This window comes from Gekko japonicus, unplaced genomic scaffold (assembly GCF_001447785.1).
Source record: "Gekko japonicus isolate JY-2015 unplaced genomic scaffold, Gekko_japonicus_V1.1 scaffold79, whole genome shotgun sequence".
Taxonomy (NCBI): domain Eukaryota; kingdom Metazoa; phylum Chordata; class Lepidosauria; order Squamata; family Gekkonidae; genus Gekko; species Gekko japonicus.
Window position 1 is genome coordinate 940,546 of NW_015167530.1, and position 71,197 is coordinate 1,011,742.

Sequence of the window (71,197 nt, forward strand, 5' to 3'; positions counted from 1 at the left end):
GAGTAGGTGTCATCGGAGAACGAGATGGCCCTGGGAGGAAGGACAGATCGCTGTACCACCTGGAGTCTACCGTGTCGCTCTGGGACCACTTTGTCATGTGTGACCCCATCAGTTATTTGTAACATCTAGAGCACTTGTATTTTTTATTTGAATGATTGTTTTATTGCTTGTTTTATCCTGTTTTTACCTGTTTAATCTTGGCATATGTGTTTGAAATCAGTGGAGTTAATTGACTAAAAAGTGTTAATCAGTCAAATCTTCCAAAGGATTGTTTTGTAGTGAAGTCGCGTATGTCATTGTGTTGTATAAAGTTAATGGATCTCATGGTATTTGCAAGCATAATTTTCCAGTTTGTTCTGGGTAGAAATCAGACTTTTATCATGCAGTTCTCTAGGCATTCATTTTCCATAGCAGATTCTAAAGATTGCCTAGTTTCATTGAATAAGTTGACCTATCAGCAAGACTTGGGCTAATGTTCAATGGTTACCTTTTGGACTGATTCTTTTTGTCCATGTTCCCAAAGTAATAGGGAACTCAAGGCAGCAGCCAGCCTTCATTCTTCCCTCCTCCATTTTATCCTCACAACAGCAACCCTGTGAAGTATGTTAAGCTGAAGGAGAGTATCTGCCCCAAGATCACTCAGCAGGCTTCGTGGCAGAGCAGGGATTTGAACCTCGGTCTCCCAGATGCTAGTCTGATCGCCCAACCACAGTGCCATACTAGCTGTAACCAAAAATTAGAAGACCATTGGCTTAGAAAACAGCCAGGGAACAGAATCTCCCTTATAAATAAAAGCTGAATGGTGGTGGCACTTCTCTAGAACATTCCACACGCTCCGGAATTGGTTGGCGCCCTGGTGTGTCACTCAGAATCTGTCCTTATCCACTGGCTGCATTGCTTGAGTCTCGCCTCCAACATTCTAAATAGTTTGGTGTTCATCTCCCCCCCATAGCCAGTCAGAACACAGAGGTTATTTGCATATGCAGCCTCATTGGCCTTTGCCTCGGAACACAGAGGTGGTTTGCATATGTGACTTGATTGGCTTTTGCCTCTAACATTCTAAACAGTTTGCTCTTCTGAGGTAAAATGTGTCCAGTCTCCAGGTGAGGGCTGGAGATCACTCAGAATTACAACTGCTTTCCTGATGGCAGAGATCAGTTCCCCTGGAGAAAATGGTGGGCTCTCTATCCTTATATGCTGCTGAGGTGGCCCCCATAGGACAGCCAATGTGACGTAGCAGTCAGGGCTTCAGAGCACGGGAGAGGCTGCAGGTGTGTGGGGGCTGGAAAGCTGAAGAGTGAGGGGGAAATAAAGGTAGGTTGATGATTGGCTGGGAAGGAGACAGGGTTGCCAACTCCAGGTGGGAAATTCCTGGAGAGGTGAGGGATGGAGCCTGGAGAGGGTGAAGTTTCAGGAGGCGTGGGACCTCGGACAGGTACAAAGTCATAGACTCCACCCTTCAAACCAACTATTCCCTTCTGGGGAACCATTGTTGCCAATCTCCAGGTGAGGGCTGGAGATAACTCAAAATGACAACTGTTCTTTAGGTAGCAGAGATCAGTTCCTCTGGAGAAAATGGTGGACTCAGTGTCATTATACCCTGCTGAGGTCACCACAGCAAATTGACACTAAGTGTCCAAGGCCGGGGCACCCGCCCAGAGCCTCTTTCTAGACGTTGTTGTATTTATTTCCACAACGGGCCTTTTTCCTAGTATTATAATAATAGTAATTGTGTGCTGGAAATTTACAACTGACTTATGGTGATCCGAAGCCATGGGGTTTTTCCAGCAAGAGATGAGCTGAAGTGGTTCACCATTGTTTTCCTCTGCATAGCAACCTTGGACTTCCTTGGTGTTCTCCCATCCGAGAACTAACCATGGCCAACCCTGCTTAGCTTCCAAACTCTGATGAGATCAGCCTATTCAGGGCTATTCAGGCTGCTACAGAATATTATAGCAGTTCCCAAAGACTGGTTTTTTTGCTGTGTAGGTCTTTTCTCTTTCTCTGGCTCAATACCAAATTGCCTCTCTCCCCATCTACCCACCAGTACACTGCTCTCAGCCCGCACCCTTCCAGGTAGCTGTCATCCTCCACTCCTAGGTGACCTGCCCTGCCTATTAATAGCATGCATTACTAAGCACTCGTAATGTCATAACTATATCAATCCTTGCCAGGTATGGCTATGTGGGAGCTGAGAACGTGATGGTCTTAAGGAAATTGCTGCAATCTGACAGTTTCATTACAGAAGAGAAAGGTGAGTGACAAGAGCATAAACTTTTTACTGCACAAAGTGACCTTGCTACACTGCACTCCTCTCCCTAAAAGTGCATAATATTGTTACACCCTCCCACTTCCCTGGCCAGTGAGAAAGTCCAAAGGCAGTGCTTACCTGGGTGGATTCCTTTTGGAGTTGAGGAGTCCTTTAGCCTTTTTGTACCATTTGTTTTAATTGCAGATATATTAGTGGAACACAGGTAGAATCACTCCTTCTGTGTGGTATGGTCACATCTTTCAAGCCCTGATGGGTGCTTGGACAGAGCTGTTTCCTAACCATTAAGGTTTACTGAAGTACTATCACTAAGAAACATTGCCATTCCTTTTGTCATAGGCTCTGGTTTTCCCCAGCATGCTACTTTCAGTCAAGCCCATAGGACAGAGTAACCCACAATAACCAGAATCCAGGTTCACTGCAATACCCATAACAGAAAATTGGTCTGAGTGCCATATTTCTAGGGTTGCCAGCTCTGGGATGGCAAATACTTGGAGGTTTTGGGGGTGGAGCCTGCAGAGGGTAGGATTTGGTAGGGGAGGGACCTCAGTGAGGTATAATGCCATAGAATCCACCATCTAGGCTTCCCAAGTCCCCCTGGGGGGCGGGAAAACCCCTGCCGCAGAGGCCTGTTCCCTGCCGGCAGCGGATCGGGCCCCAGGGGGAACCCCACCCCGATGTGCGCGTCACCCGGAAGTGACGTGACGACACCATGCACGCTGGGGGCGGGGCCATGGCCATCCGAGGGAAAACTATGGTTTTCCCTCGGATGGCTGTGGCCCCGCCACCAGCGTGCCCGGCGTCATCACATCACTTCCGGGTGACGTGCGTGCGGCGTGCGCTCCAGCTGCGGGGCGGGAGTCCCCCGCTACGAAGAAATTTCAACTTGGCAACCCTACCACCATCCGAACCATTTTCTCCAAGGGAACGGATCTTGGTTGTCTGGAAATCAATTGTAATTGCAAGAGATCTGCAGGTCTCACCTGGAGGTTGGCAACCCTACAATATTTCAGCATATTGCTTTAATAAATGCCTTGTGATTTCATTGTTCAAAGCTCTTCTCATATATTAGCTGCAGTATCCTTGTCCTGTAAGGTAGGCCAGTGTTGTCAGTGGAGTTGAATGTGAATGGCTTGCATATGGCCACCTAACCTAGTGAGCTTGTGGCAAAGATGAGATCTGAACCAGGACCTCCAGTCACAGGTCATTCTTAGCCACTATGCTGCACTGGCTTCAGGCTTTGCTACTCTAACAACTGATCTGATTTACAGATCCAGAGGAATTCCTGAATGTCCTTCTAGGAGAGGTCCTGGCTATAAAGCCCTTGCTCAAAATCAAGTAAGAATTTGATGGGTTGATTGTTTTATTTTATCCATTTGAGTGCCACTCTTGGCCACGCGTGCTGCGTCTGACTTCATGGCTTAGGCTGAAAACTCTTGCAATTAAAAAAATAATAATTCCAGTGCCTAGGCAGAGCTTAAGGGTGGAGCCCAGCAGTTTTTGGACAAGTCAGGAGGGAGGAGGCATGAGCCCAGCGCACAAAGCTGCCCATTTACCTTAAAGTTCATCTTCTTTTTAAAAAGCTGAGGGGGAGGGAAACAGCCTCACCCATTGCAGTTGTGGCAACTGACTTGAAAGCAAACAAAAATGTTGTATCCAGTTTCTTTCAAAAGCGGCCCTGATGCTGGCAATGAATAAAAAGAACTCCCAGCCCACACCTGTCAATAGTCTACGTGAGGGACACATGGACTGTGTAAAATGTGAATTGGCCTGAGATCAGTTCACTGACTGAGTGGGGAACAGATTGGCCTAGAAATTCTCCACCCCCTGGCCCAACAGGTACATACTAGGTGGAGCGAGAAGCTCACAGGTCTACTGAGTGGTATTTTGAAAAGAAGGTATCTGACGAAAGGGAGCTTTGATAGAGTCAAAGCTCATTCCCCCCAAAAAACAATCTTTCGTTTCCCAGCCTCGGCTCTAACTGCCTTGGTCCTCTTTCCCGCCCGCGGGAGTCAGGCCGATTGACCCATAGGTGGTGGGGGGGGGGGCATTTGAATACCCTATATCTCTCTCAGAGTTCTATGATGTAGTTATTCCTAACAGTGACTGTGTCTATGCTACCATAGTTAGGGTTGCCAAGTGAATTTTACTCACCGGCGGGGGAGCCTCGCTGCGCTCCGGGAGCTGTCCCTCATCGGAAGTGACGCGTGACGTCGATCACATTGAGGGCATGGCCCCGATCGTTGGAGGGAAAACCATAGAGTTTTCCCTCCGATGATCAGGGCCACGCCCCCAACGTGATCGACGTGGTTGCGTCACCTCTGGTGATGCAGCCATGCTGTGCTTCGGGGGGCGGAGTTCCCCCCGGGGCCTGATTCCGCAGCGGCAGAATTTGGGCCTCCAAAGCGGGGGTTTACCCACCACCCGCCCTCACTTGGCAGCCCTAACCATAGTGCTAGCAATAACATATAACCTTCGAAGAAGCGTGTGCTCTGTTGTTTGACTGTGGGTCCTGACAAGGTGCTACTGGGCTCAAATCTAGCTCTTCATAGAAAAGACTCTCTTCAAATGCAATAAATACATTCCCCTGGCACAGCTAGGTTAGTTTTGGCATAAGAAGTTGAAGTGGGCTTAGAGGTGCTTCCTTTATATCTCGGTTTCAAGCAGGCTTTGATGCTAGCTGACACACTTGTCTGGGGGGGAGGGCATGCAGGCTTCTAAACAACTTTGCCTTCCTTTGCTTGAAATCCTAGGGCAGGCAACGAAGTTCTCGAGTATAATTGTTACCAAATCCTTGTGGAGAGAGATGGCGTGGTCCACATGCCCACTGTGCAGCAGTTACTGGAAGAATCTCTGCTCTCCTACGACCTGAAGTTTACTGAGGTGGGTCACTGAGACAGGGAATGCTGGGCCACTCCCTTTTGCAGACGATACTCCTTCCTAGTGGAAGCGGTGCCCGTGGGCACAGGGAGCCCCGTTTCTCTCCCGTTTCTCCCCTCTGCTCTCCCTGAGCTTGAGGGACCGTGCAGGGAAGGACAGCTATATTGGGATGTGGGAGATACAAACAGGCCTCAGGTTCTTCGTAATGCTAATGTACAGTGTTGGGCGGGAACGAGAATAAGCCATTGTGCTAGGGAGGATTCCTGTCTTCAGCGACAGTGTCTTGTCATTATTTTTGTTATGCATGATTTCTATAGCACTTTTAATATATAACGTGCTTCATACCATTTATGTTGTTTAGTCTGACAATGCCACTGTAAATTGCCAATATCCCGTCTATACAGATGGGGAACTACACAGATGGGGAAGGTATTCTTTACATTTGCGGCCTGCCCATGCAGGGATCTCATGGCTGAGCTCAAATCTGAATCCAAATCCACGTGCCATGACATACTGCATTTCCAAACCAGTGAAAATTCCATAGAGTCTTTTAGGCTAGAGAGCTGCCTCTCTAAGATATATAGAAATATCAGCAAAAACCCATGCAGCAACCCCTGCCTGTTGTCCAGTCTTTCTTGAGCCAACTTCTGCAACAGCAGTCTTCAAAAAGGCTCTTCTCTTTCAGACTCCTTCGTGCCTCATCTTACAGTTGCCAAGGTTTGGAAAGGGGTTTAAGACATTCTCATCAGTGTATCCTTCTCCAGAACTTGACCTCACAAGCTTGGTGGACCCAGGTAAGCAAGCTTGTAAGCACAGCAAAAATTTTATGCTGGTTGTGTTAGAAATGTCTCTGCCAAACTGAAGACCTACTGACCCAGAAAGATTGCACACGACTCAACAATCTGCTAACTAGGGCCCGTCTGAGGGCTTTTGGTGCCTTAGGCCAGCCACTAACAGTGCCCACCTGCCAGAAGCACACAGCCCCACCATGGCCTGGGCGCACTCCAAGTACCCCAAGCCTCTGTGAAGCCAGGAGGAGGAAGCAGACCAGAACTGGCATTCACCTGCTCTTTACAGGGCAGGGTGGAAGGTTCAGGCAGGACAAGCCACTGTACCCCTAGCTTCTGTGAAGGAGGAAAGGAGAATGGTGGAGCTGCAGGCTGCCGGATCCTCCTTCCTGTCTCCCTCCCTCGTATTGTGGGAGTAGGACAGGGGAAGGCAAACTAGGCAGGCCACCATGCCCCAAGCCTCCACAAAGCCAGAGAGAGGGAGCATGGTAGAATGGGGGGGGGGGGGGGGGGGGGGCAATGGTGCTAAGGCCAAGGGTACTGCTTGAGGCTGCCACTTGCTCTGGCTAGGTTCACATAAGCAGATAAGAGGATCAGACCACCGGTCCATCTAGTCCAGCATCCTGTCTCACACAGTGGCCAACCAGTTCCTCTGGGTGGCCAACAACAGGGCATAGAAGCCAAGGCCTTCCCCTGATGTTGTCTTCTGGCTCTGGGATTCCAAGGATTAGTACTTCTGCATATGGAGGTTGCCCTCAGTCACTATGGCTAGTAGCCATTGATAGACTTACCCTCCACAAGTCTATCTAATCCCCTTTTAGAGCTGTTTATTCCTGTGGCCATCTCTACATCCTCTGGCAGCAAATTCCCCATTTTAAGGACTCTGTGTAAAGTAGTATTTCCTTTTGTCCATCCTGAACCTACTGCCTATCAGCTTCATTGAATGCCCGAGTTCTAGTCTTTCGGGAGAGGGAGAAAAATTTCTCTTTGTCAACTCTCTCCACCCAATGCACAATTTGATAAACCTCTATCATGTCCCCCCTAAATTGTCTCTTTTCTAAACTGAAAAGTCCCAGGCTCTTCAGCCTTTCCTCATAGGGAAGGTGCTCCAACCCCCTAATCATCTTGGTTGCCCTCCTCTGTACTTTTTCCAGCTCTGCAATGTCCTTTTTGAGATATGGTGACCAGAACTGTATGTAGTATTTCAAATGAGGCCTCACCATAGACCTATACAGGGGTGTTACAATGTTGGCCATTTTATTCTCAATCCCTTTCCTAATAATCCCTAACACAGTTTTCAACATACAGCCTTTTTTCACCACTGCAGCACACTGGGTTGACATTTTCATTGAGCTATCCACTATGACCCCAAGATCTTTTCCCCTCACAGTCTTGGCAAGGCAAAAACTCCAGGGCCAAATGGATTCCCGGCGGAATTTTATTATGTCTTTGAAGATCAAGTGATGGCACTGTTAAAAGCTGTATTTCAAAATATAAGAATTGAAGGGGCTCCAGACACATGGAATGAAGCCTTAATAACACTTGTATATAAGCAAAATACCGATCCCAAAGAAATTAAAAATTATAAACCAATTTCTTTGTTAAATGGGGAATATAAAATTTATACCTCTATTTTAGCTGCAAGAATGAAAAGAACTCTCTCCCAAATGATTCACAAAGATCAAGCAGGTTTTTTATTTAAAAGACAACTTAGAAACAATGTGAGAATGATTTTGAAGTATTATGAAGCACATCCTGAAAAACAACTGGCCTTAATATTCCTAGACGCAGAGAAAGCCTTTGACAATAGCTGGAATTTCATGTTAGAGCTACTTTTAACTTCTCAAGCTGGAGCGGAATTTCACAAAATGGTTAAAGCAATTTATACCAAACAAGAAGCTAAGATTTCTATTAACGGAGATTTAACATGAAAAAATGAGATACAAAAAGGAACTAGACAAGGATTTCACTTATCAGCCCTTATTGTTTATTTTTGTTCTTGAAGTTTTAAATGATACGATCAGAACAGACCAACAAATTAGAGGACTCAAGATAAGAGGGGAAGAATATAAATTGCTAGCCTTTGCAGATGATTTAGTATTTATTTTAGGAGAACCCTCGAATTTGGTAAAACAACTGATTGCTTCCCTACAGGAGTATGGAGAAATAGCAGGATTGAAAATTAACTGTTAAAAACAACAATGCTTGTGAAAAAATGACCAAATTACAAGCAAGTCAGTTACAAGAATTAGCAGGCTTAGAAATCCAAAATAAAGTCAAATACCTGGGAATAAACTTAACAAATAGATGTAGCTCATTGATGGAAGATAACTACATGGAACTGTTGAAAGATATTAAGAAAGATCTGTAAAAATGGAACAAACTTCAAATATACTTTATGGGAAGAATAGCTACTTTCAAAAGTAAAATATTACCATGATTGATCTTCCTATTCGAAACAATACCGATTTTTCAAAATCAAAGATACTTTAAAGAATTAGACAAAACTGTCACCCAATTTATTTGGCCAAGACCAAGAATAAGACTCAAAGCATTACAAGATGCTAAAGAGAGAGCCGGGTTTGCTTTACCAGATTGGCTGCTATATTACAAAGCAGAATCTTTGACTTGGATTGAAGATTGGATTACTTTGGAGAATACAAGACTTTTGAAATTAGAAGGTCATGATTTACATCTAGCATGGGATGCTTTTATTTGTTACGGGAAAGCAGAAACCAATAAATATTTCAAACAACACATTCAATGTGTTTCTGACCCCCAGACAGGCCATCATGACCACTTCCACATAGGTTATTTACCCTGGGTTCCATGCTGATAGGAGCAGAGGGGTTTCCTGCTTCCCCACAGCATCATGCACTTTCCAGAGTTTTCCTGCTTTTTCTCCAACATTGCTTTATTGCAAAGTTTTGACAGGGCTTTGTGTTGTCCAGGTAGAATAGCTTGTTACACCTTCTCAGCAGGTATTGCGTCATATCTACAATGCACAATAAGTTGTGTTGGTGTTAATGTTAAACTGTCACTGCAACAGTCACAACCACCCTCTACAATAGGGTTGCTAGGTTCCACCTGGCCACTGGTGGGGGATGGGGGGTACGGTTGCCAGCTCCAAGGGGAACGCCTGGAGATTTGTGGGTGGAGCTTGGGGCAAACAGAGACCTCAGTGGGGTATAATGCCAGAGAGTCCACCCTCCAAAGCATCCATTTTCTCCAGGGGAACTAATCTCTATAGTCTGGACATGACCTGTAATTCCAAGGGAGCCCCAGGTCCCACCTGTTGGAGGTTGGCATCCCTATTCTATAATCCTATTGTTGCAGGATGGAGAAAATTAGTAACAGAAAGGTCAGCTTTTCAGAGGAGACATTCATGGAATCAGTAAAATATTAGTACTACAGTGAAGCACTCGTCCATGAAGACTGTTTACAAACCTGGGTCCTTCTTGTATTATTGTAGCTCCTCAGATGTGTTATGCATGTGGTGGGCAAGTAACATATCGATGCTCATCGTGCCACTTGGATTCCCTCCTGATCCCAGGCCACATGAAACTGTTGAGGGGTGTTGCTAAGAAGGTAGGAGCACTGCACTGTTGCCCAAAGGTGGAAATACCCAGGGGAAAAGGATGGGCTCTGGAAAGGCAGGAGAAAAGGCCACTTCCAGATATGGAGCCAGCCAAATGGTTAATGTCAGCTTGGCCTCTCTAAGGCTCCTGACGCAGCTAGCTGTTCAGTTGCTACTGTTTGTTTTCTGGCAGCTAAAGAGCAGCTGCCCTGACCTGGATGGTCCAGACTAGCCCGATCTCATCAGATGTTGGGAGCTAAGCAGGGTCAGCCTTGGTCAGAATTTGGATGGGAGACCACCAAAGAAGTCCAGGGTCACTATGCAGAGACAGGCAATGGTAGACCACCTCTGAATGTCTCTTGCCTTAAAAGCCCTCTTGACAGCACTTTCCACCACCAAAGAATGGATAAGTTGCTAACATTTTTATACAACAGTTTCATACAGCTCTTACAGGTATAGGAACCCTGCCAGGAAAAGATACTCTACTACAACAGGTATAGCCACTGTGACAGAGTAGATAGAGTTTGAACCCCCATTCTGTCGTGGAATTTTGATGGGTGACCTTCAGTTGGTTACTCTTGCTCAGCCTAACCTGCCTCATAAGGTAGTTGTTATAAAGATAAAATGGCAGAGAAGAGAACGATCTTGTAAGCTACTTTGGGTCCCCAATAGGGAGAAATAAATCTTTTACAGTTCTGAAATCTCACTTCTTCCCAGCCCCGAACCCTGACCCGTTGTCTGCTTGTTTCTTCCAGGCACTTCCTCGTGAGCACAGACAGAAGCATCCCAGCACAGAACAGAAACGCAACAGCTGCTCTACTAAGTCACAAACATTGGAGCTGTTTGCAGTTTTGTGCATAGAGAGCAACCATTATGTGGCTTTTGTCAGATGTGGAGCTCCCAGACAGTCCTGGCTTTTCTTTGACAGCATGGCTGGCCAATTACGTAAGACAGCATATTGGGGCTTAACTTAATGCCCATAAAAATATAAATGTCCTTCATGGAAAAGTGGTGGGGTTTTTTTTTGTTTCTATCATGGTGGGACCAAGGTTCTTTGACAGGCGACTGGTGGGATGTAAGATACGAAAGGCTGAGAACCACTGTTCTACAGGACATACAAGTTACTTTGCAGCAGCTAGTGAACTACTGGTAGTTTACAATCTGACCGCTGGAGACCCCTGCTCTAAAGAGCCCCTAACATTTTTGAGCCTGTGGGCACCTTTGGAATTCTGACACAAAGTAGCAAATGGCTGCCACAGGAGGCAGAGCCAGCCCAAGCTCAGGAGAGAAGGGTAACTTAAAAACTGGGAAAGGAGAGAATAAAACAAGCATTGCAAAGGCGGTTGCTGCTGCTGCAACAAAGCTATTTTCATCTGCACCACCACCTGGATCTCTAGTAGCAAATCAGAAGCCCGCCCTATTGGGCAGGAGCACTTAGTGGGTTCCAGGAAATGTGTCTGAGTGCCACGGCACTCATGGATTCCACATTGGAGACCCCTGATCTAGATTGTTAAAAAAATCTAAAGAAAATACCGCTAGCCCTGATTTCCACAGATCAATGTATGTGGGGTGGATTTTTGCTTTACATTTCTGCATTAATTTAACTGGGTGTTTTCTAGTTTTAATATCGTTTAAATTAACCCTATTACTTTCATCCAAAGCACTGACAACCCTTGCTCAGCCCCTATTGGTAATCTTTTCGTTATTCACCTTTTCTTTTTTTTAACATTGTGTTTTCTTTAGAGAATGAGAAAGGATCACACATCCCTGTGGTAAAGGCCTGTCCTCAGCTTGAACACTACCTGGCAATGGCACCAGAGGAGATTTCTGCTCTAGATATCAAGCAAATGGATCCATTTTCCAGAAGATTCTTCTGTGATTCTTACACATTCATGTACCAACAACCAAAATTCAGCTCTTACAGATGCGAGTTCAGAAACTAAGACCTCTCTTTACAGTTTCCAGCGGTTGAAGAGAGAGAATTTGGAAGCCCGAGGACAATGATTCCACAGCCATTCCATAGAGGGCAGAAACCTTGATTCTGGCATGGGCAGATGAATAGTTCAAAACATCTGCCTGTCCAGTTTCCTGTTTGCATTAGTACACTTATGTTGAAAGAAGACCATTATGGACAGGCATAAGATCATGGAGTATATTCTTAAGAAGACCCAGTAGAATTCAGTTCACTATCAATCAGTACTTGTTAACAGCACTGGATACAGTAAGGGTACCTCTATAGTGAGAGAGAAGAGGGAAATTGTTGAAAATGAACCCCCCACTTTAAATAAACTCCCACCAGCAGAAAATGCCAGCTCTAACTCCATGTACTTAGTGCATAAGAACATAAGAGAAGCCAATGTTGGATCAGGCCAATGGCCCGTCCAGTCCAACACTCTGTCACGCAGTGGCCAAAAATACCAGGTGCCATCAGGAGGTCCAGCAGTTCCCAACATAAAATCATACTGGATTTCCAGTTCATATTGCTAATACGTGGGAGCTTCCTGAGATAGCACCAGGCCTCAAAAGAATAAGAACATAATGAGAGCTTGCTGGATCAGACTACTGGTCCCATCTAACCCAGTAGCCTGTTTCACACAGAATGTTGATGTTCTATGGATTTGTACATGTTACTAGGGCAGTGTAGGAGCTAGTCACAAGGAAGCATGCCTGAAGTGCCACACTGTAAATAAAGGGCAACAGATGCGGCATCATAGTGAATTAGTCCAAGTAATGCATTGCATACATGGTCACACCATCATAAAAGACTGTATTTCAGAAAATGAGGTTCATACTGGTAAAGCTGTAATATCCAGGAAAGCAACATAAAGCAAGGCACACAGGCATTTTCAGCTAAGCTCCTGTCTTGTGCTAAAAGTTCAGCATGCCTCAGCTACTAATACATTACAATGAGAAAAACAGCCATTTTGAGAGGTTTTTTTCATGGTGGGATTCATGCCAATGAATGTTGCTGGGCAAATGATGAGTGGATGTTCTCATGGGACTAGATTTTTTTTTTTGTCCTTCCAGCACCAAATGAAGACCTATTTGTTCTCCTAGACTATTAGGTGACATTTGTTTGGTTTTTCCTCCTGTTCTGTACTGTGATTTTGAAACCATACTGCATTTTTATTTGCTGTTTGTATGATATTTTTGGCACTTTACATTTTAAGACTATTTTATATATGGATAGTCATTTTGAGAACCAGCTTTCTGGTTGTGGGATGTGATACAAATGTTTAAAATAAAATCCATCCTTAGGTTGTCATTTGCTCATTAGTTCACCAACCACATTCTCCATCCATGCAGCCCTAGCTGCATGGGGTCAGGTTATAAAACACCGCTGAGGGAGAGATATCCTTCACACACTCCAGACCCCTATTTCATTCATTCCAGAGCCAACTCTTTAGCATTCAAAATAAATCACTGGTTTGAGTCTAGGCTCAATCCGGTGCTTGCCACAGAAAGCAATACTTCCAAAGATTTTCTGCCAGCATATTTATTTAAACTATCTTAGCCTTCCTTCCTTCCTCTACAGGAGCCAGTTACAAGGCACAGTAGGATTACATTTCCTGGTCGTGGACAAGTGATGCCATAATTCTAAAGCAAGCAGATCTGTGGCTGGACTTAGTTAAAACCGAGAGCTTCCAACCTTTCGGACATCAATAGAACCATTTAATGACAAGGTCAGCCCTGAAGCTTTAATATTCAGATATAAAAGAACGCTAATACAAATGAAAAGCCATACCAACTTCATAACCACATGACATTTATTAGAGCATGTTCATGTATAAAATGATCTAATGTACTGGTGGGTGATTGCAGCTTTAAGTAAACAAAATCAGATGCTGATTGAGAAATGTAATTTGAATACTAGCAGAAATCAAGTCTTAGTGGAGAATGACAGACTAATCCACACAACAGGAGACTGAATGTAAAACTGTTCAGTAAGCTGGCAACGAAGACCTGCAAGAAAAAGCTCCTGTGATGGCTCTCAGAACCAACAGCACTTTTGCCCTTCCCTAGGACAGGATTCGCCTCCAGTGCTAGAACTGAACAATGCAAGGGGGACAAGGTGGCATTTACGGTATCTAGAAAGTTGCCTTGAAAAGTGAAGTATGCAACAACAAAAAAAGAGGGCTTAACAGAGGAGCAAGAAGAATATCAGAATCCATCCACAGTATATTCAAACTCAGGTCAGGTTCTCACTATAAGGCAGTCTTAGTGCAAACCTCCTTCCTTCCTCTGCCCATTGATCTTAAGATTCAAACAGTCAGGTCTACTTCTGGAAGATACCCATGTAGATAGTCTTGTATATATTTTAAAAATATTCCTGGACAAGATCCATGAATATGAATCATAAGTAGCCTAAACTAGTGTATAGTCCATAATGCATTATTACTACCTACCTATAATCACAAAAAATCAAAACTGTAGCCCAATCTATTCCCACCGTGGAATAGTTCCATGTACAAGACATTAGCTGCCCTCATTATATTAATTTTTTTCAATTATTTATTAAAAATGAAAAATGAGCTGTGTTTGTACTACAAACACCTATAGAAACCCCTAAGTAACTGAGTTCTGAATTATGTCTTGAGTTATTTTGTGCATTTAGACCACTGAACTCTGAGGTAGGCTCTGAGAAGTTAATTAGTTAGCTAATCAAAACATTAAGGTGCTCTTAAAATTGTGTCATTTTAAAAGTTAAACAAACAAACCAGGTATACCCAACAATCATCAACAGGAGTTATAATCTGAAAGTTTTAAGAAATAATCTGAAGATTCTGGTCATAACTGAACTAAGGAACCAAAGTTTAAAACACCCCAATGACCTGGTTAAAAACATTAATACTTAATACAATCAGTTTACTGAAGTCAAACCTTTAATTTTCTTAAAACAAGCCAAAGACAACCATCACATTCTGTGCTCTATAATAAATTCCACAGAGTTTTCCTCCTGCCAAGAGCCTCATGATGGCTACTATCTTAAAACTGTATATTGTCAAATGGAAGACAAGTCACAAATTGAACAGATCTCATTTGGAGAGGGCAACAAAGTGGGCACAAATTAATTACTAGGTTCACCCTTTAGCAAAGAGAGGTTAGTTGTCACTGTAGTGGAGAAGGTCACAGAAAGGATTCAAGGGTTGAACAGTCTTGAACTGCTTAATATTGTGATGGCTTTTTTAAGTTCCAGGAAAGAAACACTTTTTTAAAAAAATAAATCAACACAGACTCAATTTCTCTTCTCAGAAGCCGTGAAGCTTGTCCCATCTCCTCAGACCTTGGGTATAAAAGCAGGCTCAGTTTACCTCCCCACAGTCCATCAGAGGATGTTTCTTAAAGTGTTCTTCAATCACTTATGACAACTGATTTGGCTTATTTTATCAATCATAATGGATGGCAGTGTAGAAGATTATCCAGACAACCTAGAAGGGAGCACAGAAAAAGAAAGACAGCATCAGCAAGAGTCCTTACTCTGTACCACCACATGCCCACAAAAGTCCTATTTTGCTTTCTTCTTTTTGGAATAACAAAGTTTCACCACAGTCCTGTGGTCAAGAAGAAACTTTACAAGAGGAGTCAGCATTCCAACTGTTAGAAATTACATTGATTCCAGTAGTGAGAAAGAACTGCTTCCTCTCCTCAGGTATCTGTTTCTCTGACATACACTGAGACAAAGATATATTTATTTATTTGTTTGTTTGTTTGTTATTCAAATTTATACCCCGCCCTCCCCTGTAGGGCTCAGGGCGGCTTACAAGGCAAGATAATACTTGCAACATAAAACAACAGTACAAAAATACCAATATATATACATATATATATATATGCCTGTGTGCGTTAAGAATAGTGCCCATGTTTAAATCCAGAACATACCCAGAACTTCAGCATTCTAAATAACTGATAGAGCAATCTTACCCTGTTACTTTGGTCTAAGCCCACTAGATTCACTCTTCACAGGACTGCACTGTAAAACTCCAGAAAACCTGTTTGCCCTCTTTTGTCACTAGTATGTATGTATGTATTTATTTATTTATTTAATTTGACTTGTATCCCGCCCTCCCTGCCAGGGCAGGCTCAGGGCAGCTTACATTAAAAAGTTAAAATTCATTAAAACATGGATGTATAAACACAATACAACATCATAAAAACTCATGAACAGGTCACAAATACAGATAAAATGCTGGTAAAGTGCTGGTAAAGTGGTGACATCCCACTAGGCCATGATAGATGATAACAAAGTATGGCCACAGTCAGTGTCCAATATATCACAGGCTGTTGATGTTAATATAAAGGGCCTTAGCTGTTATTGGTAGCAGCTCCTAATCAAAGGCCTGGTGGAAGAGCCCCGTTTCACAGGCCGTGCAGATTTTAAGCTACTTTGTACAGTGAGCAGAGTCAAATGGCAAAGTTTTTCTTGGCCAACTGTTCAAAGTGGTACAGGACAAGGATATCACTTTTTAATGTTTCCTATCAACTCCATGTACACAGAAAGATGTGTTAGGGAGATGACCAGGATGTGCTTTACATGTGCAAACAGCTTTTTTTGACAGGGAAGCACATACATACACATGAGTACAAAAACATTTTCAGCCTCAAGTGATACTCGTAAGGAAAAGCTTTGCCTACTTGATTCATAAGAACATAAGAGACACCAATGTTGGATCAGGCCAAAGGCCCATCTAGTCCAACACTCTGTCACACAGTGTCCAAAAATACCAGGTGCCATCAGGAGGTCCACCAGTGGGGCCAGGACATTAGAAGCCCTACCACTGTTGGCCCCCCCAAGCACCAAGAAGACAGAGCATCACTTGCCCCAGAGCCCCTATCTTCTAATGTACCTACCAAACTCTATGACAAACAATACATACAACCAGGGGTCATTTCGTAGAAAAAGAGCTAGGGGAACTCATTAGCATAACTCATTAGCATATGCCACACCCCCTGACATCTGGGGCCCGGCGGTGGACCTGCAAGGCAGGCGGAAGTGCAGGCAGAAGGCAGGCAGGCAGGGGTGGGGAGAGGCGGGGAGGGAGCAACTTACCCTCCCTCCTCCTGGCTGAATGAGGGCTGGAAGCGGGGCGGCCAGAAGCAGGGGGTGGGGCTTCATTGTGTGCCCCGCCCCCCTGCACCTCACCCGGGGGAACTGTGTTCCCCCGCGTTCCCCCCCGAAATGACCTCTGCATACAACTCCCCAAAGCTGCATTCATATTGTGCAACTTATCTTTTTGTAACCTCATCTCTTCTCTGCTTCTTTTCCCACTAGTTAAACATGGAGTGATAATCTGCCTCTTATTTATATGCTGGCTTTGTGCATAAGGCCTCACATCTATGAACATGTAATATAGATTTACCAAAAACAATGCAAAAGATGTCATGAATCCTTCCTTTGTTAGCTCCCATGTTCCTCCATACTCCTCTTCATCTATCTGCTGAAAGCTACTAAAATAGAGGTATAGGACACCGGCATTTATGAGGCAGAATCTGGAGAAGAAGAAAAGAACAGCGATTGAAAGCCACCATTTTTAAATGACAATGTGAATTAAAATACTTCAGCCATGATCCATCAGGAAGATAACATGTGAAAGCCTCCATGAAATTGACAAGATACTTGAGAGCACAGCTCCCATGCACTTCGACACAGCATGCATAGGAGATCTTCCTGATGGCCTGAAGCCCATATGGCAGACAAACAAATCTATAAGCAGAGCTACAGCAAGCACCATCTAGAAATCCCAAAGCACTCTTTTGTATAACTGTGGAACCTGGCTACGTTGGAGAAATGAAATGTTTGCAAGGATTCCATATACTATGTTTACTAATTGCAGTTAGCACTCTACTTTTTAAAATTACTTATCACTAGTGATAGAAGAAATCATGGATTTCCAAGATACCAGTATAAATGTTCAGCCAAAGCTACCATTTTGGGTACAAATCCTGCAGAGTTGAAATGTGACTGTCATCCAGGTGGTATATCCTTGCTTCTTAAAGCACAGTGGGTTGGATCCAAACTGCATTGGAAATTTCCAGTGATTTTTTCCCCCTGCTACAGACCGCCCCCCAAGTCATTCCTCAGGATCCCCCACCCCCCAGGAGCAGCATGTCATGGAAATCAGCTGCAGTTGGAGATGAGAGGCAGGAAAGTTCCATTCTGCCATTGGAAAATTTATACTGGCTCCAACCCAACCACTATAGGCTTTCAATTGAGAATTCTCCATACATAGAGTGAACTTTTGGGGGGCATCCTTATTCTGTTCTAAGTACGAAATTAATATTATCTTCACTATTAACAATTTCCAATGTTTGTGCTTCCTTCAATCCTATCTATATTGAGCAAAAAAAATTAATCTTCTTTGACCTTCACACTCCCATATTTCATGCAAAATTCAATGCAAGAAAACTGCAGACTATCACCATTTAAAAGTTGATGACTTCCAGCAATTTACATGGAGAAAGGATTTCTATCATCCTGCCATCTGAAGTGCTTAACCTACTACTGCTACCAGCTGTACAATATTTAACAACAACAAAAAAAACAACTTACATTGCTATGCCTATAAATCCTTTTAGTGGAACAATGCCCCAGATCACTCCCAAAATAACAGCAATGATCTGCCGGAACCAGTAAATCACATCTAGAAACTCATCCTGCAGAGAAAAGACAAGATCAAAATTTGACATCATTGAATACCTCTGTAATTCATACACATATCTTCCAGAGTGGATCCTGTAAAAGCAGGAAAAAATAGGCTCTGAAGACATCTGGACTCCTTTTTCTTCAGAGCCTATTTATTATAATTGTTGAGAAGTGCATCAATTGCCCAAGACATCAGGACACTTGCTATTGATAGGTCTATCTTCTGTGAACAAGTTAAGTTTCACACAAGCTTGAAAAAACACCATAAACACAAACCACACCACCTTTAAGAAAGAGGTGTGCAGCACCGTAAAAGCCATAATGTTTATTATGGTGTAAGCTTTTTGTAGCCTGCATTCTTCAGATGCAGGAAGCATGTTCTTGGCAGACATATAGATACTAAAACAAAGGGGGAGGGGACCTAAACCGTGAGATTGAAAGGCCATAAAATACACTTTGTACCGTTTTTATACAATACTCAGCTGTACATAAAGAATAAAAAACACAGCAACCACAGTAGGCAATAACACCATATTTCCCCGTCTCCATACATATTTCTATCGCACATTCCTGCCAACGTGAGGCCACACTTGATGTCAGTTGAGAAAGTGTACCGTAGCTCACAAAAAGTTTTGGCACAACACATCCATAGAATTCCCCTGGAAAACTTTCACGGGAGAAACCAAGGAATGCAATCCTCTGCTATGGCACCACAATTTTCTTCCTTACAGGCCAGCATTTAAGTTAAGACAAGATGTTTTGCATCCACAGACTAGTCATCTACTTCTCCAGAGCTCCCCTCCACTGAGATTTCTTCTTGAGCCCCTGAGGAAGGGAGCGTGGACTCTCGAAAGCTCATCCCTGAAAACCTTGCTGTTCTCTAAGGTTCTGTGCGATTCGCTTCTAGCTCTACCGCAAAGCAACCCACGGCTACTCTCGGAAACCATCCTCAAAAGAGGAACTCCCACGTCTCCCTTCCATTCTCAGGACACTTTCGCAAGTGACAGGGCTGCCATATATAGCCTCGCCCGTAAGGCGATCCCTCCACTTAGCCGTCCTTTCTTCCCTTGCGGGGCGCCTCGTGCTGCCGGCCAAACTCGCCCCTTGTGACTGTCTCTACCCGGAGGCAGCCGCAGGACGAAATCACGACGGCCCGAGCAGTCCCCGGGCCCGGCCTCACCTTGTCCTCCCAGGCGGAGTCGCTCCGCAGCGCCTTGCTCCACAGCGAGCCCCGCAGGACTCCGCCGCCGTTGGCCACCAGGTGCTGCTGCGAGTGCGACGTCTGGTCCTCTTTCCGCCGGCCGCCGCTCATCGTCCCCCACCAGGCCCCGAACTCAGCGCGCCCCGCGATCACGGCACGGAAGCCACCCGCACACCCACGTGAGCGTCGGACCCGCGGCCTGACCAATGGCGACGGCTTTAGCCACGTGTCTCTCGTCACATGAGATGAGCGGACTACGGCCGGGGAAGAAGGCCATGTCCAAATACTGGCGTTGCTGTTGTGAGTCTCTGGCTTGATGAGCGCAGACTTGTGGCAGGGAAAGCGCACGGCAGCTGAGAGGGACCGTGAATGGCAGCCCGCCTGCAGCACTGTTTCTTTCCAATACGCACACAGGAGGGACTCCGAAGGCTGGCTTAAAATGGGCAGACTTGCCCCAGAACCTCCACATGCAGAGACAGCCTATCACTAAGTTCCCGTTCTAGGAAGCAACACTGGTTGAATCTCCAGGGCAACTGGCTTTTGGCGCTGTGTGATGCAGAATGCCGGACTGGATGGGCCACTGGGATGATCCAGCAGGGCGCCTCATACGCTCTTATTTGTACAGTTAAAACCCCGCAGGCTGACACACGATGTTTGATCAGAGAGTCCAGTCCTACTGTGTTCAGTGGGACTTTTTCTCAGGTAGTACTCACTGGGGAATTTGCTCAGTTAGTAAAGAGATTTGGATCCCTCCAGCGCCACCAAAAAGGCCAAACTAAAACTGAACACTTCACACACTCTCTAAGGTGCTACTGGAGCAGTTTGTGTCAGAGTTCTCTCAGCCCCACCTATATCACAAGGTGTCTGTTGTGGGGAGGGGAAGGGGATTGTAAGCTGCTCTGAGTGTGGTAGGGTAGTGAAGGGTGGGGTATAAATCCAATTTCCTCCTCCTCTTGTATTCAAAGTATGTATGTCATGTACCCTGTCATGTGAATTTACTGGCTGGGGTTTATATAACTCAGAAGGACTGTGATTGGCTGCAGACTGGAGAAGGTTAGGATACCGACTAAGCCTGGCTCCACCTGCAGTACAACCCTGATGCTGCCCTATTCTACACCAGTGCTGGAGTTACACCAGTGTGGTACTAGCACGGCTTGCTCCAGATATGCTGACATATCTCCCATTTACACTACATGTCTTCAATATAGCCTGGCATAGAAGTACATAGTGCAGTCAATAGCTCAACAGTGGGGAGAAGACAGGAAAACATTAGATGGGGGGCCCACATCTGAAAAGTCTGAGAAAGACATCCTTTTCTCCTTCATTCTAGCTGTATCTGAAGAACTGAGCAGTGACTCATGAAAGCTGCCACAAATGTTGTTAAGTCTTTAAGGTAGGGGTGCCAGGTCTGGGTTGGATAATACCTGGAGACTTTGGGGGTGGATCCAGGAGAGGCTGGGGTTTGGGGAGGGGAGGGGCTTCAGCATAGTACAATGCCATAGAGTCCATCCTCCAAAGCAGCCATTTTCTCCAGGGGAGCTGATCTCTGTCAGCTGGAGATCAGTTGTAAAAGTGGGAGATCCCCAGGCCCCACCTGGAGGCTGGCAACCCTACTTTAAGGTGCTACTGGAGTCTTACTGTTCTCTCCTTCTCCAATTGTCATTATTAGTAACTATGATTAAAACATCCATCCCACCTTTCTTCCCAAAGAAGTGAACATAGGTTCCCAGGAGGTCTCACATCTAGGGAGTGACTGGGTCCAGAATTATTCCGTGTCAGTAAGGGTGCTGCAGCACATACTCTCTGACTACACCCTGGGACAATACTTCTGCTGAAATCCTAAGAACATTTTTATTGGGAGTAAGTCCCATGGAATAAAATGGGACTTACCTCTGAGTAGACCAGATCAGGTGTTTTCCCTTTGTTTTATAAGAAAAAAATGTCTGTTGCAAAGGCTGACTTAAATGTCATACCAGTCTTGATTTCTTAATACAACCGTTTTTAAATTAAGAGCACATGATCTGAATGTGAAACACTTGCAACATGGAAGTACCTATTGTCAGAGAGCCAGGATTGCCTGACCTGACACTGCCTCAACTCAGTCATTTTGGTTGTGAAATGGCTCTAATCACAGGCAAAGGTTTGCAGTGATCACCCCTGGTGCTGAGCCAGCGTGGTATAATGTTAAACTAGGCTGGGGGAAGACTGGGGTTCAAATACCCACTCGTAGGAAACTGACTGGATGGCCTTGGGCCACACATTTGCTCTTCTAATCCACCTCACAGGGTCCTTAGTCGGATAAAGAGAACCAGCTGTCTTGGAGGAATGGTGGAACAGGTGAAAGCAAAGGACTCATCTAACCAATTCAATTGGCCCTAGATGAGCAACGTGTTAAAAGTAAGAGACAGCAACAATATATTTTGCATCTGAAACCACAGTGTCCAGTAAGTTGCTTTCTCATGAGGATCTTCAGACTCAGGTACAGCAAGTTTCAATAGATCTCTTTTACTTATTTTAATTTGCCACAAGGGGGCAGAAAGGTATAATCTTCCAGGGCTTCTACAATTGCCCATTCTTCTACCTTCCCCTGGGGAGCCTCTTTTTTTGCTAGGATCCCAAAATGCAGTCATTAGAAATAAAAGGCACTGGGGAATTTATAATATTTGCTTAACCCACTGGTCTCCTAGTAGGAGCAGAGCTCCTATAAACTCTGCAGTGCTTTAAGGCTCCTCTGCGGTGAAATATTGAAGTGCTGGACTGTTCAGCTGTTGCAACACTGGCAAAGCCAAACCTTTCTGTAGGCTTAGTTAAATAAAAAACAAACCCCTTCAGGGTTGAGCTGTGAGCAGGAAAGGGAAAACAATAAAAACCTCTGCAGAGTCTGGGCAAAAGAGGAGTGCATCAGAATGGGAACTTGACAGGAGCCACTCAAAGCATTCCCCTCAGGAAAGTTGTACTTTCTTACTGCACAGACACTTGCTGGTAACCTGTTGATTTGGTGCTTAATCCTGGAATTTACCTGCCCTTAATTGGATGGCACAATGTTTCTGCCAACTTCTCAGTGATTGGATGAAAAAAATAGTGTTGGGTACATGATTCAAAACAGGGCTGTCACCCCATAAAAGACATTTGAGCTGATTAGAGAAGTTATTAGGGATTGTGGTCTATGCTACTGTGTTCTTCTTACTGAAACAAGGATCCTACTATGTAATTTTTGTATCATTTAATGTGTCATGTTAAGACTTATGTTTTGTTTCAGTCATGTTTTCAGATTTATTTTAAATGAATTTTTAATAATTTTACAAAGACATAAAAATACAGTACACTACTACAATTATACATATAACATAGACAATCATCTTGCATACATATAAACATACACATGTTTTTAGATTTCTTTTTTTTTTGACCCCCCAAAGGGGAATTTTTTTATTTTTGCATTTTCTACACACTACATATATGGAATGGGGAAAGGAATACTAATGCCCTATCGCTATTACTATGGGAAATGGGTCAGGGAGATCTAGATACATATAATCTACTGGATAGGGGAAGGAAAGCTACCATTCTATTCTAAATCTCCTACTGGATATGGGGATAGGGTAAAGACTAATACAAATCACGATCTGAAAAGCTCAAAAAATAGATCTTTTTGACCTATTGGTACAGGTTATACAGAGATTAGTTCAATTATAAAGATATAAAGTTATTAGCTTGGCACAATTACTGTCCTTAGCACTCATGCTTTAGTTTTAGAGTCTTTTCTTCTTAGATTTCTTTGTTTTCTGCAGTTTGGGAGTGGCTACTCCTTTCTCAGATTCAAATGATTCTGATGATGAGGAAGTTTGACTTCTTGAGTCCTGTGAGCAGGACTCCTCTTCTTCTTCTTCCTCCACATCCGGTTTTAAATTCTTTCCCTTCTGCTTCTTTTTTACATTAAACATTTGATCCATAAATCTTTCTGCTTTTGGAACAGAGTCAATTTTATATTTTTTATCCTGGTAATTAAAAATCAACCTTTCTGGGAATAGCCATCTATACTGTGTTCCCTTTTTTTGCAGAGAGAGGGTAAGCATTCTGTATAGTTTCCTCCGTTTTCTTACTTCAAATGGGATGTCTTTCAAAAATTTTATCTCTTCATTCTTGATTTTTAAGGATTTCCCCATTGTTGACTTTAGCACCAGTTCTCTGGTTGATCGTTTAGTGAATTTTAAGTAGATTTCCCCTGGAAGTTTATTTTTCTTTATAAAATCCGGATAAGTCCTGTACGCCACATCCATTTCCTTAATTAAGTCTTCTTGTTTATAATCCATTAGTGGGGCCAAGGCAACCGCCAAGAGTTCCTTTAAGTCCTCATTCTTATCCTCAGGTATTCCATGAAAACATAGAACATACATGGATCTTTCCAGCTGGAGCTGTATTAGTTGAGTTGGTCTCTCCTTCTCTGCTTCGTCCACTCTTTTATTAATACACTCAGTCTGTTTTCCATCTTTTTCAACATTTTCTCGGTTGCTGTGGTTCTCTTGTCCATTTGCTTTAACTGTTTCTGCACATTGTCTAGTTTGGTGTAGAGAGTAGTCATCTGATCCATTAGAGGGCGCAGTGCATTTGCTAACAATGAAGAAAGGTCTGTAGATGCTTCCTGGTTCTGGGAGGGAGTCGTTGGTATGTTATTTCTGGTCATCAGTTTTTTCTCTAGCGCTCTCCGTCCTCTCCCAGCCATAATATCAACAAGAAGTAAGTTTTCCAAAACAAAGCAAAAGTTATACGTTTTAATTCCGCTTTGTATATTTTAGCAGCTTTTGCATTCGCTTAGCTTCTTATACGCTTGGTTTGGCTCAAAGTTTCTTTATTTTTGCTTTAAAACCGTTTTTACAGTTTACTCATATGGAGGGGGGGGGGCTTGAAATCTCCTCCTCCCGCGCTTCCAACTTAGGCACTTCCAATTACTACCAAGGCTCGATTCGCGTATTTTTCGCCTGAGCTTTCCTTAACTCACAGTTTGTAGCCTTGGAGATCTTTAGAAGTCTTTTTAGTAGCTTGGTCATGATAGCTTGCTCCGGCAGTCGTCTCTGGGCACCATGCTGGCTCCGCGGCGACGGTACCTATCGGGGAAGAAGGTGAGCCTCAATTCCTTGGGCGTCCCCTTGGAAGAGGCTCTCCTCAGCTCCCCAGGCTGGGGGTCTTCTACAGAGACCCCAGGGGGGTCCGGGGCAAACTCGAACCCCTGACGTCAGCCGGGTCTCGGTGCATCTCCATCTGAGCGAGATGAGACGCATCCGAGCAACGAAACGCTTACACCGGAAGTCATCTTTTTAGATTTCTGATTGGTTCTACAACCCAAATCCTATTGTATTGTTTGTTGAATACCCCATCCTGTCGATTGTATTGACCCACTCTGTGTAATCCGCCTTGAGTCCAAGTGGAAAAGGCGAACTATGAATGATGTGATAAATAAATAAATATCCCATTGCTTTGTGATTGTCTTCCATCAGTGGGTGAAGACTTTTTTGTTTTGTTTGGCATACCCCGCAAACTCTTATTGGCCCTCCTTCCTGGTTGTGTTTGTATGTCTGTATTTTTTTTAAAATATTTATATATACATTGTAAAATGCTATTTTAATGTTTAAAACAATTTAATGCTTTTATATTTGCCACCTTGGGGACCCTATTTGAGGGGAAAGGGAGCATTTAAATGTTTTAAATAAATAAACAAAAGGTTGCGGTGGTATAAAAGGCAATGATGTTATACAGGGTAGTGAAATCCTTGCCCTGAAAAATCCTAGTTTCTGATATTTCATCAGGCAGTTTGAAGACATTTTCAAAAAAAGAAAAGATTAAAACCCATATCAAAATATCAATTGGGAGGCCCTCCAAATTTCAAGAAATTGAGCATTTTTATCACACACAAAAATATGTCTCTAATCCAAGTAGACCAGGCATGGGGCTTCTGTATGTTCAAACAAATATTTTATTTGAATGAAAGATGTAGCTCCACAAGTTTTAGTAAAAAAATAATTCTATTTGTTTACTAAGACTAAGAATATAAAATCATCTGACCAGTGGTCCATCTAGTCCAGCATCCTGTTTCACACAGGGACCAACAAACAGGCCACAGAGGTCAAGAACTAGGGATTTCTGTCCCACAATGTAAATAAATTGCAATAACAAAGGTGAGGAAGTGAAGTGTCAGATGATGAGTCTTCTGGATTGCCAGTCTTCACGGGATGTTTTTGATGAATCCCTCCAGAGTGAGAGATGGAATACATGGGATAACCATTAGGTGGCAGTATTAAAATGTATTATTTTAAAAGTAAATTTAGTCTATTTTTAATATATCCAATATTAATTGTATCAATGGCTATACAGCAGAGCCACCTACTTTTCTGAGTGTTATGTCTGCTGACCGCTACCAGGGGCCAGCAAATACCCCAGAGCTTGACTCTGGAAGAACAATGGGGACCAGGCTCCTAGGCTTTCAACTTGGGAACCAATAGGACCGTGGCGGGAGATTTAAACCCACCAACGGGACCTAGGGGGGTGTCCCCAGGTGTGTATATAGTTGGCCAGCCGGCCGTTAGTCTTTGTCTTTGTTGTGTACCAATAAACCATGCTGATCACTACATCGGTCTCAGTGGTTTCTACATGCGTCTAACCCGCTACACTTCACTGAGAGGACCCTTCACATCCATTTACCTGGACCCGAAAGGCAGAGATCTTGTCTCAGTGAGAAAGAGGAACTATAAACTGGGGTGGTGTGTGGGGGGGGGGGCTGGAAATAGCTAAACAACTGTAAAGCAGTACTGAAAGACAGACCTACTGGCATTCCCTCTTTCATGTAACCCTTGGGTTGCAGTATTTCTCATGTTTACTTGGATGTAAGGTCCATGAACTCAGTGGGACTTGCTTCTGAGTAAATGCCCATAGGGCTGAACTGCAAAGACACAGGCTCTCCCTTCCCCTATTCAGCAATGGCCACACCGGTGATTAGATCTGGGCCTCAAGAGCAGCAGCTGCCCTGCAGCCGCCTTGGTCAAGCTCTGGTTTTCTTGGTTTCTTTTTAAATGTTTACCCCCCCTGGATTCTGTGGACACAATTGTCAGCAGAGTGTGGATACGGATTCTTTCAACAAATGTGTGAGCAAATAAAAAGGGCTATTCCATCATCATCATCTTAGATTTCTGAATGGCCCAATCCCACAAGCGGACTCTTGAGCGATTTACAGCTTTAAAACAGATAAAATCCAATCAACATGATAAAATTATTACAGTGCACTAATAAAACTACCAATCCAGATGGCAATCAACCCCTTTCTGCCGTCTGCTATGCCCAAAAGTAAAAAAGTTTCTTGTGGCTTCCTCCTCTCCCCACTGCCCTTTCTGTTCCACTTGATTGCCTTACTTGTACCTAGGACAGTGTGGTAAGGTTTTTAAAAGGTTAGCCACAGCTGACTTCTCCATCATGTGTGTATCGAGGATCTGGACTTTCTGCTCAAATTTATAAGGCTGGAGGGGGGGGGGCTCCACCCCAGATGATATCATCATACCCCCGAATTGGATTTTGAAGGGAGTCTAATCCCACAGGGCAAAGGAAGTCGTTGTTCAAATCCCACCCGAACCATGAAGTGATTCTAAGTCTACTTTCTCTCAGTCTTACCTATCCTACAGGATTGTTGTGAGGATATAAGGAAGGGGCTGAGAATGGGCCCTTTCATTTTTTTCTATATCTAAACAATCTTCCTTGAGATCTATACCAGGCAGGTAGATAAGTGGTGAATAGGGTGACCTTCTAGTATAGAAAGCTATTTAAATGTAATGGTTAGACAGCTGAAAGGAAAGGCCTGAGTTCAGATCTCTACGGTCTCTATCACAACATTCGCTGAGTGATTTTAGACCAGTCCCTTCCTCTCTGCCTAATCTCCTCATTGGATTGTTGTCAAAATAGAAACTTTAGCAGCAGCCCAGGCTAACCAGATTTCATCGGCTCTCAGAAAATAAGCAGGGTCAGCCTTGGTTAGTGCTTGGATGGGAGACCATGAAGGAAGTCCAGGGTCTCTATGCAGATGCAGGCGATGACAATGCCTATCTTAATATCGCCTGCATTAAATACTCTACAGGGTCGCCATAAATTGACTGCAACTTGAGGGCACTTTCCACCAACACCACCAAAAATAAAATCTGTGTGTGGGGGTGTGTGTGATGTATGCTCCTCGAAGGATGGGATGAAAATGTGCTACATAGTAGCAACACAAAATCAAAAAGAGGCTCTCATGTCCAAAGCTCCTGCATTTTTGTGATAAACTCTCCCGCAGATAAGTGGCTATTGGGTGGCGGCGGCACAGTTCGCCACAGCTGCAGTACCACACTCTGCCAGGAGGGGGGGGGTCTGCGCAGGGACCTGTGCTCGCTCAAAATCAGCAAGGGTTAAGTGAAGGCAAACTGCTCTTTTAAAAACAAAACTTTTTACCTGTTTGTTTTTAATCCTGTACAAGGAAACAGCAGGGAACATCACAGCCCTGCAGCCAAAAACTGCGCGTAGGAAAAAATGCCAGCTATGCCAGTGTGCCCTACCAGCTTCAGGCTTTTTTTTTTTTTTTTTGGCATTTTATTTTTATATCTTTGTTTCGAGCGCCTGCACCCAGGCAGCATCAAAGGCTTGTACCCTTATAAAGGAAGCTGCCTCTCGGCGGCGTCCCGGGCTGCCTGCCCCCAACGCCCAGGGACCCCCCGTGGCTCCCGCCCTCCCGCCTCCCAAGCGCTTTCATCTATATAAGGCAGAATCCTCGCCTCCCCTCCCCTCCTCTGCCTTCTCCCAGACCCAAATCCAGCGTCCCACAGCTGGGCTGCTGCCACCCCTCGGCGCTCAGCATTCTTTCGCCTTGTATGGCCAAATCCTTTGGGGTGGGAGGGAACAGTTTGGGCAAACTCTCTCCTCCATTGGCTGCTCCCGCCGTCTGATCCCGCTCGAGCCCAAACGGGGGAGATTAAAACAACAGCTAGTTAATTGCATCTCTTTGCGGGAATCGGAAACCCTTTTGTCCACCTCGAAGGGTTCGCGCAGGTTTCCGTCTGAGGCAGGTAAGGGCGCTTCCTTGACTTCTGCTTAAGACATGCGTGGGTGGGTAAAGGGAGACTTCCCTTTCGCAGAGAAATAACGATGAGAGGACCATGATAGGAGTGTCATACGCACTAGATCGCTCTGCTGGGTCGCCTCATCCATCAGTCCAGAGTAATTACTAATACCGTCTGGGTTGGGGTGTGTGTGTGTGTTTCAACAGACTAACAGAGATATACACCCTCTGGAATTTGCTTGATCTGATGCAGTGGGCTCCGATCCAGGAAAGTTTATGCCAGGGCAAGGGTCTAAGGCTGCACATTTCGGGTGGGGTGGGGTTGCAGCAGATTAATAGTCAAGAGGTGATCTTTGGTGCCAGACTGGGTCCTTAATTCCTTTCTGAAACATTGCATAGGCACACGTGGTTAGCAGCCTCCTGGGTCTTGGGGGATTTCCCCTTTCTCTTTTTAAAGGGTTTCAATATTCTTGTGGCATCCAGCCTGAGGAAGGGGACTGGTGAAGTTGGATTGCACACTGTTCAGTCTCATTTGGTGGGTCTGAATGAAAGGCATGATGGGGAGGGCATCCTGATTTGCTTTCACAGACATGCCCCCCTCCCCCCCCGCTCCCAAGAGGTGGTTGATTTCTGAGGCTCCACCTGATTTAAATGCTGAACCCAAGGAGGAGGGCGGGGAATGTCAATGATGAGGTGCCCACTCTTGGGGTGGGGCCCTGGCTCAATGGTAGAGCATCTACTCTGCATGCGGAAGGTCCCCAGGACACATCAGTGGTGCGGCTGAGCAAAAGGCAGCTTGGGGCCTGGGGATGGGGTAGGGTTGAATGGCAGTCCATGCACTGGACAGTGGCCCCGCCAGCCTGCCTGGGCTTGCCATTGGACTACATGGGCTCAGATGATGGTTTGTGAGCAAGTTGCATGGAACTTGTATCTGATAGCACCCATCTGATTACACCCTTCAAAGAGGGCTCAAGAATGCTCTTTGACACGGAAAACCAAACCATCAGTTCTAGATGTGGGGTTTGAGAGGAGGGGGAAGATATAGGTGCTCAGTGGTGATCAGAATGCATTCTACACATGCTCATAGGTAAAGGTAAAGGTTCCCTTGCTCGAAAGCCAGTCAAATCCGACTCTAGGGTTGCGGTGCTCATCTCCGTTTCAAAGCCGAAGAGCCAGCGCTGTCCGACGACGTTTCCGTGGTCATGTGGCTGGCATGACTAAACACCAAGGCGCACAGAACGCTGTTACCTTCCCACTGTAGTGGTACCTATTTAGCTACTTGCAATTTCTTGCTTTCGAACTGCTAGTTTGGCAGGAGCTGGAACTAGAGACGGGAGCTCACTCCGTCATGCAGCACATTCAGGTCTCGAACTGCTGAACTACTGACCTTCCACAGCCTGCAGTTCAGCGTCTTAACCACTTGAACCACTGCAGCTCCTTGCTCATAGGTACACATATTTTCTCAGTGGAGGGTGGTAAGCAGTGGGGTACCGCAGGGATCAGTACTTGGTCCACTGCTTTTTAACTTGTTCATTAATGATTTGGAGTTGGGACTAAGCAGTGAAGTGGCTAAATTTGTGGATGATATGAAGTTTTTCAGGGCGGTGAAAACCAGTGAGGATTGTGAGGCACTCCAAAGGGATCTGTCAAGGATGGGCGAGTGGGCGGCAACATGGCAAATGGGGTTCAGTGTGGCCAAGTGCAAGGTGATGCACATTGGAGCCAAAAATCCTAAATATAAATACACATTGATGGGGTCTAAACTGGCAGAGACTGATCAAGAGAGAAATCTTGGTGTCGTAGTAGATAACTCACTGAAAATGTCGAGACAGTATGTGACTGCAATAAAGAAGGCCAATGCTACGCTGGGGATTATTAGGAAGGGTATTGAAAACAGATCAGCCAATATCATAATGCCCCTATATAAATCAATGGTGCGACCTCATTTGGAATACTGTGTGCAGTTCTGGTCGCCACACCTTAAAAAGGATATTATAGCTTTGAAAAAAGTGCAGAAAAGGGCAACTCGAATGATAAAAGGGTTGGAACACTTTCCCTATGAGGAAAGGTTAAGGCGCTTAGGTCTCTTTAGCTTGGAGAAACGACGACTAAGGGGAGACATGATTGAGGTTTATAAGATTATGCATGGAAAAGAGCAGGTAGAGAAAGAGGTACTTTTCTCCCTTTCTCACAATACAACAACTCGTGGGCACTTCATGAAATTGCTGAGTGGTCGGGTTAGAACGGATAAAAGGAAGTACTTCTTCACCCAAAGAGTGAGTCACACGTGGAATTCACTGCCACAGGAAGTGGTGGCGGCTACAAGCATGGACGGCTTCAAAAGGGAATTAGATAAGCATATGGAGCAGAGGTCCATCAGTGGCTATTAGCCACAAGGTATAGGGGATACAGAGTGTTGGGCTGGATGGGCCTTTGGCCTGATCCAACATTGGCGTCTCTTATGTTCTTATATTATTTATGACTATTTCACATTTTGCAATTAGGTTTTATAGGAATGCGAATGACAGACGGTTCCATCTTTTCCCTAGACGTGATCCTAGAGGGGCAGTGGATTCCCTCCAGGAGTGCTTGGAGACAATAATGGACTGGATGGGAATGAGGTTGAAGCTGGTTCCTTGCAGATATTACCATAAATAGTGATGATCACTTTACAGGGCAAAGGCCCTGAAGTCTGGGGATGTAAGACTTGTGGTGGTCTAAAGCTTACTCTGGGGTGCAGAACATTTAAAGTTCCTTCCTTCCTTCCTTCCTTCCTTCCTTCCTTCCTTCCTTCCTTCCTTCCTTCTCCTTCTCTCGACAGTTGTACAGGATCCTGAAGGAGGAAGGGGGGTGGGGGGATGCGAGTGAGCATCTCTACTTAAAGCAAATTTTCAATACCATGTACAAAGAAAATGACAAGTTCTTTATTGTGTTTGCATGGTTTTATTTCTGTGTGTGTGTGTGTGGCATGCACTCAGCAGCTGGGCTTCCTTCTCAGCCTGGAGGTTGGCAACCCCATAATTGGTGAGCATGCATGGGGGGGCACCAGAAGGTTGCCTCACCTAGAGTACAAAAACCCTGGAGCCGGCCCCGAGTGTGGAGGTCCAAACCTCATTTTGGGTGCAGAGGGCACTTCCTTATTCCAATCTTCTTTGAAATACAGGCCTCTGGGAGGAACTCTGAATGGACTCCCTCCCTCCCCCCCCCTAGTGGGGATCCAAACCAGCTTACATTGCTCTCCTCTCCTCAGTTTTATTCTCACTAGGCTAGACTGAGGTTGCGAGACTAACCCGGGGGCACCCAGCAAGTTTCCAAGGAAGAGGGGGGAGGATTTGAACCTGGGTCTCCCAGGTCCTATTTTGACACTCTAACCACTATCCCCACACTGACTATATTTGTGAATCAGCCTCATCCACAGGAGCCCATAACCAGGAGTTTAATCCAGATCATGCAGAGGATAGGTGATCACTTGGCTATTGAGGCAGTACATGGCCCAGGCCCATTCCAGTATCCAAAAGTCAGGCCTTCAGTGCTGAAGGGCCATTAGATCCAGCTTTGTGTATAACACCTAAACGATGTCTATGGTCCTGGACTGCCTCTCACCATTGTCTCCTGGGGCACCAGCAGCATCTTGCCGCACTTTTCCATGTTTGGATGGATCACTTACAGAATTCAGTAAACACTGAGGTTTCCAAACATTTTTCAGAGCTACTGTCTTTTATGAGGATTCTGTCTCTTTTTTATTTGTTTGTTTTACTTCATTTATACTCTGCCTTTCCCCCACATGGGGTCCCAAAGCAGCTCACATCCTTCTCCTCACCTCCATTTTATCATCACAAGCACCCTATGAGGTAGGTTAGGCTGAGTGTGTGTGACTGGCCCAAGGTCACCCAGTAGGCTTCCATAGCAGAGCAGGGAATCAAACCCGGGTCTCCCAGATCCTTGCCCTTCACTCTAGCCCAAGAGTCCCCTGTCTTTTTGAGCCCACGGGCACCTTTGGAGTTCTGACACAACATGGTGGGTGCAGCCACAAAAATACCTGCTGCAGTAGGTGGGGCCAGCCACAAAATGGCTGCCACACTGCTTACCTTTCAACTCACAGTGAAGATCTTTGTGCTGTGGTGGCAGCGACTGCCAAAGCAATGTTTTTTAAAATCTGCACAGCCAATCAAGTCTCCAGTGGCCAGTGCTGAGCAAAGTATGTTTTATGCTATTTTAATAGTTTATGGGTTATGTGAAATCGGCATATCTTGCCGTCTTTTGTAAGCCACCCAGAGCCTGTTTACAGGGCGGGCAGGGTATAAATATAAGTATAAATAAATAAATGATAAATAAAAGCCCTGCCTGACCTCACCCACTCCCTAAAAACAATTGGCAGGCATCAGGAAAAGTGTCAGCAGGTGCCATGGTGCCCATGGGCGCTACACTGGGGACCCCTGCTCTAGCCAAGAGACTGCATTGGCTTCTGGAAAGTGTTTGGACACTTCTGCTCTTCCAGAAATACAGTAGTAACCAGGGTCTTAACTCTGGGATCTACTTTAGCGATGTATTTCACCCGTAGATGAAGAGCTGCATTGGCTCCTAGTTTGTTTCCAGGCACCATTCAAATTGCTCTTTTTAACTTAGAGAGATCTTAGTGCTGACCATGGGAGAATGTCCTGTCTGGTGTATCAAAAGTAGGATATAAACCCCCAGGCTTGGTTAATATTACTGCAGTACAGCACATAGAATGGAGCTACGGTGGCTCAAATGGTTAAGATGCTGAACTGCAGGCTGTGGAAGGTTGGTAGTTCAGCAGTTCGATACCCGGGTGCTGCAGGATGGAGTGAGCTCCCGTCTCTAGTTCCAGCTCCTGCCAACCTAACAGTTTGAAAGCAAGAAATTGCAAGTAGATAAATAGGTACCACTCTGGTGGGAAGGCAACAGTGTTCTGTGCGCCTTGGTGTTTAGTCACGCCGGCCACATGACCATGGAAATGTCTTCAGACAGCGCTGGCTCTTCGGCTTTGAAACGGAGATGAGCACCGCAACCCTAGAGACTGGCTTTCGAGCAAGGGAACCTTTACCTTTACAGCACATAGAATATATATGACCAGCACCAAGAGACACTGAGAGTGGTCTTAGAAGCATAGAAGATCATTAGTTTGAAAATTATCCTAGGAAATCCTTCAGTACTGAGAAAAGACATATGCTTTATCAGATTCTAAGATTTATGGAGGGAGGAATAATAGACATTAACTTGTACCCACTAGTAGCAATATCTGGTGAACTGGGCTTAAAGTGGGCTGGTCCTTTGGGATTCATTACATATTTTTTCTCATCCTCCTTCCAAGGAGCTCAGGAGAACACACCTGATCTCCTCCCTTCAAAGAGCCTTCATGACAAAATATGCATCTGAACTCAGACCTTGCTAGTCTAGTCCAGCTATTTCACACTGGGACCATAGGAAGGTGAACCATTTCCAAGGCAATATTATCACTTGGACCACTGAAGTATGCTGAATTTCTTCTCCACATATATATATTGGGAAGACATTAGAGAGATACTGCGTTGATCCATATTATTGTCATTCCTGTAGTGCTTCTTGAAGTGATTTGTGATGAATATCTACAGAGAGACTGAGCTGATAAAGATATTCAAAACAGCTTTCTATTCTGGAAAAGCTTGTCCTCTCTGTTTTACATTCCTTGGATTTTTACATATTTTTCACATGCATCTTTCCCCCCACGTCATTGAAGGTTTTTTCTGTGTTTAATGGATGACAGTGGATGTAGTTATATGTGTTGGCTACGAGCCTGGAAAAATGAAGGCTTTTTAGTCCATTTTTTCCTTTCACAGCTCCATTAAGACACCTTAAAGTGATAACACCAGTCTATAGCGGCACAAGCCATTCTTCCACCACAGGTCTCCGCCACCTCATTGCCAATTAATTTCCCCTGCATGTGTGAACCAGGGCTCAGTTTTTCTTCCTTCACTGGAATTAGTATTGCACTGCAGACTGGGAATGGGGAACCATTTATCTGCTTCAAAGACACAAGTGAGAGCAAAGCATGGATGGGACCGCTAAACCGCAGATACAGACGAAACCACTGTCAGTGCCACTTTGCAGAATAACATTCTTTGCATAATCCTGCTCTCTGTGGGTTCGTTTTTATCTCGGCTGTACGAGCAACAGTTCAGATTCCTCACATCCCAGTCTTGTGCCTTCACAAAACTCTGGCAACTTGCTTGCAACACCACAGCAAAAACAGCACCCAGCTTAACATGAGAGGTTGAGATGATGATGCCAGAGCCAAGCAGTACCTTGCCTCCCACCTTATCAGCAAGGCCAGCATCAGGGGTTGGCATCACTGGGCAGCTGGCAAGGCCCCCGTTGTGCAGCCACCACAGCTGCCTCCCCTCTGCCAGACACTGTTCGCTTACCTGCTGCTGCCAACCAGAGGGGGAAGGAAGGCAAGCAAGCGGTGATGGCTGCACATTCGCCCAGGCGTGTGAGTGAGAAGCAGCAGCAACTAGTCCGAAGGGCTTTCACACACCTAATCTCTCTCTCTGGTAGGCTCAATGGAGAGAGGAACTGGAAAAAAGGGGGGGGGAGGGGAAAACTCAACCCAAGATAACACTGCGAACCAGAAGGGTTAAGCTGACCATGTAAATTATAAAAGTACAAAATTTATTAGGGTGTACACATATTAAAATATATTCGGGTTAAATATTTCCCCCAAGTATCAGACTAATAAAAGCATATCAAATATTAATACACATGATGGGTCAACACTTTCTAACTGAAGACCAAACTCGTTTCGGCCTCACAGGGCCTTCCTCAGTGGTCACTATTACAACATAGTAGACACACATTCAAACATATGTATACAAGATCTTTAGTACACTTATATAAAGACCAGATGTTGTATCCTGAAATTATAAAAATGGGGGGGGGAGGGAAAAAGAAACTCAAACTATTATTTCAAATGTATACTAAATCCTTATTAATTTCAACAAATGATTTTTTCAAACTAGAATTACCTTATATGTTTGTAATTGTGTTACTGGTATTAATGATGGGCCATAGGTATAGCCATATCCATTCCAATTATTCTAAATAAAAACCATGAAATGAAATAGTGAAATTATTATATATTATATATGCCACTGGAGCGGGGCAGGAATGAGCTCTAATGTGGCGAAAGCATAAGAAAACCGTTGCTGTCCTGCAGATGAGTGTTAGCAATACCACTACATTATCAATGTGGTGTTCTCTCTCAGCATCAGGACTCCAAGTGCCTGACCCTACCCACCGTTTTGCTGGTGCAATCATTCTTAGGACTGAGGTATTAGAAATTTTAGAAAGCTGCCATGTTCCCAGGTAAAAGCACAGGCCTTTGAAGCAGCTTGGTCCATTCACACATGCATGCATACTCCATGATTTACCACGAACTGCCTCCACTGAAAACAGAGCTGCCAGCTCTGTTCTGGGAAACACCTGGAGATTTGGGGGGTGGAACCTGGGCAGGGCAGGGCACAGTGCCATAGAGTTCACCCTCCAAAGCAGCAGTTTTCTCCAGAACTGATCTTGGTCACCTGGCAAGCCTAACTGGAAAACACTGGCATGTTCCAAATGCTATTACATCACCATTGGCTCCTGGCTACATTGAGTATTTCTGACCAAGCGAGAAAGGTACCCAAGTTGAACCATTACTACAGGCAAACGTACCTGATCTTGGCAGCAAACTATCAAGAATGAGGCCTCTGATTAATATCTTTGCCTTTGGTCATAGACAATAAACATCAAAAAAATTCATCTTGGTTAATTTATAAATAATGATTGTTGCATTGTAATGTCAGGAGCCATTCTGTAATATCATTTGTTTGAACACTGAGGAAGGCCAATGGGCTGAAACACGTATGATCGGGGTCAATAATGGTTATTTTTGGTTGTCACTGTACAATGTGATTCTTAATTGAGGCTATCACCAGGGCCAATATCTGTTTTGTAGTGCACTTTGTAATAAACAGATGTGTATTTTCACATATCTCTTAATATTTAATGTTTTTAACTTGACTAACAGAATCATTGGACCTATACCCTTAGATCTTCTTATCCTTTTTGGTTCTTAATTCAATTCAGCTTGGGTTAAGTCCCACCCCTTTTTGTTTTCAGTTATGTTCCAAATGCAGCAGTCATGGTATGCCACTACATGAATGAGTCTGGGGGGTATCCTCAAGTGCACTCAGTCTGTTTTTTTCCTCCCTCTCCTGTTTTAAGAGATAATATAATGAAAGACTTCTGCCATCAAAGCAAATTATAATTTGTCATCATGTTGGAGTCACCCAGCCATGGCTTGTGACTGCCCTGCAACTCAGAATCCCAAACCGTTGTTTACTCCTGGTTTAGAATCCTGGTTTGCAAGACCAAGTACCAGCCATGCTTTTGGTGATGAATGATGGTTTGCCACCAAAGCAGAAATGCTTAATCAGGCCGTGGGGGAGGGAGTACAGAAATGCCTCTGGCTTGTTTGTTCACATAAAGGTCAGCCATGGTTTGGTGTTACATCTGAACTAGGTCATTGCTCTTGAGATGATGGGATGAGAAAGACAAAGTCCATCTGTTAGCTGCAGGGGCTTGCTCACAAATGGGGTTGCCAACATCCAGGTGCAGCCTGGAGATTCCCTGGAATTACAACCAGTGTTCCCTCTAAGCTGAGTTAGTGTGAGCTAGCTCACAGTTTTTTAGCCTCTGGCTCACACATTTTTGTCTTAGCTCAGGAAGGGATGGCTCCAGAGCAAACTAATTTATGCAGCAGCCAAAGCTCCTGCTCACAGCTTAAATGCCAGTAGCTCACAAAGTGGAATTTTTGCTCACAGGGCTCCATAGCTTAGAGGGAACATTGATTACAACTTGTCTCCAGATGACAGAGATCAGTTCCCCTGGAGAAAAAAGGCTGATTTGGAGCATGGACTCCAGGGCAGTATACCCCACTGAGGTTCCCTTCCCTCCCCAAACCCTGCTTTTCCTCAGACCCCACCCCCAAATCTCCAGAAATTTCCCTGTCCAGTGTTGGCAACCCTAGGCACAGCCTGTGTTAAAAGGGTTTTAAAAGGAATACTGAGATAACCTACGTGAAACACTTTGGACACACTGTTTTTCTAATGCCCAGAAAGCACACCTTTAATCTTAGATATCATAACTTTCCCACCTCCCCCTTCCCACTACCCCAGAATATCCCCTGAAGCAGCATGGGAGGCAGTTTAGGCTGCATCTGTAGAAGGTCAAGAAAGTCATGCTCTGTGGGTAGAAATCCTTCCACACAGCCAAATGCTCTAGTGTATCCAAGTCATGAAGACTAATAGGACAAAGCACACATACTGGATGGGGGATACACTTCCGGGTAGCAGTATGTGTGAACAAGACCTTGGGGGTATGGGTGGACTGTAAGCCAAATATGAGCAGTCACTGTGATACAGCAGCAAAAAAGGCTAATGAGGTCTTGGGGCAGATTAGTCCCGCTGTACACTGCATTTTTCAGGCTGCACCTGGAGTACTGTGTGCAGTAATGGAGGCCACAACTCAAAAACGATGTGGAGAAAGTGGAGTGGGTGCAGAGGAGAGCAACAATCAGGGGCCTGGAGGCCAAGCCCTACAAAGAAAGGCTGAGGGACTTGGGAACGTTCAGTTTGGAGAAGAGGAGGTTTATTTATTTATTTATTGGGATTTTTACCCCGCCCTCCCCGCAAAGCGAGCTCAGGGCGGCTTACAAGGGGCAAAGCCCATATAAAACAAGGTAAAAGCAATAAAAACATTAATAACAATTATTAGGGGGGACATGATTGCTCTCTTTAAGTATTTGAAGGGCTGTCACTTAGGGGAGGGCAGGGAGCTGTTCCTGTTGGCAGCAGAGGATAGGACTCGCCATAATGGTTTAAAAGTATGGGCAGAAAGGTACCAGCTAGATATTAGGGTGTTTTTCTCCCAGTAAGTGTAGTTCAGCAAAGAAATCAGTTGCCCAGGGAGGTGGTGAACTCCCCCTCACTGGCAGTCCTTAAGCAGTGGCTGGACAAACATGTGTCAGGGATGCTCTAGGCTGATCCTGCATTGAGCAGGGGGTTGGACTAGATGGCCTGTATGACCTCTTCCAACTCTCTGATCCAATGATGGCTGACAGGATGGTTATATTGTGCTGGCCAAATCAATGTTATTGACAAATCAGTTCCAGTGTTTGTAACAGATTCAGAGCACAGCAGACATCAGTAAACAAGGTGGGGAAATGGATATTCCATTTAAATTATGTATTATATTATAAATACAGGTGAAGGGTATGAAAAATCCTGCTGTGGTAAAAGGAATATATCTGCAACTGTCTGGGGAATGTAGGGACTATTGCCAGGGGCTGCCGAAGAGAAGGAGGCTTGGGGAAATGGAAGACGAAAGGAAATACATTATCTGCAAAGGAGAACTAGAGGGCTGGCACCTCTGGCGGAGTTCATGCTTTGGCATGTGGAAAGTCCCAGGTGCCATCCTCAACGTTTCCAGTTTAGAGATTTTTTTAAAAAGGCTACAGGGGTGAGCAAGATCTTTCTGTGTCTGAAACCCTGCAGAGGCACAGTCAGCTAGGGCAGACTGGTGGCCTGACTCAGTATAAGGCAACTTCATCCGTTTGTGTGCGTATGATCAGATTGCATAGCTGCAGGTGCAGCCTGAATAGGAGCCGTGGAGCACCTGTCAGTATATGCAAAACCTTTACTGAAAGACCCAAGTCTGCTTCTCAAGAGGGACTGCAAGGCTGCAAGTCTACTGAACACAGTGGAGAAGGTCCGGAACGCTAGCATCACTCTGGCCAGCGGTAGCTTTGTCAGTCATAAGGGTTAGTAGAAAAGAGGCAGCTGGTGACAAATGTAATGTTGGGTAACTTCCCGCTGTAGGCTGGAGGACAAAGAGGCTTTTATCCTCTTTGCAATGGGAGGTGTATCTCAGCCTTGAACTAATCATCTCCCTCCCTGTCTTCACTAACAAACCAGCCTTTGAGCTCAGCAATAATTGTCTAAGGGTTTTTTTTCTCCTTGCTAAGCAACTCCCTCCCTTCCAAGGGAAACTGCTGGGCATACTCTTATCAGCTCTGTAAATGAAAAGTATGCAGAGGAGGGGTTTTTATTTTTAAAAAATTTAAGTTCCAGAACAAGAGGCTGGGCAAGTTGAGTCCTCAGATGTCTGTTTCTGTGTAGTGAGGTCCATAGGGAAAGTTCCCAACAAAGTATCGCAGGGCAGTGAAGGAAGCGGCGCCAAGACCAGTTTGAGAATTTCCTGGACCAGTGTGGGGGAGCGAGGGCTCCCACCTCCAGAAAAAGCATGGCAAACTAAAAAATCAGCACAGGGGACTGCACATAGACGCAGTTACCTTGTATTGGTTTCTGCAGGTTGGGGTGAGGAGGACACAAATAACAACCACTGCATTGTTCTTCTGGAATCCTTCCGGGGGCCAGCTCTGAGCTGGTGTTCCTAGAATAGCGGTCCCCAGGGAAAGGCCGGTTAAGAGCCAAGAGACAATTCCATTCCCTAGTTCGCAAAGAAACTGTAACAGCTTCCACTGTTTCTTGGGTAAGGCAATGAGGGTGAGGAGATGAACAAATTCTCCTTCTCCTTATCTAGTAGCAGCTGATAAGGACAACCTTGCTGTTATTTACAATTATTATCCTGTTTCCCACAGTGACCAACCAAATGGATAGAGGAAGCCTGCAAGCAGGGCGTGAAGGTAATAGCCCTCCCCCTACTGGTACTTCTCAGGAACTGATGTACCGCCCCTGAGCATGGAGGTTCTATCTAGCCATCAGCGCGGAAGGTCCCGTCTTATGATGCCCACTGGTTTTAAACAAATAAATATTTTAGTAGCAATTAAGAGGACTGTTGCTGATGGCACTTATATGAATAATGTCAAGTCATACCTCTCAACCTCAGCATTGTGGCTTTTCTTAGCTCCTCCTGGTCATCCATGGTGTAGGTGGGACAGGTTGTACAAAAGAGACAGGGCACTCTCTGTTACGTGGTTTGGATTGTGCCCTCTCTCCAAGGAGTTAAGAGGAATACACACAGTTCTTCCCTTCATCCTCAGGTTGAGAGGGATCTAAATAGAGATTTGAATCCAGCCCCCCTCCCCCCCCGTCATAGTCTGGTGCCCCAACTACTACACTTCACTTACTTTCATAGGGGCAGGAGTAATGTCCACCCTTAGCCCTATTCTCACTCCTAGAAAGACAACTTGTAGTGTTTACACCTGAAATTAGAATGTGGGAAGCTCCTATGGAGACATTCCCCAGCCGTAGGGTTGCCAACTCCAGCTTGGGAAAGTCCTGGAGAAATCTGAGAGGGGAGGGCTTAGGGAGGGGAGGGGGCTCAGCAGGGACATGGTGTCACGCAGCAGTCCACCTTCTGAAGCTGCCATTTCTTTAATCTGGAGATCAACTGTAATTCCAGAAGAACCCCAGCCCCCCACCTGGAGGTTGGCAACCCTAGCCCCAAGGCAGGTTAATCTTTCAAGAGAAAAAGTGAGCCATTTGCAGTATTTTTGGATAAGGGTGATGCTGAGGGATTCTGGGACCCAGGGCTTTTCCTGGGACCTCCCCAGTTCCCTCGAGTCCTTTCACTGGTTGGGTGGAGACTGGCAAGGGACTGACTCTAGTACAGAGAAAGACAGTCGTTCTTAAACGAAGCTCAGTTTATTCCATTATACACTCTTAAGACAGAAAACACTTTGTAGCATTTCATTTTCAGTATTCAGTGTAGCATTTCAATATTCAGCACAGAATATTTCAACCCAATACTTAAAATAGTGCACTTGTATAAAACTCAGAACATTCTGGACTAGTCATCGAGGTCTCACATGGAGCCTGTTGATGGCCAGCCTCATTAGTAAACCAGAGATATAGTATGTCTTTCTTGGACCTATAGCTGCTAACAAACTGACTGCTGTGCCCATCATGTAGGACTACTATGGATGTGACAGAAGATCGGACCCAAATCCCTCCCCCTTCTCTCTATCTTTGGGGTCAGGAAGCTCACAGAAAGTCAAGGAGAGTCAAGGAAGCTAGTTTCAGATACCCTCTTTTGATTCTGTTAGTGACACCACTAACTTCTGGAATGTATAAACATCCTCTAAGGCAAAAGTCATGTACAGAGTTATCTGTACCAGAAGGCCACAGCACCCGCAAAGTTCTGAAACTTCCTGGGAAACCAAACCAAAGATTCTACTATAGAGGCTAATTTACTGTAAAAATTAAGTATCAGGTTTAGCAGGGGGCTGAGGCTCAATCCAGGCCCTAATTCTACGACAGGTGAGATAAGTGGGGGTGCTGGAATCAGGGGTATGATGGACTGGCCATCGCAGAAAGACCTTTTGGCAGACATTTGGGGAGGTTCTGTGGCTCAGTGGAGGAGCCTGTGCTTGACATGCAGAAGGCCCCAGGTTCAACCCCCAGCATCTCCAGTTAAAAGGATCAGGCAGTAGGTGATGAGAAAGACCTGTGACCCTGGAGAGCTACTGCCAGTCTGAGTAGGCAATACTGACTTTGATGGGCCAAGGGTCTGATTTAGTATAGGCCGCTTCATACGTGTGACCTAGCAGCAAGGTGAGGGATGCTTGGTTGCTATCAACCTGTTTGCAAATTGTTTTGCCATTCCTATGAGAGCGAGGTATGACTGTCCCCCGATTCATGTTTAAATCAGCACAATCATTCTTTTTTCTTCCTCTTCTGTGTGCCAGTCAACAAGAACTGCAATTTGTATATATGGAAGTGCGCTGAGATTTGCAAATATGTGGTCGGTGTTTTCCTGCCTCCTTTGTGATGAAATGGAGAATGAGCATCATGTAGTGCCTAGTGTGTGAGATACAGGGAGATCTGGACTCAGACCCTCACTCTACCATGAAGCTGGCTGGGTGACCCTGATCCAGGTTTTTTTTAGCCTAATTTGTCTCATAGGGTAGCTGAATAAGTGAGCCTTAACTCACAAAAAGCTTATGTTGAGATAAAACGTGTTAGTCTTTCAAGTGCCACTAGTCTTCTGTTTTCTTTTGCTGCAATACACGAACACAGCTGCCTTTCTGGAATTATTACCATAGGGTAGGGGAGCTGTGAAAATAAAATTGGGGGGAGGGGACCACTCATATTTGGGGGTGGGGAGAGATCACCCAGAATTACAGCTGATCTCCAAACTACAGATATCCATTCCCCTGGAGAAAATGGCTGCTTTGGAGGGTGGACTCTGTGGCATTATGCCCGGCTGAGGTTCCTCTCCCCCCCCCAAATCCCATCCCCCATCCCCAAATATGCAGGAATGTCCCAACAAGGAGTTGGTAACCCTTCATGCACTCTCAACTCCTTGGAGGAAGATGGGATTAAAAATCTAATTAATAAATAAATTGCCGTAATAGGCTGTATTCTCCTGGGCTAGAGGAAGTGCCTGTCTGTCAAAGTGAGCAGTGACTCACAAAAGCTCATACCCTGCCACAAATTTTGTTAGTGTTTAAGGTGCTACTGGATTCTTGCTCTTTTCTATTTATGTATTTCGTTAAACATGTATGCCTCACCTTTCTCAAGTGGCTTACAATTCCATTTCCCCCCAAAAAACCCCCAGATATATGGTAAAACACCATCTCACCCCTCCCCAAGAAAATGGTTGCAGCTTCAACCCATGTAAAAGCCTTCATAACAACAACACAGGCCTCCTTAAAGCTTGTAAAGACTGTGGACCCCTCACCTCCTTGGGGAGCCTTTTCCACAATGTGGGAGCCATGACAGAAAAGGAAGAGGTTTTGAATACCCAGTGGGCCACCTTAAGTGGAGGAACAACTAAAGGGTGGCAACCAAAAGACCTCAGTTAGTGCTAGAGTTACTAGCAGGCCTTGAGAAAAAATATCCTGTCCTTTTAAGAGAGACTTAATGTGTGGAAATGGGCAAGTGAAGCTTTCACATCACCTGGTAAATAACATTCCATGAGCCTCCATTAAAGGAACAGGACACTTTTTCTCCAGGAAGCTGGCAACCCTAGGTGGTACAATTGCCACTGAGGCGAGTGCCCTGAGGAAGACATGGCTGCCTGCCTGCCTAGAAATAACAGGTGTGCCTCTGTGGTCATCCCAGTTTATTTATGTAGATTATGTCCCCCTCCATTACTGGTTCTGTATACTGCTGGTGCTGGGAAGCAGGATAGTCCCTACAAATTCCAATTTGAATTCTATCAATAAGAACAAGTTGCTGAAATACTGAATATTTGCTTCATACTTCTGGGTATTCATTTGTAAAGGGCGTCCAGACTCTAGCTGGTCTGGAATTCCCCTAATCTCAGATATGTGGGCCATAGAATGGTTATTATTCACAGCTGAAGGAAGAGCACTCCTCCCATGTTCACAAGCACTCTCTTCATTATCACTTCAGGTCTGGAGCCTTAGCATATGTTCTAGAGATAAGCCAAACTAAGCCCTGCCTGCATTTTCTGTTGTTCTGAAAACAGATATGGCTAAGTGAACCTCACCAGCATGCAATGTTCCTTTTTCTTTTCCTTGGCCGAAAACACCTGAAGTCTTACTTGGTCTGTATGTATTCCCTATTTCCAATTTGCTTTTTGTTTGTGAACCCTGAAGAGAAGTTCAGTATATCTAAGAGATCCTGCAGTATTGACTTTTCTTTCTCTGTGTGTGACGCTGGGGCCCGTCTTGACTGCACAAGCAATCCCAAAAGCGTTCATTTGAAGCAATACTATTTTTAGGGTCAATAAATTAAGTCACATGGAACAAGAGACAGTGCCTCCAGGTTCCTCCCTCCTTCAACACTGTGGAAGGTGCTAAGAATTTGTGGATCTTGCACAGCATGGGCAGGAAACCTGTTGTGCAGCTTTTCAACCATGTCGTTCAGCTTATTTGGACAGCAACATGCATCACACCAGCCCTGTGTGTTCAGGCTGGCCTTCGCATTGGGTCTAAATGGATGTGGCCTCAGAATGGGCTTGTAGCTCAAGTAGCAGAGCACATGCATGTTCACAAAATGAGTCCCAGCCTGGGAAAACCTCCTTCAGATCCTTTAGAGAGTGGCTGCCCGTCGGAGCAGACAATACTGGGCTAGATGGGCCAATGGTCTGATTTATTAGGTCATTTCACACGCTCATTAGGGAGTAGTGTTGCCAACCTCTAGGAGAGGCCTGGCAATCTCCTAGAATTCGAACTGATCTCCAGGGGACAGAGATCAGTTCCCAAAGGAGAAAACGGCTGCTTTGGAAGGTAGAGTCTATGGCGGGGGTGGTAAACTTGCCACACAGAATGAACGTGAAATGTTTGAGAGCCGCAAGACATGCACAAATATCACACACAGGTTTTTATTGAAAAATATGCAAATTCGCTTTTTGTTTACATTAAACTAGACTGTGTGAAAGAGCCGCATGCAGCTCCCGAGCTGCAGTCTGGCCACCCCTGGTCTATGGTGGCACTCTATCCCACTGAGGTCCCGCCCTGCCCCAAATGCCTCCATCCCCAGGCTTCACAATCCTAATTAGAGAAGAAGGTGTGTGGCAAGGAGAGGTAATTGGTATCCACTTTCTCTCGAAATAACTTCTGCAAGAATTTGATTGTAAACGGTGCTGTAGATTTACAAGCCATCCTGAGCCTCTGTAACAAGGTAGGTTAAAAAAAATCAAAATAAATTTTACTTTTTTAAAAAGACTTTGAATACCATTAGAGTAGCTCTCCATTTTTGTTTGGACTTTGGGAAGGCTGACTAGATCTTACAGTCTGCTTGAAAACGCCTAATGTGACCAAACTCCATTCCAGGGTGGGATCAAAGTTGTATTATTATTATTTTATTTTGAAGAATATCTAATTCCTGCTTATTCTTCCTCTCCTCTTCATGACGGACGCCTCTAATCCTGATTAACAAACTGTGGCTCAAGGAAAGAGCACAGACCCACATGCCCGCCTTGCCTGGCTAGACAAAGAGAGCAGGGGGAGGGGAATGGAATGCTAGGAATCTGCTAGGAACAGATAACCAATTTCCTGCTTATTCCTGAGTAGGCCCAAAGCTCGGGTGCTTGTTTGTGAGGCTGCCTTTGTGTAAATAGCAAGTTGGCTAACTGAGGGTGGCTCCTTCAGAGGAAAGGATCCTGGTGAGAACTGTCATGAATTTCCGAAGACATTTTCATCTCTTTTTAAAGAAATTGGCCACTAAGCGGAGTTGCTGTCTTTCCTTTTTCTAGCTGGTCTCCTGTACCCAATGAGGCAGAAGTAGAAAAGGAGAAGATTTCCTTATCTTTGTAACTTATCTCTGTACTTCCTGAGCAACTCATCTAGCATTTATAGACCTAAGTGCAGGGATGTTGCATGAGAGTTTTCAAAAGTGGGCACATCACGGCACCTTTCCCCTTCTTAACTAGGGTTGCCAACCTCCAGTTGGTGGCTGGAGATCTCCTGGTGACAAACATCAGTCCCTTGGGGGAAATGGCTGCTTTGGATAGGGTTGCCAGCTCCAGGATGGGAAATGCCTGGAGATTTGGGGGGGGGTAAGAATCTGAAGAAGGAAGGAAGGGTTTGGGTAGGGAGGGAACTTCAGTAGGAGTATAAATGTCATAGAGTCCACCTTCCACAGTGGCCATTCTCTCCAGGTAAACTGATCTCTGCCGCTTGGAGATCAGTTGTAATAGCAGGATATCTCCAACTACCACCTGGAGGTTGGCAACCCCAGGGGTCATTTGGGGGGGACGCGGGGGGACGCCATCCCCCCGGGTGAGGTGCGGGAGGGCGGGGCCTGGAGCTCCCTGCTGGTGCCCGCTGGAGGTCGCCGTCGGCTGTGGGGAGGACACACTTCCGGTGATGTCAGGGGGTGTGGCATATGCTAATGAGTCCCCCTAGCTCTTTTTCTATGAAATGACCCCTGGGCAACCCTATCTTTGGAAGGTAGACTCTGTGGCATCATACCCCACTGAAGTCCCTCCCCCTCTCTAGTCTCCACCCACAAATTCTCCAGGCATTTCCCAACCCAGAGCTGGCGACCCCTTCCATAACCATGCTGAGTTGTGTTTAATGCTCAGACTCAGAACTTCCATCAGTATAACGAGAATTATAGTGACCTACCTTGCAGAGTTGATGGGAAGGCGGCCCGACTGAGAATGTAAATCACTTTGCAAATTAAAAGAAACAAGTACTTGTCGTTTCCCAGAGTTCATCCGCATGTGCTTCTTCTATAGTTTTCAGTTGTATGAGTATTGTAGTCGTGACATAAGCCCTGGCAAGATAATTAGGATGCTGTTGTTACCAGCAAGAACTTACTGGATCTGGGAAAGGTTGCTGCTAACTCTACGTGAGGACATTCCTGGAGATTTGTGGGTGGTGCCTGGGGAGGACGAAGTTTGAGAGCCCAGCAGGGATGTGATACCACACAGTCCACCCACTCGAGATGCCGCTTTCTCCAAGGGTACTGATCTCTAGTCTGGAGATCATCAGTTGTAGCTCTGGGATGACTTCAGCCCCCACCTGGAGGTTGGCAACAATTGGGATCTGGGTCTTTTTCACCTTCAGGGTGGGATGAGCAGCATGGATTCTTTTACAAAGTGTAACACTCCAATTTTAGAGGAGAGATTCAAAACGTGGTATTGGTAGGCCTCATCAGTTATTGAACATTCAAAAATACATGTCCAAGATTTGAAATGATAAAATGTTAGGCTGACTAGATGCAAAGGAGGACAGTTTGTTTAGTACAGTTGTATCTATTTCTTTCTGCAGGGAGCTTGGGATAACATATCCGGCCATAGATCTCAAGTGTACATTCAGTGAGAACCTATTTAGAACTCCATATGTCTCTTTATGAAATCTGCAGTCTCAGGGTTGTGTCACAAACAAGCCAGAAAGTCCTGCCATTCCTCCCACTCCTTTTTTTTTAAAGTTTTTAATTTTTTATTGAGAGAAATGCAACAGAACAGCAAAGAAAAACAAAAATGCATTACAGTCAATCAGCAGGATATGAGGTGAAGACAGGACTGTAAAGTCCAAGAATAGACACGGAGTAAACAAGGTACCCCAACACAATCCACAAAGTAACCTTTGTATCCATCAAAACCAACCTAAAGTGAGTTTAATTTCAGCTCTCTTCATGAACAAAAATGGTGATTGAGCCTGAGAGAATCATAAAGTATTATTTTAGCATCTGACCTTTTTAATATGAATAAATAATCAAAAACGGACCCAAGGGATGTAGGAAGCCATTCCTCCCACTCCTGATATGAAGGCAATGGAACAAAGCATAGTATGTTAGTTCAGCCTGTTCAGAGGACACAAGAAACTGCGGTTTGTGTCACACCAGTCAGCCCCATACACCAAACCAATAAACTAGGGTTTGTTCTTTTGCTTCCAAATCAGGATTCTAAAACCTGGTTTACTCCCGACTTAGAATGTGTGCTTTGTAGGCAAGAGAACAAACTATAGTGCCATTTCACCCAAACTGGACATCACAAAAAATTGCACCTTATTCCAAATCAGGAGATTGTCAGCCTCTGTGCTATGAATGAATAGAAGAGTAAGCACTGCAGAGCTGAGAACTTCCTGGCTCATTCCCATCACAGGCAAGCCAGAGTTTATCCTTGACATATGAATGCAGCTCATCAAACTGGCAATGACCAAGTCTACTGTGATCTAGACATATCCATGAAGTCTCTCCGGCCTGGGTGGTTAATTAACATGAACTTGATTAATGGGTCAGAACTTGATTAATGGGTCGGAATTTGCACCAGCAGCTATAACTACTGATTTTAAATGCTTATAATGTAATGTTTTATTGTGTTTTAAACCTTATTGTATTATTTGAGATGATGTGACCCACCCTGAGCCCGCTCACGGGATGGGCAGGATACAAATACGAAAAAATAAATAAATAAATAATGGAACCAAATTTTTATCTCCCAGGGCTGCGGTGGCTCAAGTGGTTAAGACGCTGAACTGCAGGCTGTGGAAGGTCAGGAGTTCAGCAGTTCGAGACCCGGGTGCCGCATGACAGAGTGAGCTCCCGTCTCTAGTTCCAGCTCCTGCCAACCTAGCAGTTCGAAAGCAAGAAAATGCAAGTAGATAAATAGGGACTACTTCGGTGGGAAGGTAACAGCGTTCCGTGCGCCTTGGTGTTTAGTCATGCTGGCCACATGACCACGGAAACGTCTTTGGACAGCGCTGGCTCTTCGGCTTTGAAACGGAGATGAGCACCGCAACCCTAGAGTCGGACTCGACTGGCTTTCGAGCAAGGGAACCTTTACCTTTACCTTTTAAAGTAAGGAAAATGTTTACACAGATAAATCATGCATCTGTAAAGCTGAAGTTCAAATAAGTTTCAAAGATTCACTGCACGAAAAACCAGGGTGAGGGCAAGACTCCTGATTGCCAACTCTCAAAGAATTAATGCATTCAGCCTTCTCTTGTATCCAGTAAACCCCCGTTTATTTTCCAGGCACAGAAAAACTCCCAGCAAGATGTCCAGTAAGCGAGCCAAAGCAAAGACCACCAAGAAGCGCCCTCAGCGTGCCACCTCCAATGTCTTTGCTATGTTTGACCAGTCGCAAATCCAAGAGTTCAAGGAGGCCTTCAATATGATTGACCAAAACCGTGACGGCTTCATTGACAAGGAGGATCTGCATGACATGCTGGCATCTCTCGGTAACAAAGCAATGCCCCGTTCAACATGTGCTGGTGCAACACAGCAGCCAATAGGATGAGCTGAGACTTGGGAACTCCTAGCTTTGAATCTCTCACCTTGGCCATGAACTTATTAAGCAGTGCAACAAAAGTGGCTCTGTCTTAGTCTCAGCCCTCCCACCTTTTCAAAACGGGGAAATGATGATACCAAGCTGCTTCACAGGGTTGTTGTAAGGGTTATGGAGATAATGTATGTGAAGCATTCCAGACGATTTATAGCAGCTAAGTCTGATTTATTCTATATATTGTGCTTGGATGGTGCCTGGAATTGGCCATTAAGGAGGTCTAAGGTCAGGTCATGTGTGTGTACAGGAATCTGAGGGACACGCTTTAGCTGAACTGAAAAAAGTAGGGGAGGGGAGGGGAGCAATGCTCCCTCTAAGTAGTAGCAGTAGTAGTAGTAGTAGTAGGAGGAGGAGGAGGAGGAGGAGCCAGTTTGGTGTAGTGGTTAAGTGTGCGGACTCTAATCTGGGAGAACCGGGTTTGACTCCCCACTCCTCCACTTGCACCTGCTGAGTTGCACTTGGGTCAGTCACAAGCTCTGGCACAGCTGTCCTTGAAAAAGAACTGTTTGTGTCAGAGTTCTCTCAGCCCCACCCACCTCACAGGGTGTCTGTTGTGGGGAGGGGAAGGGAAAGGAGTTTGTAAGCCGCTCTGAGACTCCAAGTGAAGGGCGGGGTATAAATCAAATATCCTCCTCCTCCTAAGACGTGGAGTCTTGTGAGCAAAAATTCTACTTTGTGAGCCACTGGCGTTAAAGTCGTGAGCAAGTGATTTGGCTACTGCATCACTTAGTTTGATCTGGAGCCCTCCTTCCTGAGCAGATGAAAATGCACGAGCCGGAGGCTCAAAAACTGTGAGCTAGCTCACCCGAACTCAGCTTAGAGGGAGCCCTGGAGGGGAGGCAGGAACTGGTAGGCTGATGAGGTGCAAAGAAGTCAGAGCTCTTGCTTATTTAGAAGTTGGAGAAAAGAGAAAACTTTGGCGGGGCGGCTCTGAGGTCATGGCTCCGTAGCGCTTTGCCTGCAGAGGGTCCCCGGTTTATCTCCACTTAAAAATAAGTTAGGAAGTGTTAGGAACTTAGGAAAGGTCTTTCCCTGGGAAAGATGCTGCCAGTCAGAAGAGACAAGGCAGCTTCACATATTGCGGCAGTGTAACATGACAAACTATAGCTAGCCAAATTTCTCCTCCTCCATAACTGTTAAAAGAAGACCAGCTCTCATTTGCGTCTGGCCCCTGTACAAACTGTTGCTTCTCGAGTGTCCTCCGGTCCGTCCGTTGTACAAAAGAATGGAGGACAAACTGACCGCCAGTGTCTTGCATAGATCACAAAGTGTGTCTGAGCACAGGGGAAAGCCCATGCATAGAGTCCCAAATGTTCAGATTCTCACCTGGAGATGATGAAGCCAGAACCTTTTGCCTAGTCTGAGACTGAAGTACAGGCGTCTCCAACACTTTTGAGCCTGCAGGTGCCTTGGAGATTCTGACACAAGGTGGTGACACAACCGCAAAAAGTGGAGCCAACCACTAAATGTCAGGGACGGGAGGTTATGCCTAATTCTGATAGTAGCTCTTCGACATTTCAGGCAGAAGTTCTGTTTAATAGGAGGGAGGAAAACCAGTTTGGTGTACTGGTTAAGAGCACGGACTCTAATCTGGGAGAACCGGGTTTGATTCCCCACTCCTCCACTTGCTCCTGGCTGGATGACCTTGGGCAAGCTGTAGTTCTGATAAGAGCTGTTCTTGAAAAAGAGCAGTTTCTGTCAAGAGTTCTCTCAGCCCCACCTACCTCACAGGGTGTCTGTTGTGGGGAGGGGAAGGGAAAGGGATTATAAGCCACTCTGAGAGGGGTGGGGTATAAATCCAGTGAAGGGTGGGGTATAAATCCAGTCTCCTCCTCTTCTCTCTCACTCACGCCCACAGACACAGAGGAAGCCCAAGTTTGGTGTAGCCCAAGACAGCCAGTTTGGTGTAGTGGTTAAGTGTGTGGACTCTAATCTGGGAGAACCGGGTTTGATTCCCCACTCCTCCACTTGCTCCTGGCTGGATGACCTTGGGCAAGCTGTAGTTCTGATAAGAGCTGTTCTTGAAAAAGAGCAGTTTCTGTCAAGAGTTCTCTCAGCCCCACCTACCTCACAGGGGGTCTGTTGTGGGGAGGGGAAGGGAAAGGAGTTTGTAAGCTGCTCTGAGACACCTTTGGGTAGTGAAGGGTGGGGTATAAATCCAATCTCTTCTCTCTTCTTCTCTTCTCAAGTGCAAGGGAGAAGAGAAGCAATTTTAAAAATACACTGGGTAAGGAAAGTGAGGGGGAAATAAAACCAACACTGTGGCAGTGACTACCACTGAAAAGACTTTAAAAAAATATCCTCAGCTAATTAGAATCCCTGATGGACAAGAGCCTCACTTGGCACTGACAACTTCTAAAAACACTTGGCAGGCACCAGGGAAGGTGCTGGTGGGCACTATGGTGCCCGTGGGCTCCATGTTGGGGACCTCTGCTGTAGTAAGTTAAAGCCTTGCTTGGCACCATGGGTAAGGGAGAAGTTTCTCTCGTCTGCATTATGCTGGAGGGCAGGGGGATATGGAAGACTTCTGAATGAATGCGTTCCTCAAAAGTGTGTTGGTGCCATACTCAGACTCCTCTTTGTTCCCCTTCCACTGTATATCTCCAAGATGAAAGCTGGTAATGATTTCAGTAAGAATCAGGCAACCAAAAACTAAATGAATGCACACAAGGCTGCCTTATACTGAGTCAAACCCTTGGTCCATCAAGGTCGGTATGGTCTACTCAAGGCTGGCAGCTGCTCTTCAGAGTCTCACGCAGAGAGAGCTCTTTCACATCACGCCCCTGAAAATGGAGGTGAAAGTGATGGTGATCCCTGCATGTTCCAACACTGTTTAGTTTAAAATATTTGTACCACATTTGTTTCCTGATTCTCAAAGCGTGTGCAATAAATTTACTGAAATCTCAAAATGAATCAGAAATGACCTAAAACAACCATTAAAATGAAAACAATAGCAGTTACTATATGGATCTTAAACATTTTATTTACTTCATTTATACCCCACTTTTCTCACCAATGGCGACCCCTCCTCCATTTTAATCCTCACAACAACCCTGTGAGGTAGGTTAGCCTGAGAGTTTGTGAATAGCCCAAGATCACCCAGAAAACCTACACAGCTTCCTATAGGCATAATCTCAAATCCAGATAGACTTAATGTCAGCCCAGAATGTCTGGTATGGGATAAAAGGACCCCAAGTGAACATGCAGATCACAAATGTTGACCCGCATTCTGTAGACTTACTGAACCACTCCCACGGGCCATTACAAGGCATGCAAATACAACCTGGTTTGATTGAGATCGGGAGCATTGGGGAGGATAAAAGAAAAATGAATGTGTGAAAAAATCTTTGAAAATGGGAAGAAACTGGAAGACAGTGGGATGATACTGTGAAACATAAACACATGCTTTAAAGCGGATTTAAAAGGTTGCATTTCTATGTAAGACCACTAGAGGGCACTTGGTTATACACTTGTGTAAACAAAATAATGGCTTTTTCTGATGGTTTTTTTTGATGGACCCAATGAGCAATTTGGGACTAGTTCATCCAGAAACTGGACTTGGATGCGTGCACGTGACAACCTGGGCCACACTGGAATCCCTGTCCTCCCATTTATTAAATTAATGAGTTGTATGAACTTGGCAATATTTCTTCCATGGGGATTTTCCCCCTTAGCTTCCATTCCTGATTGGCTACCTAGCATTCTGGTTCCCTAAACCTTATCCCCAGGATCTGGTTTATGGGCAATTTAAAAGGAAGCTCCTAGGAAACTATCTTCCTACATCAGCAAGGGGCCCATTCACTTTTGTTTGTGAGAACAAGGTCAGAGGGGCATTTTATTGCCCTGGCTTAGCAGGGCAATGTAATGTTTATACTCCGGCTAGAAAGACCTTGTAGAGAAGAAGTAAATGCACTGCTAGGATGCAGTCAAGCCAGCTGATGTAAACACGGTGGAAACACTTCCTGTCATGCTGATCACTTATACAAAATTCAGTTATTCGAGTTTATGAACAACACACGTCTCATAAGCAAAGACAGATGCTCTGATGCAAGAGACTGGTCTTTGTTCAAGAGATGCCACAAGATTAGAGCAGCTGGTTCTCCAATAGTTGGGAGGGAGAGTGTAACTCAGGAGCACAGGACTTGTTTTGCATGTAGAAGGTCACAGAGTCTGTTCGAGGAGCTCAGCAGAGGTGCTGGAGAAGAGATTGTTCTCTTCTGGAGACTTAGAAGAGCCTCTGTAGACTAAGTTGGAAGGACCAAAGACCTGACTCAATAGCCCTGTTCACATGTCTGTGCATCCATTTATAAGGAAGAGCCCGGGTGTGTTCACTTCAGAAATGAAATGGGAAAGCAGTACCTGGATAAATGCAGTATTTAAATAACATTAACAGTTTTACGTGCACTGAATGTAATGAGAATTACTGAATGCACTTTTTTTTTAAAAAAATCAAGTGTATACTGTACATGCATGAACTGTTAACACGAACAGGGGCTAATACAAGGCAGCTTCATGTGTTCAAAATGGCAGTGAATTTCAGAGGGAGAAAAAAAGATAGGAAGAAGGGAATTCCAGGATTAGCATATCAGGGATATTTATGAATACTGGTGTGAAAATTAAGGAGTGGTATGAGTGTTGTGAGTTGTGTGTGTCCAAACGTGATTCTGTTCCAGTGAATAATTCCAGATGGGTAGCTGTATTCATTTGCAACAGAAAAATAAAACAGTAGTCCCATGGCATATCAAAAATATATTCCAGTTTTTGTGAGCCATGGTACGTAAAATGAGCTCTGACATGACAGCGTACGCTAAAATAAATCCTGTTAGTCTCTAAGGTACTACTCGATACTTGTTTTGTTCAATTTCACAATTGATTGTTGTATAATCGTGTGTTTTCTCCATATGCCACAATCAGAGAGAGGATGCTGGATGACCGGGAGTTGCATTGTCCAAAGCACATTCATTGAGAAAACTCACTGTTGAATTTAGTTTATCCACGGGATCAGCCATATGAGTCAAACCACAGACTAAAAGATTGAAAAAATCCCAGCACAGCAAGAATTATATGTTCTTTGGATGTCAATGCATTTATGTATTAACACTCTGCTTTTCTCCACAGTGGGGATCCAAAGCAGCCTACCCTCCTCCATTTTATCCTTACTACAATAACCCTGTGAGGCAGAGAACAGCTGACCCAAGGTCACTCAGCAAGCTTTTAGTTCATGGCCAAGTGGGGATTTGAGCCTGAGTTTCCTGGACTCTAGTCCGGTGCTCTTAACTGCTATACTCTAACTACTCTGACAACTATATCTTGGGGGAATCCTTCCCAAAAAAGGGGGATTATCATAGTTCCTGGCCTTTCTTCAAGGAGTTCAAAGTAGAGTACTATCTTGAATTCCTTGGAGGCAGATTAGGATTAATATGATAAAAGTAGGCACTAGCTAATACCCTGCAGAAAAACACGTCAAATACATACCTCAAAATCATCAGCAAACAAACTTCCATTTTGTACATTTTTGTCTGGAAGTATAATAAAGAACTGTGATAATCAGGGACAATCCTAGGCTTGGCAAGCCTTCTCAATATTGAAGCACCTTTGCTGTGACAAAATCCTAAATTTCTTGGAGCTTTTAAGACTAGAAAAATAGAGATGACAATGACAGAGATTGACGAAATTACAAATGGTATGGCACACAGAGGTTTTTCTCCCCCATTAGACCAGAACTTAGTGTCTGTGTAACCACTGAAATTGATGATCAGTGGATTCACGACAGACCAGAATTTTCTTCTTCACACAATTAATGTATGGAATTCACAATTGATGTATGGAATTCACTGCCACAAAAAATTACAATGGCCATAGGATTAGGCAAAGGCAGGGAAAATAAGTCCATCAAAGCCATGATGGTGAATGAAACCAAAGCTGAGAGAGGACCTATGTTGCTAAGTACCACTAGCTGGGTGGGTGAGGGGGAAGTCTTTTACCTTCATACCCTTCTTTCGAACTTCTTGTGTTTGGTCACTGTGGGAAGCAGGATGCTTTAGTCCTTGGACCAGTAGGAGTCTCCCGTCCCTTGCCAAATGTGACTCCGATGAGGTTACCTCACTCCAGTTTCAATTTCTGATTGTCTATTTTATCCTCTCATAAGAACAGAGTGCAGTAACCATGGCTTTTACTAAAAGGCAAACTAGGCCACTGAGACAAAAGACTAAACTCTCCCTGATTGAATCTTTCAGGGAAGAATCCCACAGATGAGTACTTGGAAGGCATGATGAGTGAAGCGCCTGGGCCCATCAACTTCACCATGTTCCTCACCATGTTTGGGGAGAAGCTGAATGGCACTGATCCAGAAGATGTTATCCGAAATGCTTTCGCTTGCTTTGATGAGGAGGCCACAGGTACAGTCAATGCAGATCAATTCTCCATGGCAACTGGAAACACTAAGTTAAGCTTCAGCAAGTAGCGATAAGCAAACATACTGTTGTTTCATGAGAAACTCTCAGACCTGGGACTCTTGCCTTATCCCTTGGCTGTCTGTGTGAGAAAGTGTTCTGGGGAATTTGAAAGCTTGGACAATATTTTGTGTTTCTTTTAGTTGGTCCTAATAAAAGGTAATTAGTGGTTTGGCCATGATGGCCACTCGGACTTCTCCTGGTGGGATGATGATGACTCCCCATCTGGGCTGCATCAGCCAAATGGCAAGAAGGGTTGATACACAAATCTGCCTGCGTGCTCCCATTGCCGAATTGGAAACACACGGAGTCCGAGTTAGATGAATATCTGTTTAATGCATTGAAACAGGGAATACAGGGCTGAATACCTTAGCACTTCAGCAATTCCAAAGCTGTATTCTGCCATAACCAGGAAGGGCAGAAGATCTTATACCCCAAATGACATCACATATCGTTTACACATTAAAGATTGCCCTGATGAGTGCCCCAGCCCTCGGGCTCCCGAGCCGTGTGGGGAAGCAACATCAGGCCTGCCCACATGAGGAGGTGCCCAACCTGCTGGATGCCTGTGTGGCCAAGGGAGGTGGCATCCAGCATGCCTGAAACCTGCACAGCCTGGGGAGGTGACACCCAAAGCCTACATAGGGGGGACTCCGGAGCCCTGGGCAGAGCTTGGAAAGAGGTGGCCGGCTCAGCAGACAGGCTGCCTCTTCCTCCCTTCCTCCTTGAGGGAGACGGGGCCTTTTCCAGGGGCCTTTTCCCATCTGTCCCTGTAAGAGATACCAAATGGTTTTCCTTTTTGGAAGTTGCTTTGGACCAGCACAATTACCTGCAATCTCTGTCTGTAAAACAGCATTCTGTTGGTGGGAATGGAGGAGGCCTGATTTCTGTCTTTAATGCAGCCCCCAACTCTTTTGGCCTGTGAGGAATCCCTTCCTCCTAGCAGCAATTTTAAGGGGTTAAAAGGGGATGCTAGAGGAAAGGCAAGGAATGGAAAGATCTGTTTCTGCTAGTGGAACAGCAGAAAAATAAACAAGAATAATAGTGATAGATTCCCTTAAATTGGAAACCACACCTGCAGGAGTGGGTAAGTCAATGAATACTATGAGACAGACATTTCGTTTCCTGACTTAACCTCACAGTGAACTAAATCAAAATCTAAAGTGTAGTCCATAAACCTGTTCCTATGATCATGAAAGCACATCTTCATGTGGCTGTCTTGTTCAGCTGGGCCTCAGCCTGGAATAGCAAAGACACAAAGAATGAGTTAATGAGCTCAGTCTGGGAAGATGAAGGACGGCCTCGGGTTAGAACTGCACCTCAAAATGAGGGTGGGCAGTAGATGCTTCTCGGATCCTAAGGCAGGAGTAGGATTATTCAGTACCAGCCAGTAGATTATTTCAGGTGATTTGTGAAAGAGTATCCCATGGATCAGATCTGTTTCTACGCCACTGTTAACGGCACCCAAAATCTGACACTTAAAATGGCCACTTCACATTTTCTCATGGAAGGAGCTGTCTTCGACATGATCCTGCATTAATCCAGACTTTTTTGGGGGGGGGGGATTTCCTCCCCTTCCTTTCTTCCAATATCTCCACAGGTTTCATTCATGAGGATCACCTGCGTGAATTGCTCACTACCATGGGCGACCGGTTCACAGACGAGGAAGTTGATGAGATGTATCGAGAAGCCCCCATTGACAAAAAAGGCAATTTCAACTACGTGGAGTTCACCCGTATCCTGAAGCATGGAGCCAAAGACAAAGATGATTAGAATTAAGAGAGAGTCCAACGTTTTAATTGCCATTGTCCACGCCCAAGCCCAGGCCCCCTTGCTGCTCCTCGAAGGTCCCCTGCCATCATGCTCCTGTGTCAGTAAGGGCAAAGGCTTTGAAACATTTCAGCAGATCAAGCGCTAATTTAAAGGAAGAATACACATTGCAAGTTTGTACACCTGCACCTCCCTACACATACAGATCATATTGGTCCTTTGTTAAGCTGCTCCTTGATTCTGTAGGTCCCATGGAATAAGGTACTTTGATTTCCCCTCTCTCAAAGGGTCTAACTGCATAGATTTTGCCAAAGGAGGTAGAAGATACACTGGATTACCAGATGATCTGGCACTGTACATATATGACATACAATCACCCAATGCTGGTTCCAGTATAATCTAAGGGGGTTTGCGGAGATAGCGCTTATATAGCACTTTTTTTCCCACTTGCAAAGTGGTTTACAGTGCAGTCCTGAACAGAGTTATATCCTTCTAAATCCACGGAGTCAACAGGCATGGAAACTTTGTAGGACTGCACTGTTGCAGTCCTTACTGTTTTCTCATTAGCACTACTCTATGATTTTATTCCCATTGTATAGCTGGGAAGCTTGGACAGACATTTGCCCAAGGTCATAAAATAACTGCAGAGATGAGACTTGAACTCAGGTCTCCCAAAATCTAAGTTTAAATCTTTACAGGCTGTAGCACATTGGCCTTCACCAGTACTACTTTCTCTCAGAACTATATTGAAGCTATTTCAGCACTCACTGGGAACCAATTCAGGGGTTGTTTTTCCACCCTGGTAGGCCTCCTGCTCTCTGTACATGTGCACAAAAGAACACCTTTTCACCTGAGGATTTGCAGAGTGCACAAACATACTTGTGGAAAAGAATTTCCCTTGATTCCCTCTTATTCTCTACTTCATCCCAAATACATACAACCACCCACACCTTGAGAAACATGGTCCATGGAGGTACTTATTGGATAGCTGGCTACCTGACAAAAAAGCAGAGCAGGAATATCAATAAATAAAAGTTCACCCTCTTGTTTATAATTATCTTGAGGGTGAAAACCTTGCTTTGGGGGGTAAAAAAAAGACTAGATTATTTTTTTCAGTTTTAAAAAGTACAAATCTTGGAGTGCTATAGAAGCCCTTGTTCCATAATCCCTGCTAATTAATTAGCTCTGGGTTGGGAAATTCCTGGAGATTTGGGGGTGGGGCTTGAGGCATTCCCAGTTTCTCCTGGGAAACTAATCTCTGTAGTACGGAGGCCAGCTGTAATTCTGCGAGATCTCCAGCCCACACCGAGAGATTGGTAACCCTAGAACTGCCTGTAAAGCTGTTTGCTGTCAGTCAGACCAAATCTCAAGAAAATGAAATGGCATATAAAGGGTACAATGCAAACATACTTCCAGTCTGTATGTGGCCTCCTTCATAATGTAGCTCAATTAGCTTTGGGAAGGTTAACACTGGAAAAACCTCCCTTGGCTCTGGCACAGCTTCTCCTCTGGGCCAATTTTATGGTCCTCCCTATACATACCTGAACGGAATACTTCATACCCTGAAGCTAAGGACATTAGGTAGAGCATGCCTAATACAATCCAAGGAAAATCAGACACACCCAAGACTAAACCTTGCTGAAATTCACAGGACTTAAAGGAATATCCAAGCGGCTGAATTCCATCCAATTTTGATAGGATTGTGCATACCTGGCTTTCTCAATCCAGTATCACCAGAATCAAGATTTACGCCATGCATTTTCCCTAAGAGATAAAAAATCATGCTACACCCAAACTAATTTTTAGCAGGAACCAGATTGTATTGAGCAAAGGCCCATGGGACAACAGGGCTCCACCCATGATTCACTCTCACCAGGAGAAGGAGATAAGTGAACTATTTAACTCTTTCCTCTCCAAAGGGAATGTTAGCATCAGCATTGTCACCTTCACTAATCTGTCCATACAGAACAAGAGCTTCTTGAGCATCACCTAGCTACCTCATGTAATGGCTTGCACATTGGGTTGCCAGCTCCAGGTTGGGAAATGAGATTTGGGGGGAGGAACCTGAGGAAGGTGGGGTTTGGGGAGGGGAGGGACTTCAACAGGGTATAATACCATAGAGTTCCCCCTCCAAAGTGGCCATTTTCTCCAGTTGAACTGATCTTGGTCACCTGGAGATCAGTTGTAATAGCAGGAGCTCTTCAACGACCACCTGGAGGTTGGCAACCCGACTTACACAGAGAAGTAAGAGTTGGGAGAGGCTGCTTGGGAGTGGAGACATAATAAAAGGGAAGCATACAGAGTGTTTGCAATTTCATTCAAGATACCTCCTTCCTCTCTAGCTTTTGGCGCTTTTTACTCCTGTCACCCCACCCCCAACAGTTTCCCCAATCTTTTTCAAGATTCTTGGGGAAAATTGCAAAGACTGTACTGCCAAGTCTTCCAGCAGTGAATTAGCACCACACTACTTCTGTCCATCTGTGTACTGTACAGTGGTTGAAGCATTTCCAGCAGCAATTTCAACAGCAGTGCAACATATTCATAAGTGGCTCTTGCCATCAGCACAGAATGCGATCAAAATGTCTCAATCTAGAACTGACTCCATTATCAGAAGGGCTACTCTGATTTAGCAGAAAAATGGCATGCTAGCAAAAATTAATTAACCCCCTCACATCATGTTATTGTAGCAGACTCTGAGTCTCTGTGAAAAAAACTTATATGAAATCCTGTGCAAAAGCTTGTCAGGACTGCATTCTACTAGCAGTTTTTGGAGTCCAGCTCACTAGTTATACATACTGGTTACATTGCCACATAATATGTCATTCTTAATCTGCTTCTATAATCCTCACAAGAAGTAAGAAGCATAGCCTGAAAGAGATAAACTGTCTCTTTAGGAGCAAGTGTTTACAAAGAAAACCAAGTAGCTGTTAAGACACATCCTGTTAATTGTGGTCTCTATGGTAGTTTATAATGATTTAAGTACATAGTAGATAATTACATACATTTCTTTTAACAGTAATTAAGGAACAAAAAAACCCCCCACAGGATAGAGTTAATAACTCTTGTAGTTACCGGATAGAATCTAACAATCATAACTAGGCATTTATACACTGCCAAAATTGGGCTAGATGTTTAAACAAAATAAAGATGTAATGTAGTCCTGCCTATCAAGACAATTCATGTAGATTACTTGAAGAACATTCCTCCATAATGAAATTAAAGTCCAGTTTGTGGAATGTTCATGTTTTATATATTTAATTATTTATACCGATACCCTGCTTTCCCCTCCAATGGGGATCCAAAGCAGCTTACATCATTCTCTCCTCTATTTTATCCTCACAACAACCCTGTGAGGTAGGCTGGGCCAAGAGAACAACTGTTCCATGGCCACCCATCAAGCTTCCATGGCAGAACAGGGAATTTGAATATGTGTTTCTAGGGTTGCCAGCTCCAGTTTGGGAAATTCCTGGAGACTGGGAGGTGGAGTCTGGGGAAGGGAGGGACTTCAACGGGGTAGAAAGCTATAGAGTCCACCTTCCACAGTGGCCATTTTCTCCTGATGAACTGATCTCTGTTGCTTGGAGATCAGTTGTAATAGAGGGAGATCTCCAGCCATCACCTGGAGGTTGGCAACACTACATGTTTCCCAGATCCTAGTCCGATACACTACATATGACATGTCCATACTCAATTTCCCATGCAAATGTATGTTGAAAGAATGGAGAAAGTTTACTCTTTTCGTATCATGTTTGTGTGGCAGGATGGCTAAAAAGTTTAACAAGTAACTAAAGCATCACCCAGGCTCCCTCTAAGCAAGCAAATAAAATGGATACAAATCAGACATGAAAAATGGAAACATTCAAAACCCAGTGAGGCAGCATCCAATCTCCCTGGACATTGGGGGGGGGAGGACAAGAGAAATTCTGGCATGAATTGGAATTCATACACAAGCTTTATTCTATCCGTTTATGCTCAAAGAGAATGGAAGTGGTTAGTCCACTTCAGAAAATAATTGTATGTCTGCTCTGACAATTCATCAACAGTTGGGAATGATGGAATCATTTATTCTTTTAACTGCTGTTTTGGCATTTTCCTCTCCACCTACAGTCTTTGATGTCTTTCTCTTGGATTTTCTCATTTTAAAGATTAGCTCTCACCCTCTCTTCCACCATTCTATGGTGTGGGTGTGTGTGTTTCTGCCAATTATTTCCCTGTTTGTTGGCCCTGCAAGGCAGCTGATTGGCCACGTGAAACAGGTATAATGGACTACTGGTGTGCTCCAGCAGGGCACCTCTTGTATAAAAGGCTAGCCATGATCCCAACAACTCACCTTCTACCTGATTGGGCTAGCCTTTCAAGGTCATTTGCATATGCGGGCTGATTGGGCCTCACTCTATTCTGGTCAACCCCTCCCAGCTATTCAGGACACAGAGGTCATTTGCATATGCTGTCTGATTGGACCTCGTCTCCAACATTCTAAACAGTTTGCTGTTGGGAGTCATTGAATGTGTCCTGAGGTAAAATACATCTCCCAATCTGCCCCTAAATGTTCACTGCTGTTGCCAATCTCCCTGTGGGGCCTGGAGATCTCCCAGAAATTACCACGTTTCCCAGCTACAGCACATTATTTTCCCTACCCAGCTATTACAACTGATCTCCAGATGACCAAGATCAGTTCTCCTGGAGACAATGGCTACTTTGGGCAGTGGACTCTATGCCGAGGTCCCCCCCACATACCCTGCCCTCCCCAGGCTCTACCACTCAGATCTACAAGTCTGCCCCTCCCCTTAGTGTTACCAACCTCCAGGCAGCACCTGGATATCTCCAAAATCAGTTATCTGGGAGAAAATGGCTGCTTTGGGCACTGGACTCTATGGCATTATATCCTGCTGAGGTCCCTTCCCACCCCAGACCCTGCCCTCTCCAGGATCTACCCCTCAAATCTACACATATTTCCCAACCAAGAGTTGGCAACCCTGTAAGTGGCTACAGAACCACTTTCCAGACCCTTGGACCCCAGAAAACATGGCATAGGAGGAGATGCTTTTCTACCTTAGCTGCCACTGCATAGCCCCAAATCAACATAAGACAGGGGTGGAGTGAACCATATCTGTTACCATGTGGCTTTCCTCCCATACTACCCACTTGGGGCAACAAAATGACTTGAGACAGTCCTGCCTTATGGCTAAGCAGAAGGAAATAAACATGGCTTGCCTCCCTCTGTTTTCCCTTTCCCTCCACCGCCGCACCCGTGACACTCACCTGAAGCTTCTTTCTAGAGCTAGTTGTATTTCTTCCTACAATAGGACTTACTCCTAATGTTCTTATATCTCTGATGAAGAGAGCTCCCTCTGATGAATAAGCTAGTTTGTCTACAAGGTGCCATAAATTCCCTTGTTGTCTTGTCTATAACAGACCTACACCACAGTATGTGTTCTTAGAATGCCAAAACAAAATTTGCCACCATCCCTGCCCAAAAGACTACCCAGCTGTATTAGGCAGATGAGAAACCAACTGATAATGAGCAAAGTTGACACTATTCATTATATACAACTTTTATTTTATTGTGAAATTCTGGAGAGCACAAATAAGGTTTCCCTTCCACCACTACTGTCCAGGCCAGATTTTATTTTCAGTAAAGTTCACCTACCCTTCAACCTAGTCCCCTGCCCCTATGCCTTTAACAGCAACCAGGTGAAGCTCTTCCTGTCATTTAGTATCCATCCCTTAAAAAGTTTCACCTGCTTAATTACTTCATGTTTTAATTGCTAGAGGCACAGAAGTGTAGCAGCACCTTCAAGTCTAACCACATTTATTCCAGGTGGGTAGCTGTGTTGGTCTGAAGCGGGAGAATAAAGTTTTAGTTCAGTGGCATAGCTGAAGAAGTGCACTTGCGTGTGAAATACCGTAAATAAAACTTTGTTGGTCTTAAAGGTGCCTTATCAGATTCTGACTCAGGAAAGATGATGCTGGAATAAATTGTACCCCTAGATTTCCACATAATTTTGCCACTACAGACCTACAACAGCTCTGGTGTTAAAGGTAGGATAAGAATAAAAACTGGCAGTTTTAGCAGTATAAAGATGGATTAGTGGCCAGCAGAAGACAGAGCAGTATAGAGTGAATGTGGTTAAGTACAGAGTAATGTCAAGAGAGAGAGAGAGCAGAGACCAGAATTTTAAGTTGTAGTTCACCCTTTATCTCCCTATGAGAAACAGCTACAACTGTTCAATTTCTGGTTGTCCCTACAGCTGGTAAAGACACAGATTCTCTGGGAAGAGAAAGTGACAACCCTAGGGCTAGTGCCCTATGTTTCCTTGGGCAAACATCCTCCTAATTTGACCTCCTCATCCAAAGGCCGGAGTAATAATAGGCCTATCTCGAGCTGCTGACTCATTGGCAACTGCATGGGGGAGTGGCCAAGAAGTCTTTTGAGGTAAATTTTTTCTTGGAGGCTACATCCCCAAAATTTTGCTAATTGGGTTAAAATGGTACTTTACATGAATTCAGTAATTATCTAAATGCTTTAATATAACTCACCATCTGAATTCAGTCCAAATAGCTTTTAAGCTGGACCTAGCTATCTCACTTTTTACAGACTCTAGAATTCCCACAGCAGCATTTCTCAGGTGGTAGAAATTTGGCTGTAATCTAGAGTCCTTCAAAGAAGGTTGGAGTAATTCCCTGTACTCCTGGTTTGCAATAATTTATTACAGCACACCTGAATTTAACACCCATCTCTTCAAAGTTTATTGACAATGTTTATTGACCCTTTGGTTGCTGTATTTAGAAAACCCAGCACAGTCCCACGAATTTCAAAATTTGGCAAGTGACAATAACAATTTCAAAATGGTTTTGCAACTCCTAGGTGGAAGTTGTTTTCTGGTAAATAGCTCAGGATTTATTTTAAGGGTGCTGTAAATTTTAAGCCAATAATTTGTTTTTAATGCTATAGTGGATGGGGGGGGGTCTTAACCAAAGCATGCTGAATTTAAAGTCTGTTTTCCTAATTTTATTTTTTAATGTTGCTTTTTTTCTTTTTTTAAGATTAGTATTAAAGGTTAAAAAATAACCCCCAAGGGCTGAGTTAATTCTGAGTAGACTTGTTTAGACATATTCCTGTACTCTATGAGTTAAAGACTGAGTTTTAGAAAAATATCCTTCAAAAATATGATTTGAAAACAGGTTTGAAGCTCATTGTTTGTAATTAATATTTTGAAATACAGCAATACCTGTTTCACAATACTAGTACATTTCCTGGAATTACTACATCTATAACAGATTCCATTGTTTCCTTCTATATGAAACTCTATTATAACAATTGCTAATAATTTAGGGCAAATCTGTAATTAAACATCATGACCCTCCCCATATGTTGGGAGTACTAATCTCAACCTGGTTTCAATCAATATATCTAAAATTTGAATAGCTAATTTACTTAATTTCCTGAATGAAGTTAAAATCAATTGATTCAAGATGTAAATCCACTTAAAGGTTTATGCAAAGCTTAACAAAAGAAACTTCAGACGGCTTACTATGAAGTAGCTCATTGGCCTATTTCACAGGAAGAAACTTGGAAACTATGGTTTAAATTAAGTAAAAATGGTTTAAATATGTATGTAGCTACCCTTTCCTCAAAAGAATTAGCAACTTTAAATACTCACTGAAAAGAATGTCTGGTGAATGTTTGGAAACTATTCTAGCTTAGTCGCCTTGGTACCAGAATAGTACTGTGTGGTTCATACCGTATTTGTGTTTTTAAGCAATGTTTGAAGGCTTCACTTGGATTAATTATTTTATTAAAAACTATTATTGATGATTTGAGAGTTGCGATGCCAGCTTCCAGGTAGGACCTGGAGATCTCCTGGAACTACAGCTCATGTCCAGACTACAGAGATCAGTTCCCCTGGAGAAAATGGATGCTTTGGAAGGTGGACTCTATGGCACTGTATCCCACTGAAGTCCCTGTTCTCCTGCAGTTCCATCCCCAAATCTCCAGGAGATGTTCCCAAGCGGTGCAATCACTTTTACATCTCTCACCAGGTCTTGAGTGTTACTTAGGACCAAATCAAGGATCGCCTCTCCCCTGGTAGGTTCCGTGACCACCTGCTCAATAGCACAGTCATTTAGAGTGTCTAGAAACTCAATCTCTTTTTCTCAAGTAGAACACATATTAACCCAATCAATGTGTGGGTAGTTAAAATCACCTATTACGACACAGTGTTTTTGTCTAGCTGCTATCTTGAATTCATTCATCATTTTATAATCCTCCTCTATCTTTTAATCTGGTGGGCGATAACAAACTCCCAGTGTTAAGTTTCCTTTTGGCCCACCTATTTCAACCCACAGAATTTTCAGAAGCGAATCCAATTCTCTTAGCCTCTCAATCTTTCTGGACTTTATACCCTCTCTGACATACAGAGCCACCCCACCTCCAACCCTTCCCCCCTATCCTAAGTTCCGATATAATATATAACCAGGAATCACTGTATCCCACTGATTTTCCTCATCCCACCAAGTTTCTGAAATACCCACAATGTCTATTTTTCCCTCCAACACCAAGCACTCCAACTCCCCAACCCAAACCAGAGACTTTTCATCTCCTGTCGGCTTTCCCCCAGTATTCAGTTTAAAAACTGCTCTGACACCTTTTTGATTTTAAGCACCAGTAGCCTGGTTCCTTCTCGGGACAAGTGGAGACCGTCTCACCTGTACAGCTCTCTCTTGTTCCAAAAAGCATCCCAGTGCCTAACAAACTTGAAACCTTCCCCCCTACACCATCATCTCATCTGTGCCTGTCTCTTCAGCCCTGTGCGTGGAACAGGTAGCACTTCAGAGAAAGCTAGCTTGGAGGTCCTGGACCTAAGTTTCCTGCCCAGCAGCCTAAATTTCTCCTCCAGGACCTCAGGACTGCATTTCCCCACATCGTTGGTGCTGACATGCACCACGACCACTGGCTCCTCCCCAGCACTATCTATCAGCCTAGCGTAATGTCTGCTACCTTCGCACCAGGCAGGCAAGTCACCATATGGTCAGTACATTTATCAGAGACAGAAGTGGATTCTGTATATCTGCCAGCTTTTGAACTACCCAACTCTCTCAAAAAATTTTGTTGGTCTTCACTATTGCTTAACCTGCATCTGTATTAACAGTGCCTTAGAAAACTGACATTATGTCCTCCACCTCTTTGTCAGCTTTGTGCAGTCCTTATCTGGTTATCCTTCTCTTTCTCCAAGTAGCTCAGGGTGGATTACGTGGTTCTCTGTTCCATATTTACCCTCTGAATGTATCTGAAGAAGTGTGCATGGACTCGAAAGCTTAAACCCAGAATAAAACTTTTTTGGTCTTAAAGGTGCCACTGGACTCAGACTTTGTTCTACTGCTTCAGACCAACAGGGCTGCTCATCTGAATAAATGAGATAAAGTGTCAAGCATTTTCATCATTTAACAGTGTGATACAAATAATAATTACAATGGATACATCCTGACTAACAATTGGATTACAGAGGTTTATGTAAAGTTTCAACATGTTTATTTCCAGAGTTCCATTATATTGTCCTCCATGCAACTATCTGGCCAGCCAATAGCTGCTTGCTGTCTTATTCCAACACTTTAAAAAATAATTCAAACTATCAACAAGTGTCTCAGCATGATTTTCTCAAATCCAGTGTCAACAAACAATTCACATTACCACCTCTTTGCAATGTGAGTTGTTAATTTAAAGCAAATGTTGCAAACAGAACTATTTCACTCCTTATCTCTAATCTTCTTCCTTCACTCTTCTTGTTCTTTGTTCATGGGCATTTGGCTACAGTGATGATTCCTGTCCCATATTAAATGCAGAACTGCACCAAAAGCAGTATTTATTTAAAACCAGAAGCAAGTGAGTTGAGAGGGAAAACTAGAATACTGAAGCACTGAGATGAATTAAAACATTCTGATTTAAATGGGAAAAACCCCACCTTAGTTTAACCTATGCATGTTTCATTTTAAAGCATACTTATTCAGGATTGACCCCTATCTAATTTAGGGGGATTTCATTTGGAAAGAATATGGTTAGGCTACATGCCTGATTCTAAGCCAATTTTTCACTCCCAATTTAAGTTGTATGTGGAGGGGATGTTCTTGATTTTATTATTTTCACAGCCCTGCTGAATCAGACATCTCAAGAAACTTTACAGCTCCAGTCATGAACAATATATACCATAATGCCAAACATGATTTTTAGACTTCTGAATTTATTTTTTTACAGAAGCTAGTATCTTAACATGTGAAGTATGTACCTGCCTAGAATATTGGCACCAACGGAAGGTCACAGCCACAGAAACACTATAGATACACACAAAAAGCTTGCTGCTACTTAGAGAAATTGATGACGTTCACAGGAAGTCTTTTCGAAACCTACATAAAATACACCATAAAAATTAGAAAATATACACAATTGGAACTTGACTCCGGGGATTTTCGTCAACTACTATACTTTTTTCTACTTACCAGTTAAGGTAAAGGTTCCCTTGCTCGAAAGCCAGTCGAATCCGACTCTAGGGACTCATCTCCGTTTCAAAGCCAAAGAGCCAGCGCTGTCTGAAGACGTTTCCATGGTCATGTGGCCGGCATTACTAAACACCAAGGCACACAGAACGCTGTTACCTTCCCACTTGTGGTACCTATTTATCTACTAGCAATTTCTTGCTTTTGAACTGCTAGGTTGGCAGGAGCTGGAACTAGAGATGGGAGCTCACTCCGTCATGCAGCACACTCAGGTCTCGAACTGCTGAACTACTGACCTTCCACAACCTGCAGTTCAGCGTCTTAACCACTGGAGCCACCGCAGCTCCCTACTTACCAGTTACACCTTCAAATAATGTGAACTTTTCTGTCATTTGTTGGCTTTGCATCGCTGAATACGTAGTGAGGACGTTCCCTTTTGTAATATGCTGTATTCTGATTATTTTGCACTTTGTTATATTATATAGCACTTGTTATCGGAGCTTTTTGTTTGTATCTTTACTAGAATATTGACACCAGCAAGAAAGGAGACATCGTGCATGATATAAACACGCCATGTAATCTCTTTTAACATCAACCAAAATAACACAAAAACTTAAATTGTCTTATTATTTATGAATCTGTTTATTCTTTATCGTCCACTGTCCTGAGCCCTGTGTACTCAGGAGAGGGCAGTTTATAAATTCAAATTATAAATATAAATATAAAACTGTGTGCAAGCATTTGAGTTCTCCAGAACTCCTTTATCAGGCTGGATGTTAAAAGAGAGGGGTGGGGAGTTCTTTCAGTCCATGATCTTACAGATGGTTTCTTTCTCAGTGTCCTGCATAAGATGTTTTGCTGACTTCACAAGTCACAAGGGGGTTGCATCTGAGGCATGTTCAAAATAAGCAAAAGATAAAGAAAAAGAAAAAGTAAGCCATCCAACTGAAACATAGCAACAAATAGTTCATCAGTGATGGATTCAGTTTTGCCCTCAATTGCTGGAGAATTCTTTGATGTCAGGATCACTCCTTCTGAAAGCGAGCTTGATGATCCCATTCTGTCAGCAGGGTAGTGAAATGGGGCCACACACGGATAGTCTCTGGTTCTGCATACTCAGATGAGTCCACACACATGCATAAAATATTACTTGGTAAATGTCTCAATTGACCTCACTTTTCCAGAGGAAACTACACTATGGGACAGAAAGATTTAAATAAGAGTCAGTAATACATAGAAAGAAGGGGGAGGCATCAAACCCCCAAGGGCCACGCAAAGGTTGTGCTTGCTCATCGCCTTCTAGAAGGCACAGAAAGTACAGCAACTAATTGCATATTAGTTTATTCAAATGGACGATTGCTATTCAAGCAACTGCTGTCACTGGCTACTGTATTTCTCACCAAGTACCCCTCAATGAGATAGGCAGTTTTCATTTGTGATGACAATGATCCAGCTCGCGGTTAACTCTATTTCAGTGATCCCCAACATAGAGCCCCAAAGTACCCTACAGGCTCAACCAGGCTTGGGACTTCTCTCTGTTATGACAGGGTGAGAGTCCCTAATGTGACAGATGCAAAAAAAGTTCACCCAGGTAGGTATGCTCTGGAGGAAATTACTCCTTTGGAGGGTGAACTCTATGGCATCCCATCCCCAATGAGTTCCCTCCCATCCCCAAACTCCACCTTCCTCAGGCGCTGCCTCCAAATCTCCAGGAATTTCCTAAACCAGTATTGGACAGTCCTAAAGATCGGTTCCTTGTGCTGCAATTAACTCAAGAGCTACTTTACCAGCCACATCCATGATGTCTAGATTGTTCCCCTTTCAGCTGATTTTATTACAAGTCATAGAATTTTTTTTTCCTGTGCTGCACTTAGATCAAGAAAATGATAGGACCCATGCAGTGGCTTAGATGAAATTTTGTTCACCTTTTCCATTCTTTTACCTCTTGCCCTTCCATCTTCATCCCAGAGTCACTGATTAACTGGTCACTCTCCTATCTCTATCACCCAATATCCCTTTAGCCCCAGAGATCAGAAAGCAAACAGGGAGCATGGAGGGAATGATTATCTACCAGCTTGATGGTAGACACAAAACAAATGAACAAAGCAAACACAAGATGAAGGGGGGGGAGCCTGATCAATATCTCATAGCTCTGTGATTAAGGCTTCCAGGAACTCAGATTTTGAATCCCCCAAATTTCTTCTAAACCAGCACGACTAAATCAATTCTCAGGTAAGGTTGCCAACAGTCCTTTCCTTTTAGTATAGGTGTAATGTTTGGAAATGGGAAGTTGAAGCTTTTCACGGCATGTAGGTTAATAACATCACCAGGTAAATATCACCTCATTACGCCTGTGTTAAAGGGATGGGACATTGTATCTCATAGGCGTTGGCATTCCTATGGAGGTCAGATATTTTCATAAACATGAAATTGCCACATCAAATCAGACCACTAGTTCAGGATAGTCTAATCCAATTGGCAGCAGTTCTCCAGGGTTTCAGAGAGAAGTGTTTTCTAACACCTGCTACCTAAGATCCTTGTACGGAAGGTGCTGGGGATTGAATCCAGGACCCTCTACATGGTGCTTCCCACTAGCTGCAGCTCTTTTCATGAACTGCTAGGCTGCCTGTCAAAGAGCAGCTGCAAATTAAACTGCAGCATTAAAACCTAGAATTTTTTTAAAGTGCCATTTAATACTTTTTAATTAATGCCAACCAAAGTTATACAGCACACTGTACAAACGTCTGAGTTCTCTAGAACTCCTAATCAGGCTGGGTGTTTAAACCCCCCCCCCCTCCCCAGGCCAAGACCTTGAGGCTTACTGACATCCTGTTGAACTTAAGGCTTTAGCTTCAATGGGCACAGGGTATGGCTGGTTGGTATCAGGCTACGTCCTTGGAATGCTAGGAACAAGACGTAAAAAATGGAAGCTATCCTGAAAATATAACAACCGGTAGCTGATCAAATGTCTCTCTAAAAGGAATGCACACACTTTTTGAAAGGGTGAGAGCAATGCAGAAATGTGGTAGTCCCTGTGTGAAAGGCAGAGGCTGGGGAGAAGGAGCGCGGCAGGGGTGTGATGATGTGGAGTCCACCTTCCAAAGCTGCCATGTTCTCCAGGGAACTGATCTCTGTAGTCTGGAAATCATTTGTATTGCCAGGAGATCTCCAGCCATTACCTGGAGATTGGCAATCCTACTGGAATGACATACAGAGAATTTTTGGGGGGGACTGCAGAAAGTAAAACAGTTTGGTATTTCATCTTCTAAGAATTAATGCTGTAAGATTAAGG

The 71,197-nt window shown here is 44.3% G+C and overlaps 3 protein-coding genes across 4 annotated transcripts in view; 2 read left to right on the top strand and 1 right to left on the bottom strand.

The window, feature by feature from the left end:
- The window catches only part of LOC107112272 (ubiquitin carboxyl-terminal hydrolase CYLD-like), a 21,110-nt gene extending 9,200 nt beyond the window's left edge, over window positions 1-11,910 (top strand). The window contains exons 6-12 of the mRNA XM_015413397.1: window positions 2,175-2,254; window positions 3,541-3,607; window positions 5,023-5,152; window positions 5,835-5,943; window positions 9,410-9,525; window positions 10,270-10,459; window positions 11,258-11,910. Coding sequence (XP_015268883.1) covers window positions 2,175-2,254; window positions 3,541-3,607; window positions 5,023-5,152; window positions 5,835-5,943; window positions 9,410-9,525; window positions 10,270-10,459; window positions 11,258-11,457 — 892 coding nt within the window. The 3' untranslated portion in view covers window positions 11,458-11,910. The remainder of the gene's footprint in view (window positions 1-2,174; window positions 2,255-3,540; window positions 3,608-5,022; window positions 5,153-5,834; window positions 5,944-9,409; window positions 9,526-10,269; window positions 10,460-11,257) is intronic.
- Window positions 11,911-13,119: 1,209 nt separating this feature from the next.
- LOC107112271 (chromosome unknown open reading frame, human C20orf24) lies at window positions 13,120-19,545 on the bottom strand. Its single transcript, XM_015413396.1, has 4 exons — window positions 19,336-19,545; window positions 18,063-18,166; window positions 16,873-17,002; window positions 13,120-14,943 (listed from the first exon to the last, which is right to left on the bottom strand). Exons 1-4 carry the CDS (start codon window positions 19,465-19,467, stop codon window positions 14,902-14,904), a joined length of 408 nt encoding a protein of 135 aa, XP_015268882.1. The 5' UTR covers window positions 19,468-19,545; the 3' UTR covers window positions 13,120-14,901.
- Window positions 19,546-28,225: 8,680 nt separating this feature from the next.
- On the top strand, window positions 28,226-58,658 carry MYL9 (myosin light chain 9). 2 transcript variants are annotated; one of them, XM_015413413.1, is made up of 5 exons: window positions 28,226-28,433; window positions 40,125-40,169; window positions 48,883-49,088; window positions 55,429-55,590; window positions 57,245-58,658. In XM_015413413.1, the coding sequence occupies exons 3-5, from the start codon at window positions 48,905-48,907 to the stop codon at window positions 57,415-57,417; spliced, it is 519 nt and encodes a 172-aa protein (XP_015268899.1). In that variant the 5' UTR covers window positions 28,226-28,433; window positions 40,125-40,169; window positions 48,883-48,904; the 3' UTR covers window positions 57,418-58,658. The 2 variants fall into 2 exon arrangements, with proteins under 2 accessions (XP_015268899.1, XP_015268898.1); XM_015413412.1 differs by lacking the exon at window positions 40,125-40,169 and having other exon boundaries at window positions 28,227-28,433.
- The last annotated feature ends 12,539 nt before the right edge of the window (window positions 58,659-71,197 follow it).

Excerpts from the sequence above, each read along its gene's own strand:
- LOC107112271 (XM_015413396.1), bottom strand. The coding sequence starts at position 19,467 with ATGAGCGGCGGCCGGCGGAAAGAGGACCAGACGTCGCACTCGCAGCAG. Across the intron at positions 18,167-19,335 it reads ACTCCGCCTGGGAGGACAAG|GATGAGTTTCTAGATGTGAT; the intron begins GTGAGGCCGGGC and ends TTTTCTCTGCAG. Across the intron at positions 17,003-18,062 it reads GGATTTATAGGCATAGCAAT|ATTCTGCCTCATAAATGCCG; the intron begins GTAAGTTGTTTT and ends CTTCTTCTCCAG.
- MYL9 (XM_015413413.1), top strand. The coding sequence starts at position 48,905 with ATGTCCAGTAAGCGAGCCAAAGCAAAGACCACCAAGAAGCGCCCTCAG. Across the intron at positions 49,089-55,428 it reads TGACATGCTGGCATCTCTCG|GGAAGAATCCCACAGATGAG; the intron begins GTAACAAAGCAA and ends TGAATCTTTCAG. Across the intron at positions 55,591-57,244 it reads CTTTGATGAGGAGGCCACAG|GTTTCATTCATGAGGATCAC; the intron begins GTACAGTCAATG and ends ATATCTCCACAG.